The sequence below is a fragment of the Megalops cyprinoides genome, chromosome 12 (assembly GCF_013368585.1).
Source record: "Megalops cyprinoides isolate fMegCyp1 chromosome 12, fMegCyp1.pri, whole genome shotgun sequence".
Classification (NCBI taxonomy): domain Eukaryota; kingdom Metazoa; phylum Chordata; class Actinopteri; order Elopiformes; family Megalopidae; genus Megalops; species Megalops cyprinoides.
Window position 1 is genome coordinate 4,250,549 of NC_050594.1, and position 71,785 is coordinate 4,322,333.

At 43.9% G+C, this 71,785-nt stretch overlaps 3 protein-coding genes across 3 annotated transcripts in view; 2 read left to right on the forward strand and 1 right to left on the reverse strand.

Moving 5' to 3' along the window:
- The first annotated feature begins 8,878 nt into the window (after positions 1–8,878).
- On the forward strand, positions 8,879–47,329 carry akap12a (A kinase (PRKA) anchor protein 12a). The gene is made up of 4 exons (XM_036542822.1): positions 8,879–9,314; positions 26,934–27,033; positions 39,695–45,040; positions 46,868–47,329. The coding sequence occupies exons 1-3, from the start codon at positions 9,201–9,203 to the stop codon at positions 45,034–45,036; spliced, it is 5,556 nt and encodes a 1,851-aa protein (XP_036398715.1). The 5' UTR covers positions 8,879–9,200; the 3' UTR covers positions 45,037–45,040; positions 46,868–47,329.
- Positions 47,330–51,539: 4,210 nt separating this feature from the next.
- LOC118786836 (zinc finger and BTB domain-containing protein 2-like) lies at positions 51,540–54,914 on the reverse strand. The gene is made up of 3 exons (XM_036542170.1): positions 54,844–54,914; positions 53,298–53,478; positions 51,540–52,788 (listed from the first exon to the last, which is right to left on the reverse strand). The coding sequence occupies exons 2-3, from the start codon at positions 53,468–53,470 to the stop codon at positions 51,540–51,542; spliced, it is 1,422 nt and encodes a 473-aa protein (XP_036398063.1). The 5' UTR covers positions 53,471–53,478; positions 54,844–54,914.
- Positions 54,915–65,194: 10,280 nt separating this feature from the next.
- Positions 65,195–71,785, forward strand: part of ccdc170 (coiled-coil domain containing 170) — an 8,024-nt gene continuing 1,433 nt past the window's right edge. The window contains exons 1-9 of the mRNA XM_036542174.1: positions 65,195–65,215; positions 66,953–67,081; positions 67,191–67,447; positions 67,703–67,847; positions 67,950–68,135; positions 68,676–68,993; positions 69,189–69,389; positions 69,923–70,096; positions 70,846–71,088. Of these exons, the coding sequence (XP_036398067.1) occupies positions 65,195–65,215; positions 66,953–67,081; positions 67,191–67,447; positions 67,703–67,847; positions 67,950–68,135; positions 68,676–68,993; positions 69,189–69,389; positions 69,923–70,096; positions 70,846–71,088 (1,674 nt within the window). The remainder of the gene's footprint in view (positions 65,216–66,952; positions 67,082–67,190; positions 67,448–67,702; positions 67,848–67,949; positions 68,136–68,675; positions 68,994–69,188; positions 69,390–69,922; positions 70,097–70,845; positions 71,089–71,785) is intronic.

Sequence of the window (71,785 nt, forward strand, 5' to 3'; positions counted from 1 at the left end):
GGCCGCCCCAGGTTTGTGCTGCTGGCGTTTCGGACAGAGACGGATGGAGGTCATTTTCTTTTACGGGTCCGCAGCTTGGAGCGTTTGACCGTGGCATTGAAGGCGCGTGATAGTTACCGGAGAGGACGCCTAAAAAATGCGGACTTTAATTCCGTGCTGTGTTTGTGAGACGCCCAGATGAATGCCCTGTGCTTTATGCTTTGTGCTTAACACTGCAATCACTTTCAGGCTGGAGCAATGCCTAGCAGCTCCCTCGAGGCAGTGAACCAGGGAGAAGGTTACGGGCTGGACTGTGTTGATGGCAGGTTTACACCAATAGCTCTTGGAGATTCACCTCCCTTTACCTATACCTTAGCAGCATCCTAACAAGCAAAAATACACACAACACCAATGATTTTTTTAAACCACTGATCTAGTTAAAATGACCCTTTTTAGAATGACCCCAATTAAGATGCATATCCATTGTGGCTAAACTCACACATGCCAATTACTTTCATTTAATAGCATACAACCTGGTTCAAAGGCACCATAATCAGATATGAAAGCATTAGGTCACTACACAAACAAGCAACAGGGCTACAAAGCTCATTTTATGTCATTTATTTCTTCCCTGTCATCCTTGAATGGATGGATGAACATATCCTGCAGCATTCCTCATGTATTGATTGCTCTATACCAGTCTCACTACAGTAATTATGGACAGTTGCATTATCTTGGCGGTGCACATTGGGCACATGCAGTAGTGGCTGGGACTTGTACTTGTAGCTGGGAGATTGCAAGTTTGAATCCTGACCTACAGAACTGCTTTGAGCCCTGGGGCAAAGTGTTAATTCTTTCAGTGAATATACAGCTATAAACGATTTGTCATTGGCAGCAGTGTAGCATAGCAGCAGGACTCATAACCGAAAGGCTGCTGGTTCAATTTCCAGCTAGGACACTGCTGATGTACCCTTGGGCAAGGTACTTAACCCAGAATTACCTCAGTAAATATCCAGCTGTATAGATGGATAACATGTAAAAACTGTAATTGATGTAAGTAACTCTGGATAAGAGCATCTGCTAAATGACAATAATGTAATGTAAATGTAAGCTAATGGACAATATATCAAATGTAAAGTGTGTCACTCTCCCTGGATTATTGTTTTTAAATGAATTATGTAATTTCATACTGTGCTCAAATTGTATTTATTGGCTTTACGGGCTGAATGTACTGCAAGAGCAAAGGACGCATGAGGTCAGATGATGCTTATAATGCTGCTGACAGGGTTTAAATGTGAGAACTTGCCGTCTTTCTAGTTTTACATTGTCATGGAAATGCTCCAGGCGGAGCGGTCTTACAAAATGAGCAGCCCATATTTGTAAAACCAGGTGTTGGCGAGTCCATACACTTATGCACTCCTTTGTCCAAATCAAGCAAGTGTTAAATTTCTTCATTACATACACACCACCTTTTTTTTTTTTGAAAATTTCAGCAAGTGTTGAACTCTGTTATGGGTGCAATGAAAGCAATAAGAGTCAAGTTCTGGTCAAATTTAAATGAACCTTACAAAGCATGCTGTCGTCAGATATAATCTATCCTTAAGACTAACAGTTGTGTTTCCTTATTTGCAGTAATTTGAAGTGAGACTTAATATCACATATACCCTCAAGAGGGGAATCATTAACGCCCCCCCCCCCCAAAAAAGAAAAACCCCTGAAGCTCCTCTGCTCTCCATGTAAAGATCGATCGCTCCTCATCAGACGGTATCCCGTGACTGGAATCCGGGCGGGGAGTTTGATCTTGCTGGCTGTTTGTATTTCACAGTCTGCGGCATCGGTCTATTTTTATATATTCTCAGGCCCGCGTCCTTGGGCTGTTACTGTCAGACCTCTGCTCTCATCCCCTTGGTTTTCCAGGTTCCTTGCCCATCACTTTCCTCACAGCGTTCCTGCCGGTCCCTGACGGGCTCAGTACTGGTGGGCAGCAGGGTGGTGACATTGCGTAGGGCCACAGCCTCTGAGCCATGGGGTCATTGGTTTCAATCCCCTTGGCTGAGCACTGTGTTGTACCTTTTAGGAAATTCTGAATGTCATATGCTTCAGTCAGGGAGTAAAGGTTGTCAGGGGGTAAAAAAATGCAACTGAGTAAATATGTTCTGCTATTGAAAATAAAAAGTATATTCTGATATTTATGAGGATGTGAACATTGAAGGAATCGACCAGATTATGCAAAAATAAACCAGGCTTATTGATCCCATCGGAGGGCAGTGGTACCAGAGGGGAAAACATCATTAATAATTATCTACTTCAACTTTATTTTCAAAGCACAACAAAAATTGGCCATTGGTGTGGAATTACCTGAATCTGGGTGACTATGTTTTACTTGCATCAGAAAAAAAAGAAGTTGTGTTACATTAACATGACTGACAACTTGTGTACAGAAGTTGTCTTCCTGTATAATATGTTTTTGTTTTTTGTTTGTTTTGCTGTGTCCATTATGATCTGTTGAAATATGCCCTGAAATATCTGCAAGCTGAAGAAAGAAACCTAGGATTTTTTTTTTTTGCTTGTGGTTTCTGTGGCAGCTATGCAAGAGACTGATGACCCTAGCTTTGCACGTGAAGCCCTGGGGTGTCAGAAACGGAATCTGTCGAAATGTGAGCTCACCACCGGTCCATAACAGATGAGTGCGCCACTGACTGTCATCAGAGGATGCTTTTGGCCGGTGAGGACCCATGAATGGACATGTGTGTGCACGTACCTACAGTAGTGTCATTCTTGACATACCAAAGCTGGTCCGTACATTAGCAAATGTTTGTTTAACCAACACGGTGAAACACAGAGAGGGTCATTGTGCACCATCCTCAAGTGAACACACTATAGCTCTGTACCGAATCCTGTACATTCCACGTGTCAGCTTACATACATCATAGGACCGGTCTGCTGCATCTGGTATTAATGGATTTTAGGGGGGCGAACATTTTAGTGCAGAACCCAGAAAGGTTAGCTGTGCGTGTAAAACAAACATTAAGATGTTTTCATTTTTATTGACTGACCCCCATCGCTCCTTATATGGTCAATGACCAACGTATACAGTATTGCAATTCCCTTTTAATCCATATGCAAACAGAACAGGATAAAGAAGCATGCACATCGGCATCCCAAACACGCAGATTAACTGAGGAATTGAGCGGGACAGGAAAAGACTATAGCACCCCTGTTCTAAGTATGCTGTAATCTGTATAGCACATTGGTTGGTTGCCCCTGTAGTGGTCAATGTGGGACCAGAAGTCACATGCCGAACAGTTTGGCCTCTTGTTCCTCGGGGGCAGTGGTGTTGGAGGGGTTGGTGGGGTGGGGGGTTGGGGTTTTGAGGGACAGCTTAATTACAACACTGTGTTGTTTTTGGACGGGCCCCAACCTCAATATGGGAGATGTTTTCTTCCTCTTGTCTCTCTGGTGGGCGGAAGTTCCGCGTGCATGAGATAGCGTGGTGCACTGGTCATGGAGCTGAACTTTCAACCAGGGGTCACGCGTTCTGTTACATTACATTACATATAGCAGACGTCTTATCCAGCTCAAAAGAGCAGAAGTGTATCCATGTTGAATGAGCTACAGTGTCAGACCAGGCAAGCAACACTCCCAAACCAGTGAGTGTGAGCATAACACTACTCAAGCCCAACCACAAGTTAACTTGAGCTAACCTGACTAGTCAACCTAGAATCTAAGGGAGGCCAAGTGCACACACTACTATACAGAGTCACTAGATCACATAAACCAAAACACATTGTGTATTACACATAAAGCAAACGGCAAGTAATACAAGTAGAAGGTGGTGTTTTGTCCTCGTCCCCTTAAATGAGGCGCCTTTCCCCAGATTTACACCCATGCATGTACGTCACTATAAAAGGATAACATGTAAGAATGCAAGCCATGAAGGCCTTCTTGAAGGACTGCCAAGAAAACAAATAGCTTTATGCGAAGAGATTCGGTGGCGCTGCTGTCTGGAGTCTGAGCCAGCCTTGTACCCTTTAATCTTGACATTATACCGTGGTCAGATGTCCAGCTGAGTAAAATGGGGTCAGCCATTCTTAGAAAGCTGAAAGGTTGTTGACTTGAGGAAAGATTCGTCTAGGTGAGTGCCATGCGTTGTCAGGTGTGGCAGACAGCAAAACAGCATTGAGCTGTATGCTGGTATTGTTAATGGCTTTGTCCTTAGACCTGTCGAATTGTCTGTGTGAAAAAAACACACTTGCATACATCAAGATCACATTACACAAGTAAAAAATAGTAATATTTCCATAAAGAACATAAAAAAACCAAATAAGACTCATACTAGTTATATAATATAGTTAATGTGAAAACAATAAAACAAATGCTAGTTTATGGCACTGAATTAAACATTAATAGAATTGAAGTTAAGCACAGCTAATATTTAATGAGGTGTGACTTTCCTAGGTGGCAAGAGGCAATGGAAGACTCCAGTCACAATTACAGAATATTTGTGGTAACACAGATTAGAGTGATAATATCATTGACTGAATTTTATTAAATATTGTTGCCAATGAAACTCCCAGGATGTGGATGTCAGCATGCATCTAATATAAACTGACATCCACACAAGTTTTCACATAAACACATGTGTGTGTGTGTGTGTGTGTGTGTGTGTGTGTGTGTGTGTGTGCCAGTGTGTACATGCTTGTGCACTTATGAGCAGGAATGAGAGCCACTTCATGTTCTTGTGCACAACAGACTTTGACTAAAAGGAACAGGATATTATGGGATGGCACTGGCCTCATCAACAGCAGAGCTCATTAAGAGTTTGCAGGGCAGTTTCAGGTACTGTGCCCTCGAGTACAATTTCAACCTGTCCGCTGCAGTGCAGGCCTGCATGCAGAAGAACCTCAAAGGTGGAAAATAAACACACAGCATTGCTTCGGGGTACCCCTGGCCATAAACCTGATGTTTTTCAATCGGAGTAAAGCTGCTTCCAATCACCTCCCCTTTGACAGTATCCCCAGACAGCAAAGACAACACAGATACTGCCAAGAGGACAACTCCAGCCATCAACCTTGTTTCTGTTCCGTAACTCAATCCAGATGCAAACCGGACATATTTCCACTCTACAATATGCAGCAGAACTGGCTTTTTGCAATTACCAAATTACCGACTGTGAAATTCCTGTGACAATGTGAGGATGACACATGGTGAAGATGTTTATGGACACATTATGCCCAACTAAACTGTTAATACAAAAGAAAAGACCAGGTTCTCTTTAAAGTATTCAAGTATTTATACAAGTCCAGGTGTGGTAAGCCTCAATTATCAAATGTTATTACAGAGGACAGGACATATTGCAATATGAATGATGAATAGTGAAATATAGAATTCATATGCACACGGTAATTTATATTTGTGTAAATTAATGAGGGATATTCATTTTTTTGGTCCATACATTGTATGGAAAAACATCCTTTGAGTTGGACTGGGTGCCTGTGATCAGAAAATATAAATCTACAATCAATGTCTAAACCAAATGTATCACTAAATGGTTATTACTACGCACTAAATCTAAGTCTAAATCTAAGCTACTTTTATTGTCTAAAACTATATTTTTGTCTACGTTTTGCAGACATTACTTGTCTAGTATGTAAGTGCTGTAACACTGTAGCACTGTGTAATGCACAGACATTTTCTATATGTATTGTATTGTATGTTTCTGTATGTTTATGTGGCCTTATTATATGCAGTTTTCTTTTTAACCTGGTATGAACCATGTGTCTGCTAAATTAATAAATTTATTACAGTGCCCATGCATCAATGCATTATTGAATGGCTTTTACTCAGCATGCAGACCTGCAGAAGGGACCCCGTGCCACTTGAGGTGCCCGCGGCTGCCGTGAGCACTTGAGTGCTGCTGATGGAGGGCCATTCACCAGCGGAAGCCGGTTCTGCCCCTCGAGTCCCACAGTAAAAGAGCTGTGTAGAACCCCTCTGAGTGGTGCCGTGCTGAGAAATGCCACGGACAGTTTGGAGCACTTTATGTGGGAGGAGTGCCACGCATTGTCTGACATTGCAGAAAGTTCAGCTACGTTGAACTATATAGAGATGCTATTCTCCAGGGCGTCTTACAAAGCATAAAAATTCAATGCCACAATTCAAATGTGTAAAAAAAAAATCAGAATGAAAAAGACATTTGAATACATTGTAGGTCATTACATATTACAATTCACTCAGTAAGAATATAAAACAGTTTGCAGAAAAACAAACTGCAGGACAATACCATGGGTTATTGGGAATACACATACTCAGTTTGTATCTTAAGTCCTGAGAGAGGACAGATGGAAAACAGGTCGTGTCTGAAGAGGTCGAAATACTGGGTACCGTGAACACATTCTCCTCCTGCATTTCTTTAGCTTAGTAATTGCTCCCTTTAGCTAATTGAAGGTTTGTGTGAAAGCAGATGCATCCCTAGTCCTCCTGGACCTGCTGCTCCCTGGGTGACTGTGTGAACTGGATCAGCTTAGTGTGGACTGTGAAGAGCTCTCCTCCATATTTTCCTCTTCATATCTTTCTGGTCAGTCGGGGGGGGGGTAATTGTGGTTTGCTCCTGCGCGTCCCCCGGTGGTTGGTGTGAGAATGAGTCACAGTTCCGCAGTCCATCCTCCAGCAGGGTTTGGAGTCAATTCTAAAGCAGAGCTAGAATTCGATTACAGGGTGAGGGTGCGAGATTTGGGACTTGAATCGGGCGCTTGAAGGAGACATCATTGACGGTTGAACATAATTGGAATCGACACCATTGGATTGTAATCAGTTATTGAATTTGCTTCATTTCGATTCGATTCAGTTTTATTTAATTCCGGGCGATTCCAGCCAGTTACGGCAGGCGCCTGACAGCTAAGTTGCACATGGGTGTGAAATAAAACATGAATTGTGCTTCTTCAGATGTTTGAAATACATTTCCAATCCTAGTATGCATCATTGCTGCAAAATAAGTTTACACCGATGTCTGTAGCACACCTACAGTGGGCTATTTACAGCAGTCAGACTGGTAAATTACAACACTGTGTAGTGGCAGACATTCACGTTATTCAACGTGAAGCGGCAATGTCCAATTTAAGACATGAGCTACCTTAAACAAGCACCCAGTGTCCGCATTCATAGGGAAACTGATGGGTTCTATATGAGCTGTCTACACATAAGAAGAACTTTTCTTATTGTGCAATTGAAAACTGTCTTGGGTTATATCCTAGATTTTCCTTGTCATCAATAAGTCCTTTTCACCCTGTGTCTGAAAATGACTAAATTTGGTCATGTCACTGCCACAGAAGGAGAGGGATTTTGAATATTTGTATTTAAAACTTTTACATTTCACTCAGCAAAGACAGCCTTATTAGGTACATCCAAATGAGAACAGCTAAGAGATGGTTATATTATCTGCAGTCTTCTACAGTATCTGTATTACTTATTGACACGTGAAATTGCTCTGTGATTGATGACACCAACCTTCAGTGTGCTGGGATTGAATAACAATTTGCCTAAACTGAAAAATGCTGATGGTGATTTTGAAAAATTAAATTGGAACTGGACTCAATTTGCAATTGATGGAACTTTGATGCAAGCAAATTTATGAAGGAATTAGAGTTCAATAGCTCCCAGAGGTGCTTGTATATGCCTGCATATGTATATTTGTATGTAAAGTTGACACTTTTTGTACTCCTCAGCATATGCTGGCAGGAAATATTGGTTCAACAAACTCAGCCTTCAGATATATTATTTTCCATTTGCTCATTGGGAACAGAACAGCAACAGACAGCTATCATGTGCCCCTATCAGCAGCCATTAGTATTAAACTGAGGCAGCTGTCGTGAAATCTGTCGTGAATGATCAATGTCGCACTATATGCTGGTGGTGTGCAAAGCCCTTTAAATATTTGTGTTCTTTCATTCATAGATGTTAAATTATCTCATGGGAGTGTTTGTAATTCTAAAGATACAAACAACATGTTATGAATAAAATCATGTTAACAAATTGATAAGTAGAGGTGGAATATGGTTCACTGTTATACAATTTATTCCAAGTATATTTCTGGATATGTCATTACTGTAATCCTACCCCAAGTTAGAACAAATTCTTGAATCAAATACTTAAAAAAATTTAAATAAATTGAGGTAAGGCCAAGATATTTCTGCAAACCATTGATGGCTTGTTTGTGTGCCGTTAATATGTGCCATCAAGGGTACTTCTACCCTACTTTGGAAACACATAATGTCAGGAGATGGTCATACGTTTGGGGCTCTGGGGTTGAGGTAAGGCCACTGCGTTTCTCTAAACACATGTTGGCTTGTTTGTGTGTGGTTACAGCAAACGTACCCAAACTCATTACGATCATGAGTTGTGCTGGCATCTTCAGCCATCTCCTGAAGCTGTACAGTCTTCAGATGTTGTTGAACAATACAGCAGACACCTTTCTGAATGCTAGTTCCCCAAAATTGTACTTTTGGAGTTGCTGGTCACAAGGTGCATAATCGGTCCAGGTTTTGAGCATCACTTCAACAGTACTTACTAAGGCATTATAAAAAACACAAGTACATTATTTGCAAATAACCTGCTGAAAACGTGAAGTGAAAAGGCAGTTACACCTATGCGTGTGCAACATACTTTTTTGTTAGTAATGTAGCCCATTCTTATGATTAGTGCGATTCTGCAGCATTGATGCAGGGCTGAGGGTTGTTTACTTGTAATGAGATACCCCCCAATGCCTTCCTTCTGCCCGTACAGTGAACACTTTTTCCAGTATGCTTCCTCCGCGTGATGTGCTCTGGTACAGGAGCAACAGCATCCCGATTCAGAGAGTTACCGACGGACATTTTTCTGATTAAGTTCCTCCATATGATTTCTAATCGGATTGACTTAAATTCATCTGAGGGTCGTTACATTCTGAGGTGACTGTTTCTCCTTCCCGCGGTCTCCTCAGGTCGGATTTTTCTCCCCTGTTTGATGCTGCGAGGCGTGCCAGTGTACTGTACATGTGATAGCGAGGGGTGGTGATACTGTTAAAGAGTTCACAGGGAGGCAGTTTGGTTTAGATTGAGAGTCTGACCACCCCGGGAGCGGTCCGCAGAGCAGATTCGGCTGTTGGATATTTCTTTTCGTTTTGACGCTGTTTGCGACTGTCTCCAGGCGCGAAGGGGAAGAGGAAGGATTCTGTGTTTTCAACCATGGGAGCATCGACATCCGCACAGCGGGACGGCAAGAATCAGAAGGATGCGAGCGCTGAGGTGCAGAATGTGGAGGCGAACGAGATTCGGGAGGGGGAGAGCATCGATTCAAAGGTAAAACTATCATGGGAGGAATCCAAGGCGTGCCAAGAGCATTATGATCAGTAAAAAGCTAGCCCCACTACAACTTGAAGAGTTTCTGATTCCGGCAATGCTTAGTTTTGAATATGGGGGATTCTCTGATCAATAACCTTTGATCATAATAACTCAGATGGATGTCAGTGATACATATTGCGCAGCCATTAAAACCGCTCACCAAAAAAAGCAGGCAAAAAATTGTTCTACTTGATTGTGTGCATCTTTTTTGCTGCGTAACGTAGCAAACGCGTCTTCGGACAAACACAGCTCCTATTCCGCAGTAATAAAAACGCTGAATCGTGCAGTTCCTGAGATTTATGAATCCACGGCGTAGGGCTCCTTGTGTCTACGACATCATTCAACTGACTGTAGTAGCGCCAACTGATTTGTTTCTCATGCTTCGTTTGTTGATTGTGTCATATAAGTATGGTTCATTGAATATTGCGTAAGCGGTCAGAACATACGTAGAAGAACAGTTTATTTTATCAAAATACCATGACTTAGTATTAATCGAGCAAATACTGTAACTTGATATTATGGTCTACGGCTACCCCACTCCTGGACCGGGACGAGGTGATTAAAATAACAGATATATTTCACCTCGTAAAGGTATAGGAAAGGTACAGTACGGTTCAGACTTCACATTGGTAGTTAAATTTGCAATAAATAAATGAATACATAAATAAGATCGCTGGACAGTCTATGAAAACTGTTCCAAACAAATTCAACAGGATAGCGAAATCGAATACAAAGCACAGATGTAGAAAGAGCGTGATTCTCAACTGAAAAAAAAATCTTGAATACAAGAAACTTGCTGCTGGGGAACAGTATAGGACTGCATATATGCGTTGTGAGGAAAATCCAAAAATTGTTCAAGGGAAAGGCAGATTATTTTTACATGGAGCTAACCAGGCAGAACGTTTGAAATGTCACGTTTAAATATGGTGAATTATGACATTACATTGTGAATACATGCTAGTTTCATATACTTTTAATATTTTCTGTTTGCTTGTTTTTATAAATTGCATTTGTTTATTGGTTTAGAGGCTGGAATGAGAAATAATGTTCGACTATTTGACCACAAGATCATTAATCGATTACTTGAAAGTCATGAAGAACATTTTTTCATTTAAATTTTTTTGAAAGTTTTATTCTTTCTCATTAATTTTCAGGAAGGAGAGCATAAGAACCTCACTTGTAAATAACATATAATAAATATAATAACATATAAGTTCATTTTACTGTCTGAAAGCATGAGTGAATCCAGGTCTCTCTGCAGTGCAGTACAGTGGGGACGGGTGGTCTTCGATTATTCGAGAGCTCCAAAAATTGAAATATTCAGTAGATTAAATCTTGGGAGGCTTGAAATGTGTGAATAATAAATTTGGGCAAGACAAATGTGCATGCTCTCTAATTATTGTCAGAGTTCATTAACATAGAGCTTCTGGAAGCCCCTGTCTACAGCTGGTCTGAGGTGGAATCTGGTCCGTCTGGATGTTTACGGTCAGGTTTACCACCGCGGGTGTTTCAGAATAAAAGCTCCCTCTTCAAGTGACTCCCCGCTCAGCTCTCAGGGCTGTGTGTGTGGGAACCGGGAGCAAAAAAATCTCAGGCGACCCAAGGAGCCCTCTCCTGGAGATGGCTTCTGGTGTACGCACAGTCTCTGGGGTGTCCAGGAATTTCAGAAATGCTCCCCGAGCGCGGTGAAGTAGGTCAGGGCTAGTCCGGCGACTTCCCGTTGAGACCGAGGCGGCCTTTGGGTCTGAGGACAATGGATCTTTCAGAGACCCACCTGAGCGCGACCCTGAGAGCTTTTCCTTTTTCTGCAGTTCTGTGTCGCCTCACTGCCAGCCACGGCCAGCCGCTCTGCTTTTGTTGAGGCTGGAACTGGCAACCTCTTTCACGAATGCTTCAGAGTTTAGAGTCTGTGAATTCTGAATGTATATTCTGAAGAAACCGTCCACGTCCACACAGTGTTCAGTGCTCCATTCAGAGTTTGTATGAGCAGAGAGTTACCTGGAATAATCCTCAAGAGAGAACAGTGGAGATTAGGGATTTGGAGAACAGGGTAACCAGGGAGGCGCGTGATTACCAGAACGAAGGCTTCAGGGTGGACTGAAGGGGTGGACCAAGGGGTTCACTGGGTGGGTCAGAAGGATGGCACACCCTGCAGAGGGGCATACCCCACAGCCCGGAATAAGAGGGACCCAGTTCCCAAATTCAGATGAAATGAAACACTCTAATGCGGTTGTTTTGTGTCTCTCACAATGGTAATTACTTCTGCCTTTCACACAAGAGCAGCAGAGCCCTCAGAGACAGCTTTCACTTTTCTGAGGCTGTGCAGATTTCGTGAAGACTCGCTCGCACTGCATCTCTGTTGTGTACGGCTTTGGGCTGCAGAGCCGTATGGTTTCTCTCGGGAGCGGTTCTGAAACCCATGACTGCAGCCGGACAGGGTGCAGAGCTTGCAGAGTTCAGTGATTGTACTTTAGGAAACTGCACGTCCTGCAAGGCTTCATTAGCAAAAGGTACTCCGTGGAATTTAGGCATCAATTAATCAAAACAGAAACGTATGCAGCATTGGAAAACATTTGAAACTGTTTTTTTTTTAATGGAGGAAAGTGGAATGCCACTCACAGTTTTTCTTGTCTCTGTGGAGATCTGAAAATTCATTTTCTGGATCAACAGATACTGTTCCAAAATATTTTGTGTTACTTTGGTCCCACTTCAGTACGTTTTGCTGTTCCAGAGTTTAAACTAACTATGCAAAGAGGGCGTGTAATTACTGCACTACACTCCAAAATACATATTATTAAATTAATGCCATGCATATCGGATGACTGTTTAGGAATTTTACACTTACAATTAATCCAGCAAAACCAAGGGTAGGTTGTGCCTTTTAAAAGTTCGTAATTGCCATAAACCAGGTGCAGTGATCTCAGTTATATGAATCTAAAGGCTGCCAAGGACTTTATTTGTTTTTTGTTTAGTTTTTTTATCCTTGCGTTCTAAATGATTTGCATTTATATGAAAAAAAAACTGCTGTGATTTCATGATATGTCTGTCTTGGAAAAAAAAAAGACTTTAATTTCACTTGGACTACCTGGTCGAAGAAAGTCTATTTTCAATCGAAACTAATTAAACTGAAGAAAAGAACTGAAGATACTTTCTGTCACTGGTCTCCTGCAGCTCAACTCTCGTTATGAATGTGCCCCAGTTACACTGTAGTTACTGTAGACCACTCAGATTGCTGACTGAGGGGAATATATCTCAGTAAAAAACCCAGACCTTTACTGTGCTATTGTCCGGTCTTATTTTCTCACAGAACCTGTAAACTGTGACCAGACTTGGTCAGAGGAATTGGGGGATAGACAACATTAATATTTGGGCAAAATACAATGAGGTCGTCATACAAAAAAATAATTACATGTTTACCAGTAAATTATTTTTTCCGAGCGCATGCAGAAAGATAATTGACAGTGCCCTGGCGATATTCCTGTATTAATTATTTCTATTTTAAGGGCCCCCGGCCCTCAGTGCATTTCTCGGCGGAGGTTCCCTTTTGTCCTGGGCCTGAGTGTTTTGCTGGGTAGTGCTGCTCTCCCTGACTAATGACAGGCAAGGGTGATACTTCTGTAATTAGTGCCAACCTGCTTTCGCCCTAGATCCCTGGCAGAGAGAAGAAAGGCCCTTTATCCCGAGATATTTCATCTTCCTCCTCTTTGTCCCCCGAAAGGAGTCCACTCCTCAAAAAAAATAAATAAATAAATTAAAATAAATAAAAAAAAAACACTGACGCAACGAAAGCTACGGCAGGAGAAAGGGGGTGCTACAGCGCCCCCTGGGACCCAGGAGTCACGGCAGGTGCGAGTACAGTATGTTTGCAGTGATGAGTCAGTCACAACTGAGCGCAGCGGGCCACTGTGCATTGGCTCTGGCCAGGCTGTGGACGCTGAGCAGCCCGTTTTAGAGTTATTTCTAGCTTTTGCATTCTGCTGAAGCTGTTATAATCTCTCCTTGTATCCCAGCTGGCTAAAAGCTTTAAATAGACAATGATAAAATCTCCTTCACCACTACAAGCTCTGTCAGGAACATAGCTTCCTTGTTTGGTCAGGGGAGTGATTGGCCGTGCACTGGAAAAACAAGTGCTTTTATGATTCTCTGAAATCCAGTGTGGGGAAACAAGGTTCCAACTTACAAATAAAAGTTCCATACTTTTAATATGCAGAGTGCAGCTGATATCTGAACAGTAATGTGGGGTGGTTTACCTCAATATGCACAATACGACCACACAGAAACAAACACACACAGATGTATGTGCGCACACACACACACACACACACAGAAACAAACATGAGTGGTTTAGGAATTTGGCATGTCACCCATTTTCACTGACATAGTGCCATGGTGCAGAGTATTTAAATTGCCTTGCTTCTATAAATATCCAGCTGAATAAATGGCCAGTATATTAATTACTCTAGATTAGAATGCCTGCAAAGCAAAAAAATGTAAACTCTTTTTGTAGCCCGCGGTTTTTGCTGAGATGATCGCCTCTGTTAAATTGCACACTCCAGTCCCCCCTCTTCAAACCATTAGCTGGAGCTACATTGGCAGATCAATGATGCTGATGAGAAGGAGAGACATGATGGAGTAGGATCTGTAATGATTTTCTCACTTTCTCTCAAAGCCAGATGGAGTTTCCACTGGGAGAGTGAAATGACTTTGCATGTCAAACATGGGGAGGTCCACTGTCAGTGGTGGATGAGTAGGACGTTTATCAAGATAAGGAAGAGGCTTTATTCTGGCGCAATAATGACCATCAGACAGGTTTACCTGCCCAAGCAAATACATGACTGTTGTTGATTTCAGTCATTTTTATTTTATTTTTTAATTTTTATTGCATTATATTTATACTTGATGTATCACATTACATATCTATTACATGTTTCAAAGAGCTACCTATCAGAGCCAGAACAATTTTACCATGCATGTCTTCATTGTTACCTGTCAGTAAACATACCAGTTACATGGGCTCTGCTGTGCATGCACTGAGTGACTCACATTTGTGGTTTGAAAACATTATCTGCTGCAGACACTTCAACCATAATTTCTTAAAAGCTGTTTAAAAGGGCTGTTCATAATTTATGACTGAGTGAATGGTTAATGGTGTGTTGTGTTGAGTGCCTGTAACATCAGGATCTTAATGTCTTTAATGGGGCATTTTTGGCAAAAATAATTTAGTGGAGACAGTCTGGTCATCTGTACAGTCCAGACTATACAGTATGTTTTGATGTGCTAAAGTATGATCCCAAAGGCATGGGATCAATTTTCTGCAGGGGAATGATCCTTTTAAAGAGCTTGCCTGGTGCTCCTTTGATACATTCCTCCAATAATCAATATCATGAGAGGAGACAGAGATGAACTCATCCAAATGACTCCCTTTGTTTTATGTTTTTTTTTGGGGGGGGGGGGGGGAGGTTGATGGAAAGTAAAGAGCTGATTACTGGGGAGAGTAAACAGTGGCACTAACGCTATCACACACCTGAGGCACTGCTCCAAGGACTGCTAACTGCTCACTTAAATCAGATATTTAATTCCAATATTTTACTCCAACATGTGTGCTCTTCCAAAGTTCTATTTGCTTCTGATGTTTTTATTTTAATTCTTCTTAGATAAAGATTTAGCTCCAAACACATTGCACTGGCAGAAACAGTGTTAACGAGAGTTTCAGCAACATCAGTTAAAACAAATAAGCTTTGAGCCACTGGTAAATTTCCACTGCTCTGAACTTACTTCCGTCATTCTCCCAATAACAATGTATTACAATCAATATTCTGAATAAATATGAAAATAAATAATATGAAAAAATAACTTCTTTTGCAGTGGTCCCTTTTTCATCGAAATGTTTACTTTTTTCATAAAAATATTTACTTGAGTAGGATTGGGGTGAGTGGTGTAGTTGAGGGTTGGGAACACCAAGAGGCCTAGAAGCGTAGACATCAACTGTGGTAATAACAACAACAACCTGGAAAAAAACTGTTTGACTCGAATGTACCTTGTAAATTAATAAATTCGTGACTTTCACGTTTCTGCAATATGCACCAAAGGATACATTTCAGCATATGCCTTCTTCAGCAGTTTACCAGATATGACTAAGGCTATCTCAAACAATGAACAAACACATGATACCCATTCCAATATCAATCACAGGTTGGACCATCTGAAAAGCAACTATGTGTTCTATGTTAGCCAGATTGTCTACACAGAAGTTCATTTCTTATCTTTAAATTACAATAACATACCAGAAGAGCAAAACAACAGGAAACTGCGTGATGAACAGCACAAACAGTATGAAATTGAGCAGAACAGTATGTGGATAAAGTAAAGCTAACAGACCAGCCATAGCTCCTTGTTTAAGTCTCCAGAAGCTTTGTTACCCAGCAAAAATATTCACTAAGCTTAGTACCTCAGTGCCAGTCAAAGCTTTGCTTTAGAGGGAACAGAGAAATAATTGCTATGAGAAATGCTGCATGTTCCATGGATGGCTCTCTAGCCACCAAATATTGTGTTGAAAAACTTGTGAGTTTATCAATATGCAGTATGAGCCTCTGGAGGATTTCACTAATTATACAGTGAGTGGAAAGCGGGACTCACTCTTTCCGGAAAATTGGGTGTCACTGAAAAAATCCATGCTGTCAATAATGGATGGCACAGCGTAAAACCAGTAGGCTGAAGTTTGATGTCTTTTTTCCACAAGTCACTTCGTGAGAAACTCTTTTCTTTGGCCGGATTCCATGTTTTTTTTTTTTTTTTTTGAGGTGTCAGGGGGATGGTTGGGGTTGACAATTTTAGGCTGTAGAGGTGTATCAGTCATCGGCGGAGAAAGACTTGCAGGATGGACGAGAGAGAGCGAAGTGAGTGAGAAGATGGATGTGGCTTGGAGAGAGGGATATGGCATGTACAGAGGGATGTGCATTGGAGAGAGGGATGTGAGTGATACAGAGAGATATGGGTTGAATGTGGGTTGATGGAGAGGGCAATGTGGTTGGTACGGACGGATGTGTATCAGATGTAAGGAGAGGGGGGTGTGGGTGTGTATGCCATGCGCACAGGTACTGTGTGGGGAACGGCTCGTCATCTCCCTCATCGTCTACAGCTAGATGATAGGTCCAGCTTGCATTACAGGGCAGAACCTTGGCATGTCATAGTTAAGATTTCAGGGTAATTAACATTTCTGCTTCACTCACTGTGTTTGCGGGCGTTTACCTTAGTCACCAGTTTAGCTGGGTGTAAGAGGCAGGTATGAGGCCCTTTCCAGGCGTACTTATAAATGTTTAGTATGTCCAACCAGATAGTTTCTCTGGGTTTATTTTCTCATAAATTAGTCCTTGGTGCCTTGGAGTCACACATCCGGTAATTTTGTTAAGGGCTGGGTATAAAATCACAGCCGTGTCCAGCTTTTCTCTGCGATTATGTATCTTTGTACGTTCCAAATCCTGTCTCCGCTGACAGCCCATTATCGGGTAGGCAGTGTCCCTTTCTGAAATGTTCCCAGGCATTTTTCTGGAGTGCTCTCTGCACCATTACAATGGCTCTATTGTCGGTTAAAGAGGACAGAGGAGTTGTCTTGATCAAACTGTATCAAACTTTGACCAAACTGTTGTAATTTCACGTGTCAAACTGGTGATTGGGGTTACACCCACTCATCTTTGGAAAGTAAATAAGTATTTGAATGTCCAACCCAGGGAGGTCGCTGTGGCCTTGGGCATCATTTTAAAATTTGCAGAAGGTACTGTATGTAAGCAGGATTATTGGGTTGTGTATGCACACTGCAGCTAATGGACTGTGTCCATTTGTCAGATGTGAAATATGGAAAATTGCTTATGTAGAGCAAATGAGTTTATGGCTCTTTAATGCATGTATATGTTAAGTCAGTTGGTTCTCTGCTGAAAACTGTGGAATCCTGCTGTGTCATATTAAAAGTCTTGACACACACGTGTAACAAGAAGTGAGTGGTAGTGACAGTTTGACCCTGACAGTTTCTTATATGTGATGGTTATTGAAAGTTAAAATGGTCCCTTTGCGTTTGTCTGGAAACCCTGGCATTCATTTCCACAGAAAAGTGTGTCTGTCTGCTTTTCCAGTTTTCATCTTCTTGCTATCACTGCCTGATCACTACTTGCCACTTATGTGCTCAGCCTCTGTGTAAAGTAAAAAAAAAAAGTGTATTCAAAATTAAAAAGTAAACTAAATTGGGTGGGCAATAGCTAGCTTTCAGTTTAGCATGCTTTTTATATTTTGAATTAACTGCTAGCGGCTATCAGCACCTCATTTACACGCTTAGGGTTTCTTTCTACTTTTCTAAAAACAAGTAGTGTATTACCTCTTTGTTTTGTGTGATAGTGCTGTCCTTAAACTTCAGTGTGTGGTGATACCAGCTGCTAAATGCAAGGAATACCAGACTGACCTTCAAACAGAGTCTGTTCTGTAGGAAATAAAGTAGAAAACACTATAAAAGTAGACCATTAGAATGAGAATGTTAAATTGTCTGGGAGTAATGAGAGTATAAACCACATGCACTTACAGTGGTCTATTTTGTAAAAATTGAAGAAGGGTCCTATATATTGATTGAGGCCCTGCTGTGTTTTTAGCATGAATAATCTATGCACAAGCACTTTATTTTCTCAATTTCTCAAAGGGTCGGACCTGGCCCCAATTTCTGTTGCATGAAACAGCATGAGTTATATATCTTCTTGTAGAGCGCATCAGTCTACCACAGGGCCCCTATCCATGTATTTACTGCTGAGCTACAAGCAAAGAGGAAGGGGCATAACCCGAACTCACAGCTTCCTAGGGTCAGAGTGGGTTTTTTAACTGCAAAGCCACTGAACTGGTTTTGTTTCTACTAATGAAAGTTTGTTTTCACTGTGGGAAAGGGAGTTGCTTTGTTTTATGTGACAATGTGGCTGTGTGCTCTCCCATGTTATGGTGTGATAACTTAACATTGTGTGATATAACAAGCTGATTCACTATTTTATCATGCGCCATGCCAGACAATGCCCCTTTTAAGTGCCTGCTTTTGATTTGCAGGGATAAGCACTCTTGGGTTTGGAATGTGTGAGTCTATTAGTGAGTGAACATGTGGCTACAATCAGCATGTATTGAATCAACGTCAAGCATACAATGTCTGACAGCATACACACATACTCACACCATTGTCTACACAATCCTCAAGTCTCCGCTGACAGGAGTTTGTTTCTCTTGCCACATGTTCCAGAACAAACAAAACAATCGATGGATTGAATGATGGGATATCCAAAGGGAGCAAGGGAAAATCTAGAGAATGAGACACTTTTGCTTTGAACCCGAGACTTTTGTAGTCCAAATGAGGACAGCTTGTCAGATGCTAAAACCTAACCCGCTAACACAACTGAACAGCTAAATGTGGATCAATAGGAGTAGTGAAAAAGCACCACGCTAAGCTCCATGGCCCTCCAAACAGTGGCCAGGAATGAGCAGCAGGGGCTTTTAAGCTCCATAAACTGCTGCTTCCCTCAGGTTTCAGCCGCCTTGTCCTGATACTTCCTTCCCCACCGAGGGGTCATTACTCATTCAGGCTGTGGTGGTTTGCACACGTTGTCCTCTCGATCTGATTGGCTGAGTCAGCAGTGTGCTCGCCCTCCGTCTGACATGCCTGCGCCCTCTCTAATTCCACTCCTGTCAGTGGACCCAGACTTCCATTTTTGTGTGGAATGTATGATCATTTTTTTTTTTTCAATAGAGGATCTCTCAATGTGCTGACAGGAAATATGCCCTGAGCTGGACTGGTCATGCAAATAAAGACAGACGTGTTCTCAAAGCTGCATGTAGCCTCTATAACTTCACACCACATCACTCTGTAAATATTCAAAAATATGTGCATTTGTTTTCATCTGGCTCTAGAACACACATTAACCAGAGATTACAATGGACTTTCCCTGCCATTGTAAATTTATAGAATTGATTGCATTTGTTCACGTGTTTGTGCATGTAATTCATTTGTTCTTTGAGTGAAGCCATTAAAGAGAAACGAAAGAAATGGGCCTACTTTCAGAGCATAGACGGAAGGCAGCATACTCTTAAAATAATATCTTGATTACTAGACCATCAAATATAAAGGTGTTTTTTTTTCCAAGGTTAATTCTTTGAACATCATCTCTTACGTGTGAGTAATCCCTAATGTCACAAAAAATGTTTTTCATCCTAACAGATGATGGTGGTGATATAATGATTAATAATTTTGTGTTTTCACATTGGTAAACACCGATCAATGGTAAAACTGAAATGATCTGCTGAACAGCTATTGTGGCTGAAAGCCGCTTCAGAGAATTGTATTCAGGGAGAGAATTATATTCAGGACTGTGAAGTACAGAGGTCTGCAGTGTTGAATTCTTTCATTTTACCTGCAAACCCCTAAGATGCACGCGGAGTCAAGGACAGTTTAGTGTTTTTTTTTTTTTTTTTTTGCGATGTGCACCGGACAAAATGTTCTAAGATTTTGTGCCGTGGCAATCATGCAAGCGTAACTGAATTCAGCCATAGCTGTGCTCACGATCCGAAAGCGGACGTGCAGTCATCAGCAGAGGGCAGCAGCCGGCAGAAACAGCGTGTGCTGCTGATCGAATCCAGCACCAGTCTGTTCCTGCAGCCCCTGCCCTTGGCTTGCTACACTGGCAAAGCTGCTGCGGCAACACTGTAGCGGATGCTTATCAAGACACCTTGGGTGCACCCTGACAAAAAAGTATCTCAACACAAAACACAAAATTAGAGAAATTGTCATTTTAAATATGTCAGACATATTATGTGTATTATTTCCTTTCTTGCAGATGTAATTGTGTGTGTATTCAGGATATGCCCAAAAATGTGTTCTATAATAATTGCACAAAAATCAAGTTGTAAAAACCGATACATCTGTCATGTTAGCAAAATATTTTAACATATGCTATGTGCTGTAGTGCAAGATGCAGTGTGGGCTAGTAATCAGCAGTGTAGTGTAGTGGTAAAGAGCAGGGCTTGTCACCGTAAAGTTGCTGATCCCCCCTGGGGCACTGCTGTTGTACCCTTGGGCAAGGTACTTAACCCAGAACTGTCTCAGTAAATATCCAGCTGTATAAAAGGATAAAATTGTAACCTATGTAAATCACTCTGGATAAGAGCATCTGCTAAATGACAGTAATGTAATGTAATATATTGAAAAACATACTGCCTATATTTTTTTATCCTGTATCTCACCATCTATTGATGGATATTATTTTTTCATAGGGGCAGTCCGGAGTGTTGCTGTGTTCTAAGCCGGATTTCGGTCAGTCTGTTAAAATAAATTACATAGAAGGTAGAAGACAACGAAGAATAGAGACTTACCTGCCAAGCATAACTGCCAAACATGACTGACTCGTCCACCCAAAGGCAGTGCATCGTCCATTTTGTCTGTGTGCACTGCTGTTACCGAACCAGAAACAACACCAAACATAACAACTTCACATGTGATGGAAACGAAGTTTCAGCAGATGGAAGTAATTGATGCAGTTGGCTTCTCCCACAGGGCTTGTATTGCCAGTGTCCTGTGTGTTGTTATTATGAAAATCAAAGCTTTACCGCCTCTTGCTGTAGTTAATTTAGAGGCTGTACTTCTTTTTTACGCTGTTATAAGAACAGATTTGTGCCCAAGTAAATACAATGGACCATTCTTTCTCTGTTGGTGCTACGGTGACTGATGTTATTTTTAAAATTGATGATCTCGAGGTCAGAGGACGTTAATGCCCAACGGAGTCATACCATGAATGGTGCTGTAAATATGCCATCGAGGAGATATGAGTGAAGCGGAACCACAGAGGGTTCAGGGCTGGTAATCGAGTCCATTCAGGTCCTGAGGTTGACATCGTAGCTCCAGTGCCACCTAGCCATGGGTCCCCCCTGATTTAACACACTCCTGAGATTCCACAGGCCGCCCTGTGCATCTGTAAAGTTTTAGGCATCGCGTTACCCTGAGCTGCTCTTCTGTGATTGGACCGTGTTGTCACATGATTAGTCTTCCACGAGGTCCTTTGGGTTGACATTTCAGAGCAGGTCAGCTGCAGGCCTACATGCATCACTGACATTCAGAGCTGTGAAACAGTGCCGTTTAGTGGGTATGAAACTAGACCTAGACTTGTAATCAGTAAACTGCTGATTCGGTTGATTCAGAGCACCTACCCTGAACGGTCTCAGTAAATATCCAGTATAGCCTGTATAACATTTAAGCTGTGTACATTTCCTATTTATGAGGCTAAGATAATAAATAATGGAAAATTAAGTCAGCACAGCCAAAGCGTCTGAAGGAACAGAGGATGAATGGAGTTTCAGTGTTTGCAGAGACAGTCGGTGCTGTGTCCAAGGCTTGGTGACAGAAGCTCGGGGTCATTTAAGATAAAACAATTGGGTGTTCTTTGTTTGTGTTGTGCCCGACGCCGTGCGCTGAAGAAAACGCCCGTCTTTATTTTCAAGAGAACAATCGACAGAGGGACTGTACTCGTTCTGCGAGCCGCGACGCCCGGCCAGCAGGCAAGAGGCAGCGCTGAGTCAGGCTGACAGGCACTCCCTTTGTGGCATCGTGCAGACCAATCAGCCATCCCCATGGAGGGTTCCTGGGGCTGGTGCAAACAACCCATAAATATTATAGAGGCAGTAGTTATGAATAAGTACTGATCTAGGACTAGATTCCCCAACCAAACTTCTAACCTTAACCATTAGAAGCTTAACAGCAAAACTGGTCCTAGATCAGCACATACACGTAGCCTCTGCTTCTAACATGAATTCATATGTAAAAACAATGTAGGCTCTGTAATTCAGGCTGGATAAGGGTGTCTGCTGAGCATGTGATCAATTAATCTGAAACAAAAGTGCATATTCACAAGGGCCTATTGCAGAACAAAGAAGCCACTTTAGTCGGTTTGCTTTCGAGGACAGGGGAGAGATCAGTAAGGATCTCAGTCTGAGTGTTTATTGTTCAGTGCTGCATCTCAGAAGCTGTTCGTTTTAACCGAACGCGAAGTGAAATTTCGCGCAGGTTTGATCGCTTGCCCGAACAATGATCAAGCGAATTTCACGCCACGTCACAGCAAGCATTTTTGATTACACCAACGCTGCTAGCAAATGACTGAAGAGATTTCTGGAAAGCGGCATGGCTTCTAGCCCTACTTGAAGGTGATTGGCTTTCGCCAGGCGAAATTTTTCGCTCGAGTTGAACAGTTTTTAACTCAAGCGAACGCTGATTTCTCCCATTTTGCATCTCTCGCAGTTTCACCGTGATTAACTGCCCATTTGCCTCCTGCCATTGAATTTTCATGCATTTGCGGTGCTCGTAAATTTCGCGTCGCGTTCGGTTAAAACACACCTAGAGACTTTATGAACCTTGAAACTACTTCTTGTCATTGTTGCTAATCTCAGTTATTAACATAACTGGGTGTGGTAAAGTTTTGGTCTTATCCTAGGGTCAGTGTGGAGAAGCTAGCCAACACTCAAAAAAACAAAGACAAAGAACAAAAATTCAGTTTCAAAAACCTACAAAGGGAACCAGCTAGAGAATACAGCCAACCGCAGGAAAGAAAAGAAAAGAAAAACAAAATAAACAGCCGCACACCTGCATTTAATGAGCCTCTGATTAGGCAGGTTTGAGCCATTAACCAATGGCTGGTTCCATTCAATTAAACAATTGCACATGCGCACACACAAACACAATTAGACACTGACAAATAATCGAACAATTAACCTGCGTAGATACATCCTTAAACATTTAAACAATTAACAATTAAACAATTAACAGTCTTGGGGGGGGGGGGCAAGCAAAGTTTTTCCATTCACAATCAGTGATAGGCCAACATTGTACTGGAGCCCAACACATCTGAAACCTTTATTACTTAATATGATAAATTACTTTGCTAAATAAACATCAGTAACTGCCATACTGAGCTAATGCTTTCCTGCTAAGAGAGCCTACAAGGAAATCTGCAGGATAGTGGCTGTCCAGTAACAAGCTTGGCCACCTTTTATACAGACCTTTGTAAAATGAGATGTAAAGTGTATACGATGTCGGAAATGTGACAGGTCATCTGATCGGTGGATATATGAGAAGTTAGAGAGAGATGTGGAATTTTCAGTGAAATGGCACTAAAGAGAAAAAAATAGCAGACAGCTTTGCTGTGTTTGCAGAAACAGCACATGTTGAAGGTGCACTTTCGCATCGTTTTGTTCAGACTGCAAAAACTAGAGGATGGTTAGCTTTCCACTGCTCAGTGAAAGATGATCTGGGGGGGCTAAAGGTACAGTATATTAAAATATGTTTCAAGCATCTGGTGAAGCGTCACTAACATGAACATGCACCCCGCTCTCCCATTGTTGTAAACAGAACTGATCTCCTCTGTACCGCACAAGGGCTCCATTGTGGGGTTGCTCTTCACATACATTTACAAGGTCTGTGGAATTCCGGCACAGTATGGACTGTCACTCAGCAGCTCACATTCATCTCCCAGATTCCGCTGGTGCGTTCTGCAGATGGAGATCAGTTTGGCAGGCGGAATGCATTCTTTTGCCGGAACAGAAAGACTTTTTGACAGTTTGGTCCTAAGGCTGTAGACGTCAGAAGTTCTTTCAGCCTAAATTAAGGTGAGAGCACACCGGGGTACTAGGGTTGGTGGCTGCTGGAGTAGCTCTGAGCTCTGCTGTGATGCTACGACACATGTCCCTGATCAAACTTCATCTGCAACAGCTCTTTTACGATAGCCAACATTGTCAGAGTGCACTTCTGTGCCAGAATCATGAAGCTTGCGTGATTTCTGGGGAAGATCCATGGTCTTGGAGCCTTTTAATGTATAAACTGCCAAACCACAAGACAGACACTGCACCAAGCTGGCACAGAGGGGTTAAAGTTGTGCTGTGACAATAAGGCAATGTGGAAGAAACTACAATGGGATGGGACTGCTTTCTTAAACCCAGGGACAGTTGCCCATTTGGTGGGGAGGGCACTTGTGCTAGCCTGTAAGATGTTTAAGATGAGTCTCTGGATATGATTAACCAATCGGTGAGCTTCCTCTGATTGGCAGAATGTGGCCTACACTGATCTGTGTGAAGGTATTGGGCCAGAGACCCCCTTCACAGATGAAGGAGGAAACTTGGTTCTATACTGAAAAAATATGGCTAAAAATATATAAAATCGACTTGGACAGGAACAACTGCTGTCGTACCCTTGGGCATGGTACTTATCCCGAATTGCCTCAGGCAAAGTTGTAAGCTGTGTAAATCATTATAGTTTAGGTCATCTGCAAAGCAAATGTAATATAATGTCTCGAATAAGAGGAAGGAGACGTTGTTTTCCGTATCAGTAGTGGTGCGTATCCACAGCAGGGAACGTGGCCTGGATCATTGAGGGGATGTGATCGGTGGGGTGGTATGGGGGCAAGCATCCAGACACCCTGGACAGCTGGGGAGTCTGCTCCGGGCTGTGGAATTCTGGGAAGGCAGCCTGCGTTGCGCCCGAGGAATGCCATGAATGACAGTCATGAGACGGACTGGCGGGGAGGGGCGGGAGGAGAAGGACACCTGCTGGCTCGTTATCAGAGCCAATCAGAGCCTCAAAGGGAGTCGCTGATCACAGTCAGGAATGCGTCTGCAGTGAGAAAATGGCTCCATTCACACCGGCGCTTCACACATGGCGGCACAGACAAGAAACCTACTCTGGTTAACTTCATTAACTGCGTTTATTGCGTTATGCGATTTTCTGGCCAGACACTCTTGTCCGAAGTGGGGAAAACATCACCTACAGTGTTAGCTGCATGGAAGCAAGTGTGTTTTCCTCATTAAAGGACACATTGAGCCTTTTCCTGGGAAGAAAATTGCAGTCGTTGGGTATACAGTTGTCTACTAGTACCGGTTGAAGTTCTGCACGAGAAATACACTTCATGTTTTATGGAGATGGCTAATAAATACTGGAAAAGGGTGTCTAGGGAAACTGCATACTCGAACATACCATCAGCATGCCGTGTAAATGGTCTTTAGAAGGGAGGTTTACAAGGATTTCCTGTGGGTTTTTCCCCTTACAACAACCCGAGATGGCCTTTAAATACCCTTCTTCAAAGTGTCGTGCCATTTCTAATTAGAACCTGCACCCTTCTGGCTCCAATTTAGGTGCCCTAATCATTGCCTTCTCAGCTTTAGGAAAAAAAAGCGGTTAAAGCCGGGTTCACACTTCATGGCTGCAGTCCCATGATAGTGGCAGTCAGACCATCTCCAGCTTCAGAAATGACATCTCCTACAGTTTCAAGGTCTGTGGCCTGATTTTGTCTGTGTGCTGGAAAGTAAATAGATTTGGGTGATGTCATGTTCAGAGCAGTGACACCACCTTGGCACAGCAAACCTGATCTTGCATATTCACATGTATTCATGTGTATTATTCAAAAAATGATGATCTTTAGCACACCCTGCCTGTAAAATTTGAGGAAGGTGTGATCTCATACATTTTAGGGGGGCAGCAATCCAATTAGTCAGCGTCACTTCTCTTTTGAGAAGGTGACACAGCTCTGGGGTAACGGCATAAAATGCAAATCAGACTGTTAAGTCATGTCCCACAGTGGCAGATTGGCCTTTCAGGGTTGGGGGGCGGTGCCACAGAAGACCCCTCCCACGTTCCGTCAGTGGTCCAACACACACGCCGTTGTTTGTCTTCTGTGAACGTTTACTGTTTCCTCTGCAGCCCTGGCTGTCAATGGACCTGTCACATGGATATCAACAGCTGCTGGGTCGTCTTCGCCACATACCAGACCACCCCCCCCCCACTACCCCCCAACTACCACCACCAAAAAAAGCACATTGTCTGCACCATGAAGCTCTTCTGCAAAGCTGTCGTTACCACACAAGATTGGCTGTCTTTGTGGGGGGTACCTGTCTGCCTCATGGTACTCTGGTGACATCAGCTCTGCATTGGGGAGGGCAGAGGGGGAGGCTGCTCTCTGGGTTTGGATGAGCAGACAAACTGCCCATCCCTGTTAACAGCTTCACTGGCGCTCTCTTCACCAGCCCAGAGGCTTTGGGCGCAGACAGTTTTAACACGATAACGTTTAGAGGCTGTTGAGGAAGACCTAAATTTAGGCAGCAAAACAGATGCTTAATGCCAACAAACCAGAAATGATTCTATTACATTCCTTCTCCCCTGTGAAAAAAGGCACATGCTCAATGACTGTTGGCATATGAAATTCAAATATAAAGAATGTATTTTCAGTGTATGTTAAAATGGAACATATTTCAAGAGTTTTCAGTTATCAGCTCCTTAAAATATGTATTTTTATCCATGTATTGTGAACTACAATGTACAACCTCTGAAATTTTACATTTTTTTTGTTGTAACATTTTATGTTGTAACAGTTTATGTGGATCAGTAAAACAGAGAAACCATGCGTAGCATGCCTGGTTACCGTTACTCACAGTAAATTGTTGCCTCTAAAGTAATCCATTTCTCCCTTTCCCATCTCCCATCTCTCTCTGCCCCCCCCCCCTCTCCCTCTCCCTCTGTGCCCCCCCCCCCCCCAGCTCCTGCAGAAGAATGGACAGATTTCTGGTCTGAATGGGACAGCGGATGACCAGACGAACGAGTTGGATGTGATCCCTGGAGAGAAGGTCCTGGTTGAAGGTGTGTGTGTGTGTGTGTGTGTGTGTGTGTTCACACTTAAGTGGCAGGGGTGGCAGGTGAGGAGGTGTTGTGGGCCAGTCAGTTTTGATCAAACCTGCTAAACACACAGTTTGATATGTGAACAGAATTATTATTCAAAGATGGATTCCACATAGCTCTGTCCACAGCATCAATCTTAAAGTGTATATTCAGTTATCTGCATGCGGCAGACAATGACACGATGACAGACTTCCATCTCCTACCTCCTGACATGTTCAAAACAGCATGGCATTCACAACCAAACCTGTGTCGTACACAACCAGCACATAATGCAGTGCCAACCCAAAGCACACTCTCTCAGATGCTTTTAGTATGCGCTCAATGTCTCCCACAGTCAGACATCTGCTGCAGTATACATCATATCAAAGCACTGCTGTTTGGTCTCAAAGTGATCGTTAGAGCGAGAAGTGTGTATGAATATTACTCGATTATAAGTTGTATCTGACAAACGCATACATCATCCTGTCTACATATCCACATTTTTAAAATAAAAAGGACATTAGCTGATCAAATGCTGTGTGCTGCTGTTAACAGGGTAATGTTGCACAAAACCCACGTTTTATCCGTGTATGCCGTTGCCCTGGTTTGATTAGCCAGAGCGCCTAAAGTCTGTGCGATTAAATGTGTTAATCTGATTGGCTGGAAGAGTTTGGCTTCTTGCAAAAAAAATTTCTGTACTTTGTGTTTTGCTGAAACTTGTCCACCGGTCAGCAGCGTGATTTAAATCAACCCAAGCATTGCATCTGTACAGGTCATATTGCGGGATGCATACATACAAGTACAATAGCATGAACCAAATTCTCCAGCCAACGGACTACATGACACAAAATTATAGCCTGTGATGTTCGTGTGTGTTATGAACATTAAATGGTCCTTCTGATCAAATAGTGTAATAGATCATTTACTTTTCCAGTTGGGTGGGTATTGGTTTTCGGCTCCAGCACCTCTCCTGAGTTATGTAAGGAGAAATCCTTTCCTACTGTTTTGTTTTTAAAAGACTCAAGTTTACTTAAAGAGGGAGGGTGGGACGGTCGTTTCCCTCCGAAAACACTGGGGCGAGCTGCTGCCAGGCTGGTGGACTGGGAAACGGCCTTATCGCACCATCGCTCATTTAAGGAGAATGCGGGCTAATTCTGTGCCACTTTGCGGGCCGAAACGTGACATGGGGACAATGGAGAAGGGGAAACCGGCAGCTCGGAGATTTGCGGTGAAGGGATGCAGCCTAGAAGTGACTCTGACCTGCTTCTTTGGGCTACGGTTTAGTGGCGCATTTTAAATGTAAACCCTTCAACCCATTATGAGCTATGAGGAGAATCCACTGAGGTGTTGAAGAGCTATGTAACCGCTTCAAACATATTAAACAAACACCAAAAGACTATAAAGTAACTTTTCATTGCAATATATATGTATGCCGGATGTTTTACATGCAGAACCATTTTCTTAATCTGAATGCAAGCATGTTGCATGCATAAAATAACGATCAAAAGTCTGGGTTTTTAAGGGGAGGCTTGAAGCTCAGACTTCATGCTGTCATGCTTAGTGCAGCTGGGAGTCCTGGCTCTGAAAGTGTCTGTTCCAGATTGGCACAGGTGGTGTTGGGGGATCAGGCTTATCGTATGAGATAACGGCTCACAGAATCTTTTTCTCCCAGCTGTGAGAAAGTTTATACAAAAATAAAGGAGACATGTTGCTTTCAAACACTCTCCTGCATGTGTGAGTATACAAGTGTGTGCGTGTGTGTGTGTTTGCGTGAGAAAGTGAGAGAAGATGTGTGTGTGAATGAGAGCTCATTTGTGTGTATGAGTGTGTGTGTGTGTTTGTATGTGTATTTGTGAATATGACAGTGAATGGGTGTATATGTGTGCATATGTGTGTGTGCGTGTGCTTGGTGTGCATGTGTATGAGAGTAAGGGGTGTATATGTTTGTGCATGAGAGCCAGTGTGTGTGTGTGTGTGTGTTCGAGCCAGCCACAGTGCTCTGTGTCCTGGAGCTGCTCACTCCTGACACTAACGCCATCCGGGGACTGGCTGCGTAACGTTGCCAGAACGTTGCATCATCCTTTCTTCTCACTTTAATAACCGTCCTGTGGCTGCCAATGTGAGCCTCAGTCAGCATCACGTAATTCATCCGTCCAGCCCGGGTCCAGCTCCCTCTTATTTGCGTGGCTTTGTTATTCCTAAAGTATAACTGAAAGCCCCTCAAAGAAGGCATGCTCCAGCCTTCAAACTCCAGGCAATACATTGCATTAAATTACAGGCATTTAGCAGATGCTCTTATCCAGAGTGACTTCCTGAACAATAGAACATAAGTGTATCCATTCAAGTTAAATGAGCAACAGCAACAGGGATATGTAGGATATAGCTATAATGTTCATCAGTCTTGGGGATTCTGTTTGAGTAAACAGCCACTCGAAGCATTACATTTTACAGAAAACTGTCTGAAGGCTGAATTATGTGTTTTTTGAGCCCTATGGCTTGTGTTGCCAATGGAGTCGAGTTAACGCTTGCCAAGGTTTGATTACTAAATTAATATATGTTGATTTAAAAAGCTGATAAAAATCCAATAAGTGCTTGTGCAAGGATTGAGAAATGATGCTTATAACATTCGTCCCATTGGTGCCTGTTTTGATTGGAGCTAAAAGAACAGAGGGAACGCCTGGAGGGTGACTTCCCCTTTGTCTCTGAGTTTATTTGAGGACCAGGCGGTGGGGGGGTGGGGTGGGGATGGAGGTGGTGTAAATGGCTACCTTTCACACCAGTGTCTGATTGTTGCTCATTAAGGTTCATGCAGACATACAGTACCGACCAATCCAGGCCTTTGTGAAGTTGAGCCAGGACACAGATGAAAGTGTTATTGTTATTTAGCAGATGGTCTTATCCAAAGCAGCTTCCACAGGCAACAATTTTTAAATGTTATCCATTTATACAGCTGGATATTCACTGAGGCAATTGTGGGTTAAGTACCCCTTTCCCAAGGGTACAGCAGCAGTGCCCCATTGGGGAATTGAACCAGGAACCTTTTGGTTACAAGCCCTGCTCCTAACCTGCTATACTGCCACCCCAGAGAGTGTGGGGTGATCTGCCAGTGTCAGGGCACGCTGATGGCTGAGTGGGGAGGGATCCGGCTCCAGGCAGCGGAGGGGAATTATGGGTACTCACCGATGACGCAACCAGCAGGTGAACTGCGTTACCCTTCCCATCTGACGCGTTCCTATCGATCCTTTACGTCCTTAAAACAGTGATTAATCTGAGTGTGTCTGGGCCAAAGCGGAGAGCCTACCCCTCATAAATCTCTGCGAGAGTATGAAATTCAGAGTAATCAAAAGCAGACATCTTTTTAGTCTCAATAAATTCATTTTGGAAGAGATGTCTGTTTGCCAATGCAGAAAAATAAGAAGCAGACAGAAAATGAAGGACCGGAGCTGAGTTAAGGTCTTTCCCGTATATGATTGCAACGCGCTAGATTTCCTTTCTGTACACACTAACTAGCCTACTATTTCCTTTTTTACCTGGCCCTTCTGTTTTACATACACTTAATAAAATCAAAAGTAGGCAGCACAAATCAACCACACTAAAATACTGCAGAAACTACAACGGATACAGACAGCATTTTTTCAGTTGCCTCCAACCGCAATCAACTGCGCAATCATTACAGTTGCTCACTGTACTACATATATACATTTTGACAAATACAGTACATATTTACATGTATTTATAACTAAGAGGTAATGTATAAATATCTACCTAAGCAGTAGAAGGCATTATGAAGAGTGAACAGCTGTCTGATGGCCAGACCCGTGGTTGTATGGGTGAGTAAGCTGACCTGGTACTGTGGCCAGGCTGGTAAATTCATGAGTGAGTTCACTGCTGCTCCGCCTCGATTTCCACGTTTGAGAAGCACTCAGATCTGTGCGCACACATCGGTGCCAGCCGCTGTCCCTGACGAGACAGACCTGACTAAGGAGTGCACAAAATTTGGAAGAAGATACAGACCCTGGTTCTGGTTTCCCTTGCATCTCGAGTCTCTCTCCAGTCTTTAGGTGTCAGACTGCGTGTCCGCTTTGACGGAGGGGGTGTGGTGGAGCTCCCAGCATGGATTCGGGTGGGGGCCCGCTTCGCTTTCCTGTACGCTGCCTGCTGGGAAGGGTCGCCTGAAAAAGACCTCACACAGCTGGGTGATATATGACCCCCTCCCACCCTGAAAAAATGAAAAATGTAATGTGCAATACAATAAAAATATAAATATAAGAAACATATCATAAAATATTTGTCCAAGTATACTATATATTAGAAGAGCGTATAAATTGCTGACAGTTTCCTATTGTGTAATTTATGAACATACTGTAGAATATGTTATAAGAGGCATGTTGTCAAATATATTATGTAATAAAAGTGTAAAATGACAGCCACAGTTGTGCTTCTCATACTCACTCTCAGTGGTGAATAAAAGTGAAAAAAATGGACAGCCCTTATTGAATATATCAGTAGGAAATAGAAGTCAAGCCATTGTGTCAAGACTTTCCCGCCCTTTTCTTCTGGGCTCTCTGAAGGCCTCTGATTGGTGATTGATATACGCTTCCTGCCATTATTATACCCCATAGTTTTTCTGTCTGTGATTGTTTCCGTTGGGAGGGGGAGGAGCACTCCAGTGATGGCACCGTATGATTGGCTGCAACCAGAGGCCCACCTATCAGGTTTAGCACAGCTGAGGCTGCGTTAAACCTGCAAAAGTGGCGATTGGAGCACCTCAAAGTTACCATACTTACTTTTGGAGAAGCTGAGGAGAGTTTAGAGGATTTTATCCTCCTCTCAGAGGGATTAATCGTCTGCGAAAGTCATCAGGGTTCCTCTTGCGTTGTTCCAGGGGGTCAGTGTCCCTGCAAGCAGAGTTCAGAGGCGTGCTCTGGAAACCCAGTGGGAGAGCCCCTGTCACATGGTGCACTCGTACCTCCGTCTCCCGGTTTCTGACGCAAACCTATTTTTAACACCTGACTTTAACGCGTATGCACATAAATCACACAGACCGATAACAGGTAGTCCGGCGTAGCGTATACGTGTCAGGGATGCTTGCTTTGCATTCGTTGACGTCACTGTGGAGATGTTTTGGGTGTTTTTTTTCTCTACTCGTCGTTCTCAAAAGCGCTGTCCTATTTCCAAAATTATGATGTTTTGGAATTGGGCAGTTACTGACGCATGAGGCCTGTTCTTACTCTGTGATGCTGCCCCCAGGTTCGCTTACCAGTGGAGTCGTGTGTCCTGATTGGGCGTTAGCTGCCCCTCCCCCTCTAGGCTGCGTCCCATGGGGTCGAGAGCCGCCAATCCCTCCCACGGCCGAAAACAAAACTTTGGAGTTTAAGCTGTTTGTGAGCGAGCTCCTCTGAAAGAATGCCCTTTTTATGAATGAATGTTCAGAGAATCAACAGAACATTTGAAACATAAGGACAGGGGAACTGGCTGAAAGCACTTTGTGTAACAGAATGACTTTTCTTTCATTAACAGGTTTTTATTATTATTGTTAGTGGTGCACTTACACCCAGAGAAAACCAAAAGGCACATTTGTCATTCCTGTTTATATATTTTATTAACTGAATTTCACAATTTATTTTATTTTCCAGTACCGTTTTTAAAAAATAATGCCAGAGTTATTTTAGGAATGCTTCCTCAGTTCTTTGAAAACAGGAAACTATTATGATTAAAATAGTTTACATTCTTTCAGTCAGTTATTCATTCGTATTTCCTCCAGATAGAGCAAGCTTATATGATCCCCTGGTGGCTTTGTGCTCTCGGCTTCTCGGGGTTCAGCAGATCTCATTCAGCTGAGGGAGGTGAGACAGCTAACTGAATGAACATATCTTATTTAAATAATAAAAGGTGTTAAGGGCCTGACCGGCTCGTGTTTATGTGGAAATTACCCAGGCATGTTCCTTGAAGTGTCCTCAGACAAGGGTCAAATTAGATTGTCGGCACTGGAGCTAAATTACAATTGTTTTCAAACTGAATTTGCATGTACAATCACTCTAGATGAGTCTTCCTTGGAGTCCTTTGTCTTAGTTAGAAGTATAACTATTCATCACATCCCTTCAGACAACCAATTATACTGAATGTTTGTTATTCTGCAAGTTTATTGTTTTTTTTAATTATTTTTTTACAATCAATTAAACAGTTCTGGTTTCAGCATTTTCATTTTCATGAACACATTGTATATTATACATATTTCTTTTACAGTTTAATTCATCCTTCTGAAAGCTAACTATGGGTTGATTAAAAAAGAATACACATTTTTAAAATGATTTGGGAAAAGGAGAGTAAAAAGTGAGTGATCCGCTGTGTTAGGATTTCTGTTTGAAGTGCGAGAGAGAGGGAGAGAGTGTCAGACCCTTCCTGCATTTGCATGTGTGAAGTTTGCTGGAGCCTCAGTTAGTTGTGAGGGCGTGGGGCGCTGGGGACCCCTCCCGAGAGGTCTGCCTTTAATAAAACCTTCCCCCAGGCTCCCTCCCCAAGCAGGACGTCCAAGCTGCATGGGGTCTGAACAATGGGAGGGGAAGGTGGGGGGGTGAACATTCCCTAAATTTATCACATGATAAGCTTTGTCATCCTGTAGCAGAGAGGCTCTGAGGGAGAGAGAGAGAGACAGAGAGAGCGAGAGAGGGAGAGGGGGAAAGGAGAGCGTAGTCTTATCTTGCACAGGGAAAAGCTGCTGAGGAGGTGTGTCGCAGAGTGCGTTGAAATGTGTGTTTAGCCTGCGTTCCCCCCTCAGACAGACAGGCTCTCCCTGGGAACCCTTCCTCCAGCCCCAACGCTGGAGTTTGTGAAGAGAGGCACAGCAGTTTGCTGCGTGACCCAGGAGAGATTGAAAGGGGACTCGTACTTGGACATTTAGCTCAGCAAAGAGGGGGCCTAAGCAGTAACAAAACTTTTTTTGAGCCTGGGGGGTTTGGGGGGGAAGGAATTGCACAGCTTCTGGCAAATGCTGGGGACCTTAACTCACAGGTAAGGATTTCAATCCATCAATGCCACCTTTTTCTTAATTTAACTTTGTTTTATAAAACAAGCTGAAAACTGATATTAAATTAAGGGAATTTGAGGATTGTTAACCTGGTGCTAATATTTGAGGTGCTTATTAAAGAGTAGACCTCATATTCAGTGAGTCAGAGTATGGCTCTGTGTTTCTCCTACAGCATCACTGTGTTTTAAAGGGCGTGGTTAACATTGTGGCTTACGGCTGTCCTTGTGTTGCTTTGACTTAGTATATAGTTCACAGCATTCTGTGTCCATTGCATGTTTATTTATGTAAGTTATTGGATTAATTGCTGGTGATTTTGATTGGTTTGTGCTTTGAATCAAAGGGCTGAGGGTTTGAATCCTATCTGTGCATTGTAGTACCCTTTAAGACTCAGTGAATATCCCACTGTATAACTAGAGAGTCTGTGTAGCTGTACCTTGGTAAGGATTTAACTGTTTATTACAATTAACAGCACAACTACCCCAGACCAGGCTAGTTCTGATATATTTTCACTCCCTGAGCAAGATTATTGCTGGATGAGTGCATTTGAGAGTTACTCATTGGAAAGGCTTTTTAAATTATTTATCCCGAAATTTACATTTAGAAGTCTGCATAGTTTGCTTGAATTTAAACCTCTGACATTTTGTGAAAATATAATTTCAAAACACGGTTAGTCTCAAAGGAGTTGTATGGAATGGCTTAATGTGGTTTAGCTATGCAATATTGTGTGTGTGTGTGTGACGGAGTAGGGGTACTGTTATTCAGTGCTTTATGTAGCATGAACTGGTGTCTGATTTCATGGACTATGGCCACTATCCTGCTCCTCAAATGGCGTGAGGTTCATAATCATTCATTTCTAATGATGCAGAAAGGCCACTTAGGCACCAAGCAGAGGCGGCGGCAGGACCAGCGTGAAAAACACCTTTTTAGCACAGCGCAGAATCGCCATTTGGCAGGGAGGTTATGTTAGATGGACTGCCCTGTGGTTACAGGGCAGTTAGTGTGTATCTCTGACATCATAAAGTTCACGCCAGTTCCTAAGCACGCCTCAGCCTCCAGCTGTAACTGCTGGACCCTGCAGAGCATTATATTTGCTAAATGGACATATGGGTCCACTGAAGAACAATTACACTTAACACAGGGGTTAGGATGAAATAAGAGTAATTAACACAACAGTACAAGCTGACAGAATTCTGGCAAATAACAATCATTTAATTGCATTAAGTCAAAGCGCTAAGGCTTTCATGTTCCTGTGAAACGTTTTCTCTGCATCTTTTGTATCTTTGCTCACTTTTTGGTCACTTTTTAGGAGTTCTCTAGCTCCCCCTATGATTAGGACCAGGGAGAACCAGGTAACTAACCCAGTAAGCAACAAAACTCAGGGATCAGTTTGGACAGTGGGGAGTTGATTTTAGCCGTTACGAAAGTGGGAGTGGTACAGGCTAGCCTGACTGGGATTTGTGGAGGAGCCATCCATACTCAAATCTATCTGTTAGTACAGGCCTTGACTTGTCTTCTGTATGTACTTGTGTTTTTTCATGAGCATAGCAATAACACCAGTACTGGGGAAGTGTATAGAAAGGGGAGAGGCAAGGCCAGTTGATCTGTGGAAATGGGGTCGTCAAGCAGTTACTAAGGAAGTGAAGTCATGCTTTTCTCATGTATTGCTCAACCCCCCACCCACCACTGACTGAGGGATTGACCTGGTGTCAGGTCAGACAACTGCAGAGACAGACCTGGTGCGGTAAATTAATGCATCACTTTCCAATCAGGGCCTATAACCCGGAACAAATTGGTTTACTTGGGTAGTGTGAAAGGCTCTTGCGACATGGTCATGGTGAAATATTACCCCTCACTTCCTCAATTGCTCAGGGCTGTCCATACTGTGTTCGTCCTCAAGGTCTAGCAGAGTGAGGCTGAAAAAAATAAGTGAAAAGATGCACACAGTCATGTGCATAGCGATTACTAAACTTCGGTTCTTTAAAAAGGACTTTGCCTTAAAAATATAGCAACATAAAAAGTTTAAGGGCAGAACAAGTCATTCAGGGAATCTGGACTAGTCATTTTTCCTCTAGCAACGTTCATCTAGCAGAAGCTCAGACTTGCCAAATCCTGGTATTGTTAACTGGAAAACTACAGTACATATGCTCATAAAGCATAACATAAACATAAAAGCAATATATACAAACACTGTATGTTAAGCATATTTTACTTGATTTAATTTTCCAGCATCGTGATTTTTTTTTTACTTTTAACTTTTATTTATATTAATGGTTATTAAAGTCAATTTTTAACCGCAGCCACCTTGAAATGAAGACTGATCACATCCCCATGACTTCCACGCAAGGTAACCTCAGCAAACAGACCTTTGGGTGCTTAGTCACAGTAGACATCAATCTCTTTCGAACGGAGAGCGGCATTGCTCAGTGCTGCTATTTCAGTGACTGTCTCAGCAAAGACACTTGTGAGAGAAAGCAAGTGGACAGCGCTCTCCTCGGGTGTACAGAAATCCTCAGCTACATGTTTCCAACATGTTTTTTAATGCTTAGCAGAAGGCCGTCTACAAGATAACTTGCACAGCTTTCTGTGTTGTGTTTGTACAGCTGGAATCATTGAAGTGAACATTGCTTCAGGTAATGCTCAAATGCCTTGCCCAAGTATACAGTTCCCACTAGGGACTTGAATCCGCAGTCTCTGTTAGTAACTCATCCACTTCCCTTCGACAAGATAACACAGTGTTGCTTTGCATGACACTTCAAGCCTACGTGGGTGTGGTAAAGTTTTGTCACTTGACACAGAGCAGGTGCTGTCTCCTAGTAACAGCTGTTTCCTAGAAGTCACTCATTTGTTTCTTGCTGGTGAGATTGTCTCAGCTGTTATTGGTTATGAACAGATGATAGACAGCAATAGCCCCCCCCCCCCCCCCCCCCAGTTATTTCTATGTGGGGTGGGGCAGTAAGCCCGTTAAAGAGATGACACAGAGAATGCTATGGTATCTGACAAACTAGGGCTTTAGAAGTAACACCACAGGGCTGGCAGCCTGTTCTCTAGAGTGCCAAAATGCTCAGATTTTTTAGTTTTTGCTAAAGCTGGGGTTGTGGGTATGATCTGGCATGTTTGGGTATCTGAATTAATTCAACCAATTTATCAATTCAAATGTACGATTAAAGGTTAAAAAAACAGAAACGTTTGTCTATTCTCTTGACAAAATATCAACCATATTATGTAAACCATTTTACAACCATAAGGCGGTTACAATGTTGCTTATATCGGAATATTGCTTCTCTAAATCAAGCATTTGACTGTTTTTTATTTTCCTGTTTTGGACGTAACATGTTTTAAGAGGTGTAATGGCATAAACTGTTGGAAAGTACAAAGTGCTTTGACAGAAGCCTAAATAATGAATGCAGAACTTCAAAGCTCAAGAACTCCCCTTTATCCAATGCACCTCTCTTTTATAAGAAATCTAATTTGTAAAACAATGCATATTTTACTGATGGCTGTACAAAAAAATGTATTTTATAAGCAATTTCATTTTCAGAATAATGATTTAATCCTTTGACATGAAATGTGATTACAGACAGGGAGATGTTAAATCGTGTTAGCCTGCGTGTTAGATTCAGTTTGGAAGTGAATATCTGCAGCAGTGTACTTTTAAGTGATAATGTGTGCAACTAACTGGAACCTGAAACTTTATTTTTACACATGTAGCCTTTCCAGGAGGTGCTTGTCACAAGAGAAAATGGTAATTTTATGTGAACAATGGTACTGTCTTTATGTAAATAATGCAGGCACAGGTTTGCATTGTTATGTAGAGTGTAGCACAATGCTTAAGGTTAGATAAACAGCTTGCAGGTTCAAATCAATTTGAGCAAATGCAGCAATATTCTGTGAAAATTTCAACACTGTATCTGTATCATGAAACCGTTTCTGCAGATGAGGCCAATGCTTATACATATGCACTGGACTCCTATAGTGATCTTACAAAGCACTGTAACGTCTTCCAGGTCATGCAGTTACAGCCAAACCTATGAGAAAGAGTAAATTGCATACAAAATAAGCCTGTCGGGTTTACAGATGGGGGACTGGGGTTTATATGGGGATACAGAATGCTGGGAATGTGCCAGGAAGGGTCCCGGGGAAGGTTCAGAACTCCTAGAGAAAACATGAGCATTACCAGATGTGCCTGTGTTTCCCTGCCCTGCGTGTGGAGGAAAAGAGAGTTGTAGAGCAGTAACCTCCCTCAGCCCCTTCAGCCATGCCTGTTAAACTCCTGACAGATCTGTGCGGAATGTCAGGGACCGTAGTGTATGTGTGTGCGTGCCTGTATCTGTGTGTGACTAGCATGTCATTGTTTGGCTCAAAGACTACAGTCTGATTTGAGTTTGAAAGTACAGTTATTCATGTCGTAAATGAAAATACATACCTTTCTGTGAAGCTGTAATTGTTTACAGCCTTTAATCTTCCATTTATTACTTGTCACTGGTCACGTTTCATGTGTTTGCTTATACCTTTATGTCATAATTACATGTGATTGCATTGCAGTGCTTGTTTCGGGTAACCAGTTTGCAAATACATGTTACATAAATTGTGGATCTGCTTAAAGGGTAAATAAAGGCCTACAATTGGACTTCAGGCGATGTTTTTGTTATACAAAAACAGTAACTCTCAGAGCAGGCATAGTACAACACAGGTACAATTTAATAAGAGAAATTGCTTGCTTAATTTTTCTATATTCTCATTATAATCAAGATATTAGAAATACTGGTGTAATAAAACAAAGTATTGTCAATGTTAAAGTCCTCCATAATTCCATGCTTATTGGACAGGGAATGCATTACTGTAGTTCTCTTAATTTTATTTTGGAACATGTGTTTGTTTAATTTTATTTTGGAACACGTGTTTGTTTAATTTTATTTTGGAACACGGTGTCCTTGCACAATCCTAGGTTCAGCACTACGTCAGGGTTTCATGCTATGCCATGTCATGTTGTCAAAAATTGCAACAGGCTAATTAACTATCTTAGCCATGCATTTTATTCAAGAGAATAAATCACAGTTTTATGTTACTTTTACTCCCGGAGGCGTACATATGGTAACTGTAAATAGATTGCTTGAGAGCTTAGATTTTAGCATACTTCTATGCTTTTTCCCCCTTATATAACCATGTTTTAGAACTACCTCTAGGCTCATCTCTCCACGACAACCTGATCACCAAAGGGAGATAAATGCACTCTTCCAATACACTTGCACATAGCCCAACAGCTATTTTTCACACTACATAGCACATGGCACACTATAGTGGAGTGGGCGCTCATTGGAGGATTGGTGACACTGATATGCTGACATCATCAAGCAACTCACAAGCACCTGACAAATCACAGGGTGCCTGAGAGCAGTGAGACAAGTCCTGGTCGACCTGCCCACCTCTGCACGCAGCAGAACATAGCCAATTTGTTCCACCACTCTGAAATTGGTCATTGCCAGCAAATGATATAGCTGGCTTCAAACCTTGGCAGTAGGGCTCAGCCTGAAATGAAATTGAATGCCTTGCCAGCTGAGCCACTCGGACCCCCAGCTTTTACAACTTTGACTTACGTCCTTTTCTTTCCTTTTACAGTTGGTCAGACAGACTCTGTGTTGGTGCCCCAGAAGGAGGAAGTCCTTGAGGTGATGGAGGTGCTCCAAGAGGAAGCCGCTCCTCAGCTGAAGATTGAGACGGAAGAGAAGGAATCGCCTGACGCAAATGACATAACACCGACAGAAGAGAAAGCCCCCGAGGAAGAGCAGGGCGAAGCCAGTGAAGTGGGATTTAAAAAAATCTTCAAATTCGTCGGGTTTAAATTCACGTTGAAAAAAGACAAGAGCGAAAAGGCCGGACCGGTGCAACTGCTGACTGTTAAAAATGAGAATGAAGCAGGTGGCTCCGAGGTCACTGAGGAGGCGGCCCCGTCTGAAGAATCAAAACCTGCAGAAGCAGAGAAGACGCCAGAGGAGACAGAGGCAGTCGCTCCCCCTGAAAACACAGCAGAAGAGACAGTAGAAGAGACAGAACCAACCAAGGAGGTTACCCCAGAGAGTGAGTCTCCCACCAGCCCTGTTGTCGAGGAAGTCCAGTCCCCTCTGAAGAGGTTCTTCACTCAGGGCATCTTTGCCAATTTGCGCAAGAGGCCAAGTTTTAAAAAGCCCGCAGAAGAAGCACCACCAAAGACCACAGAAGAAGAATTGAATGGGGAGAAGGAGACGACAGAATCCCCCACAGAGGAAGGTGAGAAAGCTATAGAGGAGGCCCCACCAGAACTTCAAAAAGAAGAGGTGACACCAGAGGAACCTAAGGCAGACACCGAAATGGCACCAGTCGTTGAAGGGGAACAATGTGAAGGTGAAATCAAGGTTGAAGAAGAAATCCCCCAAACTACTCTAGATCAGGACAAAATCACCCTGCCAGCTGATATTTCCAGTGACGTTAAAACTACAGAGGAGGCTGTGGAAGATGCTGTGACAGGTCCTGATGAAGACACAGCGGCAGTAACAACCGAGGCCGACCTTCTGTCATCTCAAGAAAAAGCCAAAGTCCATGGAAGTCCACTCAAAAAACTGTTTTCTGGGGCTGGCTTGAAGAAGCGCTCTGGCAAAAAACTGAAAGGAAAGAAAGAGGCTGAGACAAAACTGACAGAATCTGGTGAGCATGCCGCAGAACAGCTTCAGTCATCCACAGAGTCAGCGGAGAACCAGAGAGTTGAAAGCCCTTTCTCTTCCCCTGAAGAATCAGGAGAGCATGTGAATGGTGAACCCACCCAAGCAGAAGTGGAAGGAGACGCGGTCATCTCTGATGGAGAGAAGAAGAAGGATGGCATTCCGCCCTGGGCCTCTTTCAAAAAGCTCGTGACACCAAAGAAGCGCGTGAAAAGGTCTTCCGAGAGTGAAGATGAGGCCATTGAGAAGCCCAAGTCCGCAACAATGTCATCGGGAGACAGCGCCGTGTTCATCGAACAGCAAGAGGAGCCAAAACCCAGCGAGGAAGAGCAGAAGATAGAGCTTAGCACAGAGGAGCCCAAAAAGAAGGATTCATCCGTGTCCTGGGAGGCACTGCTCTGTGGGTCTGCGAAGAAGAGGGCCCGGAAAACCTCCGACTCTGAGGAGGAGGAAGAGGAACCTGCAGCAACAGCCGAGTCTCCACTTGGAAGCTCCCAGGAAGGGGACCATGAAATTTTGACCTCCTCCCCTGAACAGGCTGGTAGCCCCTCTGAGGGAGATGGAGGCTCCACCTGGGCATCCCTCAAAAGACTTGTCACGCCACGAAGGAGAGTTAAAGCTGAGGACAAGGCAGAAGATCAAACTGAGCAGATACCCTCCGACAGTGAGATTACCAAAGAGGAGCCCTCGTTTTCCCTAAAGAGACTTATCCCTGGCCGCAGGAAGAAAAGGGTAGATGGAAAGCAGGAGCAGATTTCATCTGATGAGGCAGGTAAAGATGTCGGATCAGCCGAGGAGGACTCGGACACACCTGCTGTGATCCCACTGTCAGAGTTTGACTTACCAGAACCTGAAGAGGTTGATGTCAGACCAAAAGAGGAGGAGGCAGAGAAGCAAGTGGACACTACCGAGATTGGAGAAACCGTGCCAGAGTTGTCTCTCCCAGAGCTTGAACTGGCAAAACTCCCTGAAGCCTTGCCTCCTGAAGATGAACAAGCCCAGGAACCATCCAAAGCTGACACTGAAGAGCAGTTGCTATCTGAGATACCACCCACGGTTGAGGTGGAGACTGAGGAGCAAATGGAATGTATAACCAAATATCAGCAGCTGAGCGATATACCAGAAGAAGGGGTGATAGAAGACACCACTGCCACGCCTGTATCTACAGCTGAAGAGGTTTGCCAAGATGACACGATAGCAGAAGACTTTGTGGAACTGACATCTGAAGCAGTGACTGCCCTAGAGCAGGCACCAGAAGAGTCAGTGGCGGAGGAATCAACAGAAATGGTCTCAGCTGTCTCCCGGCTGACAGAGTCTCCTGCAACGTCTGGAGAAACAACACCGGTGCCTGCAGAATATGAGGTGAAAGAGACAGAGGCAGTTCTGCAAGAGGCTGTGGAAGCTATCAGCTTGGCTACAAATGACTTGTCGGTCACTATGACAGACGACCAGCAAGAAACAGTTGCCATGTCCGTTTGTCCCCAGGTAATAGAATCAGCATCAGTTGAGGAGACAAAGGTCTTAGCGGCACACGAAAAGTCAGAGGCTACTGCTATCTGCATAGGCCTGGACTCCCAGGAAATCAAACCTGTGGAGGAGGAGCCAATCAAAACCTCAGTTGAGGGTATCACCGAAGTCAGTGAGGCTGTTTCCACAGAAATAGTGTCCGAGGACAAGGCTGAGAAATCCGAAGCAGCAGGAATTGCTCAGGATGAGGTCTACGAGGCTGAAGTTGAGGAGATCAAGACTGAACTCCAAGAAACAGAGGCAACAGCTGAAGCAGAAGAGATTTTGCAAGAAGCAGAGATAAAGGCAGAGCAAGTCAACCAGGTGGAAAACGAACTCTCAGGGGATGCAGTGGACAAAGTTTTAGAAGTTATGCAAATGGAGGAAGCCAACGAAGTACAAGGAACAGAATCAGCAAATGAACTACAGGAAGTCACACCAGTTCAAGTAGCTGTAGTCGATTCAGTGCAAGGTGAGGCTGAACTTCTAGAAAGACAGGTTGTCATCGAAGACAAACCACAGACTGAGGCTGAAGGTCCGATAGAGTCCGTAGTGGAAGAACCTGTTTGTGGTGAGTCTGCAGAGGTCACCGAAATGCCAGTCATGGAAGGAGAAAAGGAGCAGGAGCTGGAGGACGTGGAGAAGTCTGAGGCTGATGTCGAGAATGCACCAGTGGCAGAGGTGGTCCAGTGCCTGACGCAGGAAGTCACTGCTTCCATGCCTGAGCCTCCCACAACTGACATTTCAGTGGAGGAGGAAGCTCCAATCGCTGTCCATGCACCTGCTGTAGAATTAGCTATGGCCGGGGAGGCCTCCGACATTGTTAGCCCACCCACTGAATCCGTTCAGTCTGAAATGGCAGAGATTAAGGACGAAGTTGTAATGGAAAGAGTTCCTTCTGTGCAGCTTACAGACGAACATGAGATACAAGTCGAGGTGAAGTACACAGACCTTCAGTCAGTGGAATTGGCTGTTGAGGCAGAAATTGAAGCTGCTGCGACTGATGTCTGTGTGGTTGAGGAGGATATCTGTGAGACTGTACAGGAAGAAGAGGAAGTAATGGTTGCAGATCAACTGAATGAAGCAGTGTCCATTGAAGAGCAAGGTTCAATTATTGTTCAGGAGATTATTCAAAGTGTAATGGAAAACTTACCAGAAACAGCAGAGGAATCAGAAGATGCTGAAGCTTATGAGCACGCAGAAATGGATACAGTAATCCCAGAAGAAATGATACCATCAAGTGACTTCAAGGATGAACTGCAAGGAGTAGAGCAGTCTGAAGCAGATTCAATGATTGCCTCTGAAGCTGAAGTACCCACAGAGGACACAACGGTTCCTCTTGAAATGCCTTTGGACTCTGACATTCAGGTAGAAATGCAAGCACCACCAGAAGAGGAAGTAGAAGATGCACTGACACAGTCAGAGGTTGCAGAGACGGAAGAAGAATCCAAAGACAACGTGACAGGATTTGAGGTGCAAGAGGAAGCAGAGGTGGCAGCTGAAAGACTGGCAAGCCCAGTTCCGGAACAAGCTGAGATTGCTGACAGCGCTCCAGTGGAGTCAAAGGAAGATGCTGAGACAGCTGGAGAGCATCATGAAGAGGTTCTTCTGGAGGCACGGGACAACATGATTCAGGAAACAGATGCTGGAATGGAAATTCAGGAGGAACAGGAGGCAGAAGACTCTAAAGTAACTGTGGAAGAGGTTGTTCTACAGGAGGTGAGAGAAGAGACAGAAGAAAGTCTAGAAATCCAGGCAGAGCCAGAGGTACAGGTAGAGGCTGCAGAAGGAGACCAGACCCGAGTGGAAGGTGAAGGTGGTTCACAAGAAGAGGGAGAGGTGACCATAGAGCTGCAACACCAAGAGGACCTGCCAGATTCCCATGATGAGGAAACTGAAGTAAAGCAACATCAGGAAGTGGTAGAAGAGGTGCCACTCGATGTTTCTGAAGCAGGTGCTCCAAGCCAGGTGGAGGAGACAGAAGGCCTGGTTGAAGCAGAGGCTCCATGTTCAGAAGAAACAACACATGTCGATACAGAGCAGGAATCACCAGCTGGATCAACTATGGACAGTGAGATTTCTAAGGATCTCATTGATACCACTACAGCAACAGCAGAGGAGGGAAGTCAAAAGGAAGAAGAGGTACAAAGTCAAGCCACAACAACAGATACTGAAAGTCAAGCACCACAAGCAGAAACGTGCAGTCAAGAGGTAGAGATCATTGAAGAAGAATGTCAGGCTGTGGAGGAGATACACATCGAAGCTGCAGTGGACAGCATGACCCACGATGCTGCTGAAACAAGACAGGAAGACAGTGTGGCTTTCCCCATGTCTTTTTTGAGCAAGGAACTGGAAGCAGACATTGCCCAAATATCTGTGGAAGAAACCGAGCAAGTCACAGCGGTGACCGTCGTAGAATCAAGGATTGAAACAGTCGAAACTGAGGAGGCACAAATCCAAGAATGTTTGTCAGAAGAGGTGAAGAGCCAGGAAGCTGCTATCGAAGGAGCCCAAGAGCCGACAGTGGAAGGAGAATCGATGGAGAACGGTCAGGCTTTGACTCTCAGTGATGGGGAAGCAGAGGCCATCCAGGTAAAGGCAGAAGAACAGGTGCCAGAGGTGGTCACCAGAGATCCCGTTACAGAGGATGCCATGCTTATGGCCCACATTGACACAGCGGAGACCATAGTGCAGGAGGTGATAGAGGAATCAATGAAAGAGATGGAGCCATCTTCTTCACAGCTGACTGCAGCATCCTGAGATGGTGAGGTCCTGCTTTCTCATTTCACCGAGTATCTATCTGACTAACACTTCATAACTATTAACTGACTATCATTTAACACTGCTCCGCTGGCATATCAACAAAGACAATGCAACAAAAAGCGACAAAGTAAATTAGCTGTTTTGTTAGGTCAACTGGATTAATTCTTAGAGAGAGAATATGTAGTGAGTAATATTTATGTTATGTTTCTAGATGCTTTCAAGATGCTTCATGACCAAGCAGTAAAAAAGCAGTAGATGGTCCCTGTGTTGACTTGGGCTCAAGTCCAGTCTAACAGCAGGGTGCTTTGAACACTCAGAATAACAATTATATTAATAAGCAAGTGTTGCTTTCTTTGTTACCTCCACTACATTTTGTCTTTGGGAGTCTCTGAAACTACAGAAAGATTTTGTGCAAACAGCCTAAAACACTTTCATTTTCATTCATTACGAGTTAAGGACAAGGCATATTGTGACTGCAGTGACTTTTGGCTAGGACCAACCCCGAGAGAATGATTAAAATAGTCAGACTCATGAGAAAGATTACAGAAACACCACTGTTATTTATCCCATGCTCTCTGCGGTACTTACAAAAGCAAACACACATTTACATAGTTTATTAGGAGCACAAGTACAGGTGATACCAGTGTCTGGTGGATCCTTGTTGGTAAACAGTGAGGGGAGAGTGGTTCTCAGGCTAGTGCAGGCTCATACTGTGGAGACAGGGGAGGTGCCCTGATGAATGTTTAAATAGCAGCTATGCTGCACTGCAGCTGGGTGGTGAATTGCTGCCAACTCTTGGCTGAGAGCCTCTTGCACAAAACCCCACCTCCACTGCCTGCACCTCACAGTATCACAACACAAGGGCCTTGGAGATGCACTGCAGACAGACCTAAGTGGTCAGGATCGATAGGTCACGTTACTGTAACGCATAATAAAAATTAGGATTGCAAGTGGAAAAAAGTCTGAAAAGTGACAAAAATGTACTTTGCTCATATGATCATGTACGCCATAACATAATTTTGTTGTTTTATTACTTGAATTTTAGAAAATTTACATGAAATCATGCCACTATCATCCTTTCTGTTAGGATAATTACTTGACACACATCAAAGATATGCACAAAGCCATACAAAAAACAACAGTGAATATATCTTACATGTGTCTGTTTTCAGTTATTTTTTGGTTTGGCAGATGCTCTTACAGAGAGAGACTTAGAAGGCCACCACGGATATGTACATGAAATATAAGCAATAAGAAAATAGTAATGGAAAACTGGCATTGATCGAGCATTAAGCTATAAAATAGTGTTTAAATATGAGTGCTCAACTGTATGTCTTGTAGTGTACAGTCAGGGCTTAACAATGATCTCCACCTAAAACAAATATATCCATCTAATCTACACACGAGTTTAATAATGGCAATAATAACAGCAACTTTACCTCATAACAGCGCTCATATTGTGCTGTACAGGGATGCCTAAAAGAAGTTTTACCTTTTGGATTTTTTTAATCATATTTCTATGTTACCTTTTTAAGTATTCTATTGCTTGTATTTGCCGTTTTACTGATTTTACGATCTTGAACTGTTTACTGTGTTTTTATATTTGTTTTTCTTTCGGTGCTGAGTATTCTGCTTCAACATATCTGTTTGTTTTTGACATCTTTATTTTGTTCTTTTGCACAGGATATTACTTGTTATAACATGCATTGAGTATGAAAAAAGCAATATATAAATAAAATGATTTATTGTTATTGACCAGAGTTAGCAAATATTCTTTGAAGTAAATATTAAATTAATTCGTTCTTTTACCATCCCTCCCCACCCCCAGATTTCCCGGTTTTCTGATTGGAAGACGGAGCGACCAAAAAGGACTTGAGGGAGACGTTTCCAGGCTAACACCCAGAGACCTGCCCCTGCCCTTGACCCCCCAACCCCCGGCGTGCAAATCGAAGGTCAACTCCGCCCTTCTTGCGTGCTGCCCGTCCTGTTACAGACACACCCCTGCGATCCGTCCAGGAGTTTCCCAGACCGTCCCCCCTCCTTGGCTGCGAATCTAACACCTTCAGACGCTTTCACCAGTATGAGCTTGTAATCGCTGTGGTCTGTGTTTTCTCTTTTATCGACAAGACCCCCCTCCCCCCAAGCCACTGCTAAAGCCTTGGAGAGTCTTTTACCGTCCCTCGGAGAGAACCAGTGTTTGTGGTCTCAGACCTAGAGGGTTTCACTGTGTAAATTGTATTTATATCTACACTTTAGGATCGCATCCAATCCTACAGTCCATCCTACAGTTTTGTATTTATGTTCAATTTAATAAGCGTACAAAAGTGTTCATGCCTTACTTAATATATTTCAGATCATTTTTATGACATTTATGAAAATGTTACAAGCAGATGTGCTTTCAATGGCAGATTACAGTGATTTGAGTAAATCTGTGTTTTTTTCTTTTTTTTTTTTTTTAATGCGCTCTGAAGACACCATGCCTCTGGAGATTGGCTGTCATTTAGGCTGTGTGGTGTAGAGGGAAAAGGGAGATTGTTTGTCATTTTGCTACGATTTTCCTCTTCATCCAGTTTGGAGTTCACCGATTCCTCACTGAACCCACAGCAGATAAACCGCAAGTCGCTATCTCTTTACAATTTCAATTTATAAATGAATAAATCTAGATATTCTTTGTTATGAAAAGAAACACTATGCAATAGTACATTACACTTGCTGGAAGTTTTAAAGGGGCAAACTGAATGTGCAAGTACAGTTTAAAGGTGTATTTTCCCTTCTTGGGAAAGCTGTATGTACCCTCATTCCATTTTACAATAAGATCTGTTCTACAAACATCGCAGTCATTTTTTTGTGTGGTAAATAACCATTCTCCACTTTTGGGTCCTTAAGGACAGCACATTAGTGCCCTCTACTGGTGATATTTGACAATATCACCAGTAGAGGGCACACTACACTTAGTTGCATATGCAGAGCTAGATTTACATATTATATGAGAACCTTGTCGTGTTTGGCATTTGTTACATCCGTACACACTCAATACAGTGGCATATCACTTTTTGATGTGGAGGGTATTGTGTGTGTGCTGTTGCCAAAATGTTAGCACTGAACACTTTGTTAAAGACACACTCCTCCCAAGTCAACCCTTGGCAACCCCTTGCATATGTGTGAATATGGAGCCACAGGTAAACGCACCATCATACAAGCGAAGAGACCCTTAGTGCACACATTGAAAGCGGACAGGAATGTGATAGACATGTACAGCTTGATCCTGTATTCAGTAGAGCAGGACACAGCAGTGATGGCTGTGAAAATAACAACAGAGAATTTAATGTGGAAATAAACTGACAGGCGATCATGGTCACTCGCATGGAATGGGTGCTTGCCCCTTCAGAAAGTCAAACTTGGGAACAAACTGTCAAACGAAACTGGCGTCTGATTTTTTTTTTTTTTTTGCGAAGATGGCAGCAGGTATGTGTATTCTTTTTTTGTTTTGATTTTTTTGGTTGTTTTTTTTTTCATTGGTTTAGGCTAGAGAATATCTGGTTATCCACAAGTCTTTTTTGACCCTTTTTTATAACACAACTTAAATGTGAACTTGGTAACCTTTGTACAAATTGTATACCTATGTACCTTAAATATTATTGTAATATTAACAAATGACTTCTAAATATAAAACAAAGCAGTAGCATGGATTTAATTCTTTTATATTTTCCGAGCTGTTAATAAGACGAATACAAACTCCTGTCTAAATTTCATTTAAATAAAGCTAGTCTTAAAAACCGACTTTGGTACTGAGTGCACTGTGGATCATTTTAAGAGTATCAGCACACACTGCAGTGTAGCCATTTTGAGCAAATCTAAATTAGTTGGATATCCTGTGCTTGGTTTTGGTGGTAAATGAGAGGCACGATCATGAAACCGCTTCCTGGAAAACCAAGACACTGGTGTAATTCCCTGCAACCCCCCTGTCAGTATATTTCAATAACCATGTCAACATAATCACCCGCCATGCATTCACAGTGCAGGTCAAAACATACAACACATCACAAAGGGAAGCAGTGAAACCACAAGCAAGAAGACCCATTTAAACAGTCTTTTTAGGCAGTGTAACTGAGACACATAAGATGCTTCACGATTCAAACATGTTGATAGGTGTATGAAAGCTCTCCCACATATTGAGACCTCACACTTACAACGCTATCATTTTTTAAACGGTGCGAAAAACAGCCCGTTGGCGTGGAAGGCCGGGCACGTAACCGTCTGCGACCATGAAGAGCGCAGGGTTCCGGAGAGAGCACCATTGGGTGGAAGTGGTTTTGCACTCGCGTGCTTATCCTCACATCTTCACACTACCTCAAACCTACCCTGCCACCCCTGTCACGGCACGCTACGGGCTGTCCGCACTGCCACACAGCAACACAGACAGCCAGAAAAAGCAGATAACACACTCACAAGCCAGCCCCAAACTTTAATTAGCTTACGGCTGCCATTTTTTCCCCTGTAGCAACTGCTGGTTCCCAGTTTAGATTGGTACATGGGTTACAGGCACCTGATTGCATGCAAGTTGGCATATCACAATAATATAAATAAAAAGTGTTGGTTTTTCACGATAATAAAAAAATCCAGACTGAGATCACCTTCATTTTTGACAGCAGTGGCTTTGGATAGTAAATACATGTCATATGATAGCACCCTCTAGTGTCAAAGTTATGAACACCATGACAGCCAAACTGAGACCATCAGCCCGTTGCTCCTGCATCAAATGGAAGTGATGAAAAAATATCCAAAACCTGTTGAGTTCAATGCAAAAGGCCCATACAGCGATCTGCACCGTAAAGAGGGAAATGCATTTCCTTTCTGTAAAAATGTTTTCAAATTTTTTTTTTTGCCTCATTTTGCTTTTGTCACTCATTGCTCATTGCTGTTAGCACATTTTCAAACCGTTTGCCTATGTTTTGAAGTGTTTCCTCAGGCCAATCATCTGGTGGTGGAGAGCTAGGCTCACTCATTACCTTCTCCAGCATGTGGCCTGAGGCCAGGGTCCACCTCTCCGCCTGGTTCTCAGTTTCTGTATTTCGGTGGAGGTAGACTGTCCCACGCTGGCTCAGGGTTTGACTGAAGGGGCATTCTGGCTTTTGGCTGAGTTCTGCAGGTCTACTCATCCCTGTCTTTTAAGAAAAAGGAAGTCACACACACATCCAATTTTATATTATATTTCACTTGTATGTCGCTTTGGATAAAAGCATCTGCCAAACGACCTAAATATAAATGTAATGTAATGTATATACTAGTATATAATAGTATGTGTGTATAGTGTAGTAGTATAATCTGTAAAGCAGTATTATAGTATAATCTGTATAGGCACAAGCTAACAGAAGTAATCAAAACAGTGGGGGAAAAAAGAACACACCTGTACACTTTTTAAATGCTTCCAAGTGATTTATCACAAAAACAAAACGTTCACCCCATCATGGTCATCATCAGGCTTTGTGCACCTTTGTGCATGTTTTTAGGGGCCGTGTTTGACCTGCCTGCCCAATAAAGATGTAATTTTTGACGCTTTGCAGCGGTAAAGGCAAATAACTTACTCTGTTAACAAAGAACACTACAACTCAGAAGCAGAGCAACGGAACCAGATTATACTTCAGTGCATGATATTCCTCCTTCTTTTGGACCTGCGAGATGCTGCTCTATCAGGGTGCAGTCTTCTGCAGCCAGAGCAAAAAGTCAAGAACTGGAAGCTAGTGTAATAGAATGCAATTACCAATGTTCTAGTAGTTTTATTAAACTTTGAGCAGCATAAAATGTCTACAAGATATGAGCAAAGATTGTAGAAATGACCTCTTTTCTCTGACACAAAAGTATGTGAACAGTAACACATCAGAGCTGAAGAAAGTGAAGCTAGGAGGGTTCTCTTGCCAGTCCACCTCTCTGTGAGAGGATTAAAACTTAAAACACCTCCTAGTTCAACTGAGGTTCACATTTAACCCCAATATCCACATTCTGACCACAAACACATTCGAATTCTGACAGTATATGGGTAAAGTCACTAATTAGATACAGCTTACCTGTCTATCAGTTAGACAAGGGTGAGTTCAACAGCAAAACCTTGAGCTGCACTAACTTGGCTCCTTATCACTATGCCACACTGCTGCCTGGCATCTGGAACCAGTATCTGGCACAATAATACATGGCTTTTCAGCAAAAAAACTCCAACAAAAACATATTACATCATGAGCCATACAGTACACCACAAGGTAAAGGAAAATAGCATCTAAACTTTTTATGCAAGTCTGCACTGACAGCTGAAAGATTCAAAGCAAAGGTTTCAAGCAAGCCTCTGAATCACTAAAAGTACACACCGAGCAAGTATTTTCAATAAAATAAAAAGATATCCTGTTGTACAATCTATTAATACCACATCAAACATTCTCCTTAACATATAATCATAAGTTACTCAACATAAAAGTATCTGTCTCTCATCTATGAAAAGCTGCATATTGCTATTCAGGTAAAATTTTCTCAGTTTTAACAGGTCTGATGAAGGGTTCTGAATTTGAGCAGTCTGATTCGTCATCTTTCGGAAGTCCCTCACCAGCCACCGCCCTCCAGTTGCCCCACCCGGCGTGGACTGCTGCATTCTGGGTAAAGCAGGGGTGTCTGAGGATCTCACCGGGGGTGGACAGAACAGCTTCACACATGTTGCACTTGTAAGGTCCGGCAGCCGCGAGGAAGGGCGCCTCCCCCTGGCTGCCGTCGTCGTTGGCGCAGGGTTGGTCGGTCTGGCCGGCGCAGGCGTGGCGGGCCGCCTGATTGGCCCGGCAGAAGCTCTTGCCGCAGGCGGCGCAACGGTAGGGCTTTCCCGTGTGGATGTAGGTGTGCTCGCGCCAGTGGCTTTTCTGGATGAACCTGCGGCCGCAGGTGGAGCACTCGTACCTGCGTCGCGGCGGGGCCTCGCGGCCCGGGTCTCCGCCCTCCGGGACGTCGGCGGCGTCCGAGGGGGACGGGGTCTCCCCCGCCTCCGTCCCGGGGGAGTCGGCGGGCGGCGGCAGCTCCCCGTCGCTGACGACGATGACGTCGCGGGCGCTCTGCTCGGGGGTGGGGCCTCCGGGTGAGGGGGCGGAGCCTCCTGGTGAGGCGCCGGGCGTGCTGGACTCCAGCGACCCCGCCCCCGCCGTGGGGAGCAGCGCCTGGGCCTGCAGTAGCACCTGGGCGTGTAGCAGCAGATGCTCCCTCAGCCCGCTCCTCTGGCCAAAGACGCTCCTGCACAGGTGGCAGGGGTGGTGCCTACGGCCAGAGGCCCTCCTCTTTCTCACCGCACCGGACCTGCCGTACGGCGTGGCGGGCGCTACCGGGCCCTGGTGCTCAGTGGCAGATGGGTTTGCACGGGCCACGCCTTCGACAGGGGAGTGGGCCAACCCGGGCTCACCAGCTGCTCCTTTAGAACCTGATTGGTCTGACTTGGTGGGGGAGGAGACCTGCCTCCATGACAAGACCCAGCTGGGCTGATCTGAGATCTGTATCCCGTAGGGGGATGAGGCCAGGGGGGTACCCAACCCCGGGTGGAAGGGGGCCGTGGGGACGACCTGGCCCACGCCCTGTAGGAGAGGGTAGGCATGCAGGAACTTGACCCCCTGCTCGAGCCGCAGCGGATCGATGACCTGCGGGGACAGCCGGCCCGTGTACATCAGGTTCAGCAGGAAGCTGAAGATCTCCGGCTGGATGTCCGCCGGCTTCAGGCGAACGCAGTCGCTGCAAAGGCAACAGCGCAGAAGATGACGGGAAGGTCACAACACAAGCCGCGGTGAAGCAACAAAGACGAGCAGAGGGCAGGTCCCTCAGGACACGTCTGGTGTATTCATTAAAAAGGGCAGCAGTGTAGTGTACTGGTAAGGAGCAGGACTCATAGTCGAGAGGTTGCTGGTTTTATTCCCTGCCAGGGCACTGCCATTGTACCATTGGGCAAGGTGCTTAACCCACAATTTTCTCAGTAAATCAAGCTGTATAAATGCATAACTTGTAAAAACTGTAATAAGTTAATAAGTTAATGGATAACAGTATCTGCTAAATGACAATGATGTCTTATAATGAAAAAAGTACTCTCGTATCATTAGAATATTAAAATGAGATGTATAAAAGGAGACAAATTAAAACAAGTCAAATGTAAATGTTTTGCAAAACTAGGCTGCGATGCAATGCCTAAAGGGCGACGACAGCGAGAACAGAAAGTGCTTCTGTTTGCAGAGCACACCCCGCCTTACCTGTCCTGGTGCACGAAGAGCGTTCGGAAGTAGTTGGAGAAGGCGGCCAGCACGGCCTTGTGCGCTTTGAAGAAGACGTCACCGATGGCCACGGTGCAGTCGCACAGGAAGCCGAACTCCCGCTGCGCGTTGAGCTGGCTCAGGAGGACGGCACTGTGGCCCGCCAGCTCCATCCTCCGCTCTGCGCGAAAAACAAAAGAGACCAGCTTCCTGTGAGCCGGCAGACCGCAGCGCAGCAGCGGAGCCGCTCTGAGAAGTCCCCCTCCGGGGTGGGGGGTGGGGGGGGGGGGAGGCCAACCGTGACCACAACCCCGGTTTAAAAAAGAACCCAACCAACACTGCCTGCATTACACAGACCTTTCAAATAGCTCTGTGCATTTCCCTTTTTCCTCCTGGTCTCAAGTATTTGCATGTGTTTATGCAAACAATAAAACAATATATAACGCTAATATTTGTGTATTATATTATACACAGTATATAACACATACGCCACATGTAATTATATTTGTGTATATAATTGCATTGTGTGCATATGAGGTATAGCTCAGAATACAATATTAAGTAGTGTTGTTGAGTAGGACACCCTTTCCTCTCTCATGCTTCTGGTCTCCAATAAAGATATTAAGTAACTGGTCTTAAATAGTAGCAAAGAATAGGCTACATGAAATGCCCCCCACAGCTGGGCCTTTGTTCCTACAATACACCTTGCTTTGTTTCTTAATATGAATGGCACAGCAAAGGATAAATAAAATCCCTGCTTATGTGATAGTTTCATTATGAATCTGCTTCTAGCTTTATCTGAGGAAAGGGGATGTGAAGTGCTGTTAAATTAACGCTAATGGCATTTTCCAGGTTGAACACGCAACACGTGTAACATAAAAGTAAGTGTGCATGTCACCTAGAACTCAATAACGATGTGTCAAGTCCTAAGGGTAACGGTGCGTTTTAAATGCAGTTTCAGTCGGTCCACCTGACAGCTAGACAAACACTGGCACTTTAAAGTAGGAACTGCCTCTCACGACTTCATTACTGACATTTGCTGGCTTGAAAACTGTTTCTCGATAGTTCCTCCGGTAAAAGAGATACTTCTGAACTGTACAGGGAATAATCGGAAGGTCCGAAACAAACAGGTATGCGTACTTAAACAGCCATTTAAGACAAGTCTGCTGCAGCGCGGTCGAACTGGTCTACTAGCCCCTGGGGCACAACTGCAGAGATCCCTACAGAGTAAAACTATTCCGCAGCGCTCTTGATCTCAAGAAAATACCATCTGTGCCTTAAGGCTTTTAATCCAAGCAACAAACAAAGAATATGGTACAATTTAGCTACAGATATACAAATATTTGAATCCGCTCCTTTTGAGAAGAAAGTGCACCCACATCTCAAAATAAAGTTGCCACACGGAAAGAGGCTTGGGGTAATCCCCGAAAACTACCTTTTAAATTTATAGTTGTTTAAATTTCATAAGCCTACTAGAACCAGACACAAACAAATCCCATGCGAAAAACGGACCGAGACAACTCGCCCGCTTCATTCGGTAACATACCTTGTGTTCCGCCCTTAGATCACGCTAAGTTTGGCGATCGCGGTGTTGTTTGTCATGCGCGACCTCTCTCGCCCTGGCTGCTGCGCTGCTGCTATTAACGCGCAGCATTAGCGGCGATGGTCGCTGCTTTCCGGTCCGAGAAACGTTTCGATCACGTGACCGCCCCCAGAGCGGTTGCTCAAAACAGCATCTCACGTTTCCGAGCGCGCTCAGCGAGAAGCGGCGCGGCCGTGTTGCAAACGGACGTGTGTGCAAGTGTGACCACCTCGCTAGTTGTTGGGCAATTGTTTAACCCCCAGTTCGGATCTGTTACAATTTAACGTGTTAACGTTTTGGATATATAAAGGTTTGCACTCCAAAGATGCAGATAGCCATATTCACCATATACTATGTATATGGTAAATTGAAAATGTAACCCTGTTTGGGATTTTCAAATAGAGAAAATACTCCCATTTATAATGCTGTTTCCACTGTGTACATTTTACATCATAATCACTGTTTGGACGTGACACGGCAATGTACCATAAAATTATGATTTGCAGACCTGTCCGTGTTCATTATCTTTATCATCATATATTACATGTACACTAAATGAATATACTCAGGAAGGTAACCATTAAACACGTGGGAAATATACTGGTGGTATTAGTATTAGTACATAATTTTTTAAAAAATCAGGAAACCGTTCACTCTACGTGATTTTTGTGACGCAAAATTTTAAAAACATCAAAACAGCACGTAGCATTTTATTTTTCAACTGTCGCATGTCCTAAATGTTCTTGCTACCGCAGAAGTTTTAAAGCGGCGTTGCACAAACCCGCAAATCCCATAGCACAACCATGTGATTTTCCCTCTGCAGTTTAGGCGCAGTATACTGTACTATGAAGTAAAAGAAAGCAAGATTTCTTTACACCCACAGAAGAGAAGATATGATTATCACTATTTGCATCTGTGATGTATGAACCTCTGAGAATATTAAACTCTAACTTGCACACATGAGCTGTTAAAATATAGCAGCAACTGTAACTGAAAATTTGTCAGTGCCTGTCATTCCATATTAAAATATGCTAGTAGCTGTGTGTAAATGAGTCAGCCAGTCTGTCACCCTCCCCCAGCACCCTTACAAATACCGCCCTGTATGTGCCTGGTGACCTCAGTTTGGTTTTTATTCTTTAGCAGTGTCCGACTTACACCTGCGACCACAGGTGAGTTGGCGGCCCATTCAGTTAAGGGCTCCGATTTTGAATTTTGCAACAGTCTGAGATGGTGGTAAAGGGTCTTGACTTGAGATTTGTGGGTTCAGCAGCCAAGTGAAACCCCTGAATACCTTTGATACAAATCCATCTATAAAAATAGCTGTGTCAAGACACAATAAGATAATAAAACAAAAGTCACCATGGAGAAGAGTATCCTAAGAAGGCAATTCATGTAATCCACATCTAATACAGGGTGAAAAACAGACGAACTTTCAAGTCACTCCAAGTTCAACTCTGCCTAAGGAAGACTGGACCCCTTCTTTCAAGGGGGAATCTGGAATCTTCTTTGAGCTATCAGAAAGAGCATTTCTGAAGACAGTGTTGAAATCACCAAAGATTCAATGGGAGTGAGTGTGTCATGTTGTGGCTGGTTTCCATTAGCTTCGTTCAGCTACAGCTTGACAGCCCCAGGGGACATGGGTGAGTTTGAAAGTAAATTTACTTGAGGTGTGGCTATCCAGAAGAATGTTCTCTGCCCGTGTGTTTACAAGTGCTGTGACCTGCCTCCCTGTCCTAGTGATGATTATTTCAATCAGCTGGATGGACATTTTGTATACTTATGCATATTTATACAAACATTTACATGGTGTTGTATCCGGCTGCTTCCTTATCTTATCAATAATCAAAACACCCCTGCTTCCACCACATGTAGAATAACCACGCCCTGACCACATCAAGCAGTAGTTAACTTTACCTGGAGCTACAAGCTTTGAACCCCACCTAATCTACAGCTGGCAGTAAGTGCTGCCGTATTACATACATTATAGTTCGCCTGGACATGGCTTAGTCTCTATGCCTTTGTGGAAATGAGCTGAAATAGTTGTTCGCTTGAACAGTGAGAGGGTATGGGACCGATGCTGTTGATGCCGATTCCTCACCAAGACTTTGCTAACATGGTTCTGTTACCTTCTGCTTCATCAAGAACGGAGTCTCCTCTGAGAAACCATGGTGCATGTTAAAGCAGATACATGCAAATAGAGATAAGCTTCAAGCTTTGGTTTTTTCACTTTTTAGGTGTCTTTTTGTCAGCTGAAGCCGAAGTTCCTTTCACATTACTATGTCTTTACATCTCCAACAAAATGCTTTCAGCGAGCACATGGCCAAGTTACTAGCATATACAGATCATGACACAATACTTACAAACCTGTATACACTCTGCCACTTTTGATATAAATGGCATCGGCTTTATTTGGCATAGCGTCTTCAATCGGTCTGTCATGTGCTTCACAGAGCCAGAGAGCATCAGCTTGGAAGTCAGGGGCCTCACTGCAAGCTCAGAGGGCCTGGTTTAAAGGACACAAATGATTATTAGCAAACTGGCTGTAGCAAGTCTTAAGTATATGCATTAACCCTGATAAAATATGGCAGCTGTTGCATTTGGCTGATAAAAAGTTGACATGACCAAGCCATTCTTGTTCAACCTGCTCTCTGAACTCAAAGGATTTCCAAGAAAACCATTACTACCATTCTCTCTGCTCACTTGTCATTACTCGTTGTCCTATGTAAGCTCATCATTTACATGCATGGACTTCGGGGGACCGTGACGTGAGGTGAGTAACAATCCCTTGCTCGTCTGTCACCCCTGAGGTGGCATCTTTGCTGCTGTTAAGCTGTATCTGGTGGTTATGTAGGTTTTAAGAAGAATTAAAATGGGGCAAAGATCTCAGAAAAACTGTGACACCTTCAGACAACACTAGGAGCAGTCCATGTCAAGATGCTCAAACTCACCCATGAGTCAGGGCTGCTGCTCCAGCTCCTCCAGTGTGGCAGGAGAAAGAAAGCGCGTGATTGGACGGAGAAGACAAAAGAAGGCTAAGAACATTATACGACACCGATAAAGCTCCTCCCTCTCCTGCTGACTTCCTACCTGGCAAAAGGCCCTCCTTGAATTCCACCTGGCTCATTGAGTCTCTGTCGTAAGTGGTAAAGGGCAAATCGCCACACACCAGGTTGTACAGAGTGACCCCCACTGACCACAAAGTTCCCAGGCCAGCAAGGATCTTCCCCTCCTCAAACCACTCCACAGCTGGCGTGCCTGAGACACAGACACAGGAGTTATTACAGACACTGCACAGTACAGCAATTACACAATGAGTCATGTTATGGTTTAATATTCTGAATTAACTCACACTAAGGCATGCAGAAAAACACATAATCAAGAATGTGACTGGGTTTTATCACGTTAAATCATTAAAGCATACAGGTAAAGTTGGGGGGGGGGGGGGGGGGGGGGTTATGTTCCTGTATCCACCTGAAAACCAGCATCTAATACCAGGTTCTCTTAAATGCACAAGCTGCCACCCTCACCAACCTGAGAAATCATCGTAAGGTGTGTCCTTGAGAAAACCCCCGCAGCCGAAATCAATGAGCTGAATCTGGCCAGCCTCCAGCTGAAAGAGGATGTTCTCTGGCTTTACATCGCGGTGCTTCCGGCAGTAACCGCCACGTTATGCTGCGTGCCCCGGCCTCCGTCAGGCCGGCCCGCTGGCCGTGGGTATAGGTGCAGGTCTCTGCTGGGGTCAGGGCGCTCCAGCACCATCGCGTACGACAGAGGCCTGTCGAACCGCTCCGGGAGTCTGAGGATGCTGCGGTGCCCTGAGCCCTTCCTGACTGCCTGCATCAGAGCCACCTCCTTAAGGGTGGGCTCCTCTTGTCCAGGATGTGGAGACAGGAAGTCAGGCAGTTTGGGGAGAGCTGGCATGCACTGGGTGTGGGGAGGAAGGGTATAATGTGCAGCTGGTCATATAAGTGCAGCACTGTGGGAAACAATCACAGAACCCTGGTTAAAAAAAAGCCCACATTATAACCAGGGGAACACAGCACTGGTGAGGGGATTACAGGTCAGCTGCTTAAAGGAGAAAAGAGTAACAGTCTGAACCCTCCGGATCAGGCGATGCTCATAGCGACAGAAAATGGACCTCACAGGGCAGCCATCTTATTCGACACACCTGCTAATCAGTGAAGAGCAAGCCCTTCCTCCTATGTCAGGAATTACCCAGCTCCACTGTGCACCTACACACTAGCCTAACTCCCCAGCTGTGCACCAGGTTTCACACATACCTGCTGAAATCATGGTCAGTAGTCCCTTGATGAGAAACAGCTAATGCAAGCTGACTGAGCAGTATTATCACTCACTGCCTTGACCGCTCCGATCGTGTGCTGATAATGCTGCCATCAGATGTTTCGTCAGCCTGACGTGGCTGGTAAACAAAGATCACAGACTAACACACATCACAGCCGTTTTTACACCGTAGAAACTAGAGCCGCTAAACAGTAGCCATTTTGGAAGACGTATCTGCTCTTAATTCCCCATCTCAGACTGCAGGTTCAAGCAGCAGAAATGTCTCATGAGACAGAACGCCAGTGTGGGGCTGAACAAAGGGGTGATGGAAGAGGTTCTTACCTGCGCCAGCTCATAGACTTCATACTTCTCAACGTATTTCAGGGCCCTTTAAAAAGGATCTCCAATGGCTTGAATGGGGTACAATGGAGCCGGCGGAATCTTCTGGTTTGGCTTCCCCGTAACCTGGCACACAGGGCAGGTTTCACAGTACTTTGCAACATCCTTCTTTAAACCGGGCCAGAAGCAGTGTTTCAGCACACGGTCATAGGTCTTATTCACTCCTAGATGGCCTGCAAGACAGCTATCGTGAGCGGGGCTAAGTATCTCCTTGCGGTACGACGATGGAACCACAATTTGATCAACAACGCGCCGGTCGTCTTGAACTGACGCGTCCAATGACCTCCATTTGCGCATTTAATATAGTTAAAGTTTCCACATAACTTTTTACAAATTTCACAGTAAAGCAGAGGGAATCCGGCATGTTTGTTAGGAGACTACAGTGAGTGGAGGATGTGTGTCAAAGAGGCTGTCTGTAAGCACAGGCCCGGGAGGACAGAGGGCAGCATCTTACCTGCAGGCAGTCAGACTTTCTGATCCCAGCATAGACAGAGCCGTAGCCAAACTGTCCCAGTAACACTCCCTTACAGCAACACTTCTCAACCCGCTCTGCAACACAGAGAAGGCACACACCAGTCACCGTGAGCACGGCACTCTCACACTTCCATGGGGATATGCTCTCAGAGAGCAGCTCACTTTTGCATGTCAAAACATTATCAGCAGTATCATGTATTTTTCTAACATCATTCAAACTCAAATCTTACAAAACAGCACACTGGTCTTCGACTATAATCCTGGTATTTAAAAAACCTCACAATTTGATTAAAAATAGCATGAGATGCCAAGAATAAAAAAAAAAAAACTCACTGGCAGATACAGAAAATTCATTGTTACTGGGGCTCTACATTGCCCATTTAGGACTTATTCATGACTATTATTTATGGGTTGGACTGAAGAGCAATGAGGTTTTACAGCTTTTGTCCATGAGAGAAGGCAGCGTGGACAGGCAGCAGTATTTAAGCACCTCCTTGCTGCTATCCTAACTTTTCCAGAAGCGTTTGATGGGTCTGCTCTTGGTGCTGGAGGTGTCCACAATGTTGCCAAAAGTAGGGGGCACCTCTTGCCCTGCCCCCCTCTTTCTGCTGGGCTCTTTATCACCTCTTCCTGTTCCTGCGCGCTGCTGGATCCTACTCTTCAGTTCTCTGCCCTGAGGCCAGACAGAACACACTCAACCTGTGAAAGGAACGTACATTGAACCTACATTACAAGGCTGCTGAATTATATTCCATTCAACGTAACCCTCCATTACCACAAACACACCCGACGCAAATGTGTCGCGCCAAAGCCAAATTAGCCGACAGCAGCTGTAACTCTGGACAAACGTGGCAGAATAACACTGACAAACTCTCCTGGTTCACGAGAGAGATCATTCACTACAAGATCAGAACAAGGCGGGACGCGGTCAGATCATCGCTGGGTTAAAGTGCTACCAAAAAGTAAAACCGTGACAGCATTTATCTATCAACTATTTTAACAAAACTATTTTCATACTTCCTCTTAACACCAACACTTTTTGCCGTGCGGGCAAATTTAGCCGTGAGTGATAAGATTCTTGCTGTACCAACATTACCGAAAAGTCACCATTATCTACAAATGCAATCTCATTATAATGGCAATGTGCTCACAGAGCAGTAAACCCAGAATTAACATATTTAGCATATATGACACAGAAACAACTGCCAATTAACACATAAATCCAACTAAACATATTGCAACAGAGGAAATCACCAACCACACGTTTCAGGAGGAGTTCTCAGATCAGTGCTCAATTCAAGCAAACTACTAGAATGCTATGCTTGTTTGATAAGCATTGATCAGAGGTCAGTGTCACTGAGACGGATGGGAGCACTTCAATGCTGTACAATGAATAGGTCAATTATGTTGACCTATTCAGTCCCCTTAAGATAATAATTTCACTGCATTTCTGACTCATTTACATGTTCGAGTTGTTTGGTGAAATAAAGCAATGAGGGCCAGCCTGGTTATCCATGTGAAGTAAATTACATAATTACACAATTACAAATCTGTACAGTGGTGTCTGACTCCCCCTAGTGGAGGATGTGGCTGCCACCCTAACCTTTCTGAGGCAGTCTGGCAGGGCTGAGGCACCCTTGGTTGTCTGCTAAGGTCTGGATGTTCTCTTTACCAGGCTCTCTCTTCTTCCTCAGCTCCTCATCCTCACAGGACACTGGCTTCTTCTTGATCTTTCCTTCCTCCAAAGCTAAATATAACACACACAGGCAGGGTTCACTGCTAATCCTGACTCTTAACACTGCCCTCTTTTTCAGAAGACAGGGCTCATTTTCAGACTTTTTTAGGTTACTACCCATGATCACAAAGTTTTAAACACAAATTACAATTTTAAAATAATAATAATTTAATAATTATGTTCATTACTTTCAACAAAATAACAGTAAGTTGGTACGTCATTAGTGCGTGAAGATTTCTCCCATTAATGCATCATTTATTTAACTAAGAATGAGAACAATCTACTCATTAGTCACCATCTGAAGTTAGTGATGACTCTTATTTGAATATGACTTCTAGTCTGAGAATGAACATTCTTGGTTGTTTACACTGTATGACATACTGCTCAACCGGGCGCAACTAAATTCTATTCAGCTTGACAAAGTCCCTTTCTGTGACATAAGGGCCTTGCATTCAGTGCCATTTCATTTACTCGTACATTCAACATTACGTTTACGTCTGTGACACCCAGCAGATGCGCTTACCCAGAACACCTCGAAGGGCATCCAACAAAACGACACGGAACGTTACACAAACAAGGACACCACAGTCCACACCCCAACAAGAGCCAGTGTCAAACACACTGCAATTAAAACCTTTCCCGCTAATTATATTGCTGTATAATTAGCGATAACTGACGACCCATAAACGGAATGGGTACTAAGCCGTTCTTCCTGTACATTTCTTCCGCTTAGGCATTATTCTGCCTCATGAAATTACAGCGCATGTATTTTCCACTGTGTGACACCTTTTCAAATGAGTGACTGCGTAACAACGATAAACTTGAATCTTTTGGAGCTGAACATTCTTACAGATCATCTGTTACGTTACAATTAACATTCTACCTGAGTATCACTTAAAATTCTGTGTTTTACATTACATAAGTACATATTCATGAGTGTATACCAATAGGGATAAATAGATAAACTCCCCGGTGCAGACTGGAAAGAGCATATTGTCTGGTAAACTGACAGAACACCATAGGAGGGTTGTAGGAGAGCATAAGAATTAATATTGAGGGGATGCAGAATGTCACGCTGAGAAGCCAGGCTTCTCTCTGTGTGCTCAGAAGCACTGAACTCATTTGTGAAAACACACGATTGCACAGAGCAGACTAAGGGACACTAACAGCAAATACACCACGCCCCTCTCCTGTCAGCTCCACACCTGGTGATGGGCCCTCAACGAATTCCACCTGGCCCATACATTTCCTGTTAAAGCTGCAGAAGGGCAAGTCACCGCCAACACTAGGACGTAGACCCTGACCTCCACCAACCAGACTGTTCCAGAGCTGGCGAGGACATTCTACTTCCCAAATCATTCTGGCGGCAGATATTGCAGTGTGCCTGAGGCAAAAAAAAAGACACAAAAGTATTTACTTTTACAGTATTTACAGTCACCTTAAGAGGGTTGTATGCAGCAGTATTACATGTATGCTGTATTACATTATGTGTAATGTCAGGATTTAAGAGTGAATTAGCTCACAGAGACACAGAAAAATATGACAAAGCATTAAGATAAAATGGGCGGTTATGGGCCTGATCCTTCAGATCATCAGTACTTATATTCACCTATTAATATTCACAAAGTGCTCCTCTGATCTACCTGAGGATTCATCAAGTAATGTTTGAGGTGTTGTAATGTCACATTTCAAGCAACATTCTCACATTCACATTTCCCGTATAAAAAGTTGCTTGTTAGCTAGGTAGCTAACCAGATAACAGAACAGAGTACATTCTGACACTGGCTAAGAATTATAGCAAGCCTTTTGGCTAGCTAACACTTTCCCTTGTGTAATTTAACGTCAACTCAAGCTAACATTAGTTAGATTAGCTGGATAACAAGGTAAGTGTCTACCATCCCCACAGCAATGTAACGAAGTACCTGGAAACAGGCCACGGAACTTAACGAATTTAATAAAATCACTGAAGATACTTACTGAGGTTTATTCATCTTATTTTTCCATGCTCATGCTATTCGAATAATTCGCATAACTTACACTGACGCAGCTCTCGGTAGCAATCAACTTTAGTCTAGCTAACGTTAACTTACCAAAATGATATGGCTCAGCTAACTACCCAGCAAGCAGATATCTACTTAGCTAATAGTTGTCACATTTTCTTCAGGTACATTTTAAGTTAGCTCATCTGATAGCTAAATTAATGTGGTCAGGGTGGCCAACTTCGGTACCCAAAGTGGCACAGGGCGAACCCGTAACGGAACCGCTGTCCGATGCTTAGCGAAGGGCTTCACTCGCTGCCCAGCTACCTTCCTCAGTTTAAATTCTTGTCTAACTTTACTCCAGTTAGCTTACTACAAGGAGCAGCTAGCGTGACTGACCCCAACTCATCGCAGTAAGTGAATACTAACACTTACACGGTAGGTGACAAACTGAAAATAATTATTAATAAAACCAAAACGCTACCTGGGTAGATAACGTCTGTCCACAGCGCGCCAAAACGACAGCGCGACCGCGCACGAGGGCCTGCACCTGCCAGGCGGCTGCACGTGCAGGCCTGTCCGATTGCGTGTCGCGAGCTCTCCGTTTGAGCACGTGGGGCTGTTCATTTGGGGGTGGTGCATTAATGACATAAAGACTGTGTGGGATAGCCCACTTTCCTCCAGTCAGAAATTAATTACAGGTGCACAGTTATGTGTAAAACACCCAGACAAAAGCTGTGCGGGGAATTTATCGTCTCAGAAAATCACCCCCTTGAGACTTTGCAGGCGTTATTTTACCATGCACGACTTGAGTTGCGCGGCTGAAATAGCCTGGCAATAATGTTAATTATTTGTCTACATTTAAATATGATATATTCACAGACCATCAACTATCGGTTCCATTGCATTAATGTGTATTCTATAATAAATTGTACTTGTTATTTACTAAAACCAAAATCGATCCCATATTGTAGGCTACTCAATTCGTTGCAATTAGACTGTGCTGCGCCTCGAATGTGCCGGGTTACAATCCATTGAAATGCGCATTATCAAAGAGTCTTAAAACTTTTAGACGTTAATTGTGCAGCTAATAATAATACCCGGACTCAATCGCGTCTTTTCCCGGTAGTTTTTGCTGTCCATGCTCGGTAAAATTTTCTGTTCAATTTCAGATTTCAGTGCGCTTTGTGGGTGCAGTTTTACCGTTTGTGGCTTTCGATAATTCACAGAAATTATGAGTGCAACAGCTCACCCTACAGGTAGGACCAGGTTTGCTTCAGATGCATGTTTGTCTGTTGCCTAGAAACGTGCCCTTAACACTGAAAACTCTGCGTTGAAACATTATCCTGTGTTCAATGCAGAGGAGCTGCCCTCGGAACTTTAGACGTTCGTGAAACAGTATTTCATGTGGGAAAAGGCCGGGGTTACGCTGTGAAGACGACGGATGATGCCAGGAATAACGACGCGGGTCAGACAACTGAAACTTTGAAGAAGAGCCGTTTCAGTGAGGTAAAACGTGTAAAACCTGCTGTCTGGCACGAAAACGGGAGATGGGGGTTCAAGTTGAGATGTCATATTGCGTATGGGTCTACTGCATCTGCAGGGTACATCCCTTTACTTGCCGGCAGGAATTAAAATGCTGTACTGTCATTTATGACTTTCACTTACGATTTAAATACTGAACATTTACTATTTAAAATATATTATACTTTTGTCTCATCTTTGATATTTTCAGGCTGGGAGGCTGGGAGGTGACAGCTACAAGACAAAGAAGCGCCGATTACGGCTTTGACATCTGACAGGTCATTCATTTTGATGTCACTTACACAGCGCTAGTTATTATATACAAGTTATTATGCACAAAGTTTCAGTTTTTTTTCAACTTGTCAAACAGAACAACTTTCTTCAGTATTTCTTGCCAGAAGTTTGAAATGTGTCTATAAAAATAAAATATTTCCAATTAATATTTAACATATTGGTTACCTTGAATGTAGTGAATGGGGCATGTATCCTGAGTTAAACAATTTGCAATAATTCATGTTTCTGAGCGTACAGATTTTACCACGGAAACTTAGTATTGCTTTCTGTTATAGGACGCCTGGACTGGATTGCCAGATGGTAAGAAATTTCCATTACTTGTGAAATTACATCATTACATTATTGGCATTTAGCAGACGCTCTTATCCAGAGCAACGTACATCAGTCACAGGTTTTCACAATGTTATCCTTTTGTACAGCTGGATATTTACTGAAGCTATTGTGGGTTAAGTACCTTGGCCAAGGGTAAAGCAGCAATGCCGCCATGGAGAATCGAACCGGCAACCTTTTGGTTACGAGTCCTGCTCCTTAAAAAGTATGCTACACTGCTGCCCCCTGTAGCATATGCTGACTCAATAAGTTATTTGTACTTGGTGGCTGGAAGAAAAGGAATATGTGTCAATTTAATAATATATTATGGAAAATATGTACACATATCTTTGCAAGATCTGATATATTATTGTGTCTGACTCCAGGTGAGCTTGAGAAACGTGTTCTATAAAACAAATTCCTCCAATAAAGTCTGTTTTGAGATTGAAACTCTCAGGAAAGTGAAACCATTCAATCATGCACTTGCACATACAGAAGCAATCTTGCATCTTGTCAATCATTATTTTATTACCATACTTGTACCTCCATAAAAAACATACATCCTCATTTCCCAAACAAATGAAGCATTTGACATTTCAGTGAAGAAAGTTTTTCATGATATTATTTCTATTTTTATTGCAATTGAAATTTGCATCAAATTTCATGAAACTTGATCAGATTTACATCAGCTGTATAGTCGGTTTTGAAAGTTTCAGACAAATTTTATTTGAGTTTATTTAATCAAAGTTTCATGCCTTCACATTGACATGTCCTGTAGATAGTGAAGACTGTCATGCAACAACATGTGTGTTTCACAGTCCCTTCACTTAATCAAAACATATTTCTGGACACAGAACTGATCTGTGTGAGCCATCAGAAAGACCTGAGCTGAAATTTCAGTAACTGTCCATGAACAAGTTAAAGCAGCTTAGAAAGCAAAACTTTTTGCCAGAGTAAACTCACAAAGAAGTCTTCACACGCCGTTCAGCCATTGCCTCAAACCATCCTAAGTTTATTGAGTTCAACGGGTAACCCAGTTCCTCATGTGCGTAGCCAATCAGAGGTGCTCTTCCCGCAGGCGGACTCCGCCCCTCCCCCGGATGACGTGGCGGTGCGGGAACGCCTGGCCCACTACCAGCAAGCCGCGGAGACTGCGCGGAGCGAGCTGGCCGCCCTGCAAGCTAAACACCAGAGCGTCCAATCACAGGTGACCGCCAGCTCTTTCCTTTAATCAGTCAGTTATACTCATCACGATGACAGCTCTGTGGCACAGCCAGAGCCGTTACTGTAAGGCCTGTAACGTGTGTGGTGCGCAGCTGCTGGAGGCCCGGGCCAGGCTGGCGTCCCGGGAAGCTGCGGTTCAGGAGCTGCGGGAGGAGCTGGAAGGGTACAAGGAGACAAGCGCCAGGCAGGGCTCTGTGGTCAGCAGCCTGCGGGAGCGGGTCCGGGACGCGGAGCAGGAAATCGGGGCTCTGACCTCCGCCAAGTCCCGGCTGGACACCACCATGCAGGCGCTGACTGCGGAGAACCAGGAGCTCAGGGGGCGGGGCCTGGAGCTGGAGAGCCAATCACAGTGAGCTCTGTTTTCAACCACGCCTCATTACCCACAGGCCTCTGGCTCTGTGATAGAGCACTGCAGTCATCATGCAGGAGACACAGAGTTACCTTTCTTTATTGCATAAAATAATTTTCTGTGTTTATTTTAAGAAAACAAGACAAAAAACAATGAGTGCTTTTGAAAGAAAAATAAGTTACATGTCGAAGACAAAACTTTTTAGTTTGTTGTAACTGCTGTCTTACATCTTTAATGTGTGATTTGGTCAATTAGAGAGTACCTGAACGGATGGAACAAGACAAAGGAGGAAGCCTCAGAGAGTGAAAGGAGATACCAGGAGTTTGTGTTCAAACTGGCTGTAAGGATGTCCACAGATCTAACAGGAAAAGGGGACCCACTGGATTTTATTGCGTCTCAGGTGAATATGACATTCAGTGACTTGATCTTCATTGACTGTTGGTTGAGAATTTTAAGACGGACCCTGGCGAGGAAGAGTAATCAGGTGATCCTGTTCGGCTAGGTGGAGTCGCTCTGTCAGCAGCGTGAGGGACAGAGAGGAAAGATCCGCACCTTGGAGGAGAACGTAGAGGCCCAGGAGGTGGAGTGCAGGGCCAGCAGGGAGACGGTGATGAGGCTGGTGGCCGAGGTAGGCCGCGAGCGGGGAGAGGCCGCCACACGCGCCAAGGAGCTGGAGTCACTGAAACAGGTACAGCGCAGGAGCAGCAGCAAACCAGCCAATCAGAGTCAGCCATCCAATAAAACAGTTAGCCATCAGCCATCGGTATGGTATCATTAAGTTACAGGCATTTAGCAGATGCTCTCATCTAGAGCGACTTACATAGCTTGCAATTTTACACATTATCCATTTATAAAGCTGGATATTTATTGAGGCAACTCTGGGTTAAGTACCTTGCTCAAGTGTACAGCAGCAGTGCCCCAGCAGAGAATCAAACCTGCAAACCTTTCAGTTATAAGCTCTGCTCCTTACCACTGCGCTACACTGCAGCTGTTCATAAGGCTGAACTGACCACTGATGGTCTGTTTAAAGTCCAAGTAGTGCACTGTACTTTCGAATAATTCATCTAGGATAAAGGTGTCTGTCTAATATGTAAATAAATAATAATAGTCACTTGTCTTGAGAAGAGGCCTTTAGGTGCATGACCGCGACCAAGGCTGAGGAGTCCTGACATAACACTCAAACACTCTCACCTTTTCCATTCTGCTCTCTGTTCCAACCCTGTCACAGGAGTTTGACAGGGTCTCACTGGCTAAGAGGAACCTGGAGGCGGAAAACCAGAGCCTTCAGGAGAGGCTGCAGGCCAGCCAGAGAGCCCTGGCGGCCTCCAGACAGGAGCTGGGCAGCCTGGAGAGGCGCTCCCAGGAGCTAGACGGCAGCCTGCGGGGCAGCCAAGGCGAGGCCCAGGCTTTGCAGGCCCGCCAGCACGCGTTCAGGGAGGAGGTGGCAGCGCTGCTGGGAGGGCCGCGCTCCACGGCGCCCCCTACAGAGGATGACCTGCGAGAGAGACTCAGAGAGCTGTGCAGCCAGGAGAAGAGTGGGAGAGAGGTGCGGCTCGCTGACCGAGACAGGCCTCGCTGTGGGAATCAATGAGTGTTGCACAATACTTTCAGCTTCAAAGCCATTACTGCATGTCAGCATGGCAAATACACAAAAATATTCAAGCTAGCAATATGTCAACAAGTGTAACAGCTAACTGTAACAGCAGTCCGTGTATCAGCTTGTGCACCTGTGTTTTTCCAGAGCTTGTTGGAGATGGAGCAAAAACTGGCTCGAGTGTCGAAAAAGCTGGCAGAGCAGGAGGAGCTCCACCAGGGGGCGCTGCAGAGGGCTCAGCTGGCGGAGCAGCAGGTCCGGGAGCTGGGGGGCCAGCTGCGGGGGCTGGAGGTGGAGTTACTGTCCGGGGAGGTGGTCCGGGACGGGCTCAGACACGGCAGGCAGCAAGTGAGTCACAGACAGAATTAATACTGCTAATACTGCCGATACTACTGCAAGAGCTACTAGTGTTAGAACCAGTATTTCTTTATATTCATTTATTCATATTCTTACACCCTTATCTGAGGCAACCTACAGAGCATCATAAGTTACAGTCAGGAAATGCAAATAGCAAATAAACAATGAGTATACAGTGTAAAACTACCTAAAGGTTGACCTGGAGCCGTCATGTACAACTAGAACACAATTCCATAAGTGTAACTCCTGTGTAAACCATGATGACTTGTCAGCCAATGAATGAAGAAATGAACCCAGCTGAAGTCTGATGAGCTGAGTCTGTCTGATGGTAGCAGAGGGTGGTAAGTGATACTTGTCCCGGTTGAAGAACAGTCCCTGCCCCCTGCGCTTGGTTGTTACAGCAACTGGAACAGTAACAGGTGGAGCTGTATTTGCTGTGTTGTCCAGGTGACCGGAACACTGAGAGATGACTTGGGCGCAGGTCGTACTGAGTTGGCTCTTGCCTTTCGGCTCCTCCCTCGTAGTTTGAGCGCTTCCTGGAGCAGCTGTCGGAGAAGATGAAGCTGGCCGCGGTGGCCGCAGACCTGGGCTTTGATATGAGGCTGGAGGCCATTCTGTCTCGCGCGGAGCAGCTGGTGAAGCAGGAGGTGGCTGCCCTGGTGGAGAGCAAGACCCTGGCCCACAGTCTGCAGCGAAAGGTAGGGAGGCCCCTCGCTCAGGAACCGTGCGGGGGGGCCAACCAGGGTGGAGGGGAACACTGACTAAAACAGGGTATCAGCTGAGCTGTGTGTTTTTCATTTTGTGGGTGCGGCCTTGTGACAGTATGTGGGGATGGAGTTCCGTCAGGAGTGGACACCCTCATACCCTGCACTGGTGTTGTTTGTTGGTGACAGCTGTGTCCCCAAAACTTCAGTCCCCAGAGATGGAGTATAAGCTGCTAGAGTGCTCTGTTTGACAGTTATTTGTAGGTCGTGTGTGTTAGTGTGTATGTGTGTGACAGCAGTGTCCTCACAGACTCAGACTGCAGAAATAGCAGTCGAGGAGCTTCACCGTACATATGTGGGCTTTGCATAAGCATTTCGTGAGCTTTATTTGAGCTTTGTGCATGCATTGCACGAGCTTTGTGTGACCATTGCAAGAGTTTTATGCGAGCATTGTGTTAACATTGTGCAAGCTTTATGTGAGCTGTGTGTGAGCATGCATTAGCATTGTGCAAGCTTTATGTGAGCATTGCATTAGCATTGTGGAAGCTTTGTGTAAGCTTTATGTGAGCGTTGCATTAGCATTGTGCAAGCTTTATGTGAGCTTTATGCGAGCGTTGCATTAGCATTGTGCATTAGCGTTGCATTAATATTGTGCGAGCGTTGCATTAGCATTGTGCATTAGTTTTGCATTAGCATTGCATGAGTGTCATGCACTGCATGCACTCACGCTCCTGTCTCTGCAGCTGAAGGCCCAAAAGGAGCGGCTGGAGAGCAAGGAGCTGCACGCGGACTTGCTGCGCAGGAAGGTGGCCCAGCTGGAGGAGGAGAAGAGGAGCCGCTCCGCCCTGGCGGTGGAGCGAGACGACGCCCACCTGGCGGCCAGGAAGCTGCAGAAGAAGGTGGAGCGTCTGCAGGAGGAGCTGGGCTCCATGCGCCTGTCAAACACGGAGCTCAAGGCTCAGCTCGCCCACACCAATGAGCTCAAGGTAAACGGGGGGAGGGGCCTCGCAGAGACACACCCACTGCCAAGGGGAGGAGTCATACAGGGGAGGAGTCATATAACAGCATTGATTCAAATCCACATGCAACTGTTGGATTAGAATCCTGGGGATCAGCTCTTTTCAGCTCAGATCAGCTCCTATACTTGACACTGGCTCAACAGACTTATTAACCTGTGAAAGCAAGCCCATGAGTGTCTTTGTGTAGCTCATCTAAAAAATTAAGATGTAAATGTTAGCAGGCCATGATTTTTTCCCTAATGAAAACATGAAAAATATGTCAATGTGTGTTAAATATGAAATTCAGTATTTTAACGGGTATGTTCATGTATACATTTCAAAATGTATCCATTTTTGCTGATTTGAGTTTTAGTAACTCATATATTGCGAAATGTGACATATATTCTGACATACTTTTGAAAATAGGTTCAAAAGTAGGTTCAAAAGTAGTAAATCCAAATTTTTGGATTTTATTTAGGTTTTTAGGTTGGGCTCCCTTATGAATTGTCTTGTTTACGCTCTTCGCTCAATCTCCACTGGATGCACACTGGTTTAGAGTTCATCGACAGGATCGGTTCCTTCCAGCATTAAAATAGCGACAGACACCTTTCCTCTGTGCTGTATGTAAGATCATTACATGACATTATTGGGATTTAGCAGAAACGCTTATCCAGAGCGATTTACA

Excerpts from the sequence above, each read along its gene's own strand:
- akap12a (XM_036542822.1), top strand. The coding sequence starts at position 9,201 with ATGGGAGCATCGACATCCGCACAGCGGGACGGCAAGAATCAGAAGGAT. Across the intron at positions 9,315-26,933 it reads GGGAGAGCATCGATTCAAAG|CTCCTGCAGAAGAATGGACA; the intron begins GTAAAACTATCA and ends CCCCCCCCCCAG. Across the intron at positions 27,034-39,694 it reads AGAGAAGGTCCTGGTTGAAG|TTGGTCAGACAGACTCTGTG; the intron begins GTGTGTGTGTGT and ends TTCCTTTTACAG.
- LOC118786836 (XM_036542170.1), bottom strand. The coding sequence starts at position 53,470 with ATGGAGCTGGCGGGCCACAGTGCCGTCCTCCTGAGCCAGCTCAACGCG. Across the intron at positions 52,789-53,297 it reads CTCTTCGTGCACCAGGACAG|CGACTGCGTTCGCCTGAAGC; the intron begins GTAAGGCGGGGT and ends TTGCCTTTGCAG.